Source organism: Scomber scombrus, chromosome 7 (assembly GCF_963691925.1).
Source record: "Scomber scombrus chromosome 7, fScoSco1.1, whole genome shotgun sequence".
In the NCBI taxonomy this organism is placed as follows: domain Eukaryota; kingdom Metazoa; phylum Chordata; class Actinopteri; order Scombriformes; family Scombridae; genus Scomber; species Scomber scombrus.
The window spans coordinates 28,694,643-28,765,887 of record NC_084976.1 but is presented as its reverse complement, the minus strand read 5'-3'; the positions used below and the strand labels follow the sequence as shown (position 1 = coordinate 28,765,887).

Sequence of the window (71,245 nt, the reverse complement as noted above, 5' to 3'; positions counted from 1 at the left end):
TTATGTAAAACCCCAACTGATTAAACAAATGAGGTCAGCATGCATAATTTGTAGACTTTAGAGGTGCTGATATATGCTGATTTTGAGACATTTGGACAGAGCTAAACTAGTTGTTTCTGGTCTTTATGCTGCTGGCTATAGTTTTATATTTAATGGACAACTATAGGGGTGCTATCAATCTTCTCATTTAACTTTTCACAAGAAATGTATTTATGATTATTTTCTAAATGTAAAACTGTTGACTTTCTGAAAAAATAGCCCACTGTTTGATGAGACTGAAGTAGATTATAAAAACAAATAAATAGAAAAATATACCAAAAGGCCGTTTTGTTACATAAGACAATCAATGTTAATTGCCTACAGGCAGTTCATTTAAGGTATGCTTTCATGTCAGCATGTGCACAGGATAGAGATATTTACCAGAGACACAGGTATTGATTTTGGCGTTCATTCTGTTGTAACATGTAAAGGCTGAATTGACCAGCAAGCCAATTTCCCAAAGAGTCAATGGATTGTTTCAGGCAGTTTTTATGGCAGTTGAAGCTGCCAACAGACAAGCCTGAAGCTGCTTCAGTAAAATCAGATCTTTACCTCCACTGCATAAATGGCACATAACACAGATCTGATATTTACTGGAATGCCAACATTGGCCTAATCACATAACTGATATATCAATCCAAACCTGTCGTGTATCACTGTGACTGAGACTCAGCAAGGAGGATGTTTGCTTCTTAAAATCTTTATTATAGATTCAGAAATACAGGCAGAAGACAAAGTGATGCAGTTTAACAAACGTCCATCGGGGGGAGCTTTGCCACCTTCTCAGATTGAAGAATGGACTGTTCAACATAAAAATACATTAGTCAGGTGAAGAAGTCTGACATGTGAAGAAGAAGAAAATGCAAAAAAGTATATATAAAAACTAGTTTGCAAAGTTTGCAAAGATTCAATTTGGTTTCCTCTGCAGCTACATGACGGGGTAGCAGGCATATAGAGCGATGCCACACTGGTCGTCCTTGTTGCGTGACATGCGGATGTAGCCCTCTTCTCCAAATCCAGTTCCCCAGCTGGATGAAAAGCAGAAAAAGAGAAGAGTATGATTAAAGGGATACACCAAGGTTTACATTTATAAACACATTAAGTCTTATGATCATTGGTAGTAACAGGTACATTTCCTTAAGTACTGTACTTAAGTACAATTTTAAGGTACTGCACTTTATGTAATGTTGCAGTACTAAAACTGTCTAAAATTATTATAAAAATGTATGATACATTTCAATTTGATTTTCCAATCTAAAATTGGCTTCACATTGATGAACTACAACATTAAAATGAACAAAATAATATACTGTAAGAAGCCGGTCTACAGAATGAGTACTTTCCTTTTGATACTTAAGTACATTTCGCTGATAATACATTACATTTTAATAATACATTTGATAATACATCTTAAGGGACAAGACTTGTATTTGTAATTAAGTTCTACTTTTAGTTACGTAAAGGATTAGAGATTAGTTCCTCTTCATTTTTCTAAATTATTAAAAATCTACAGGATAAAAGACAGCATATTTGTTTTCCAGCTAGTCTGTTTTCTGTCTTTATCCAATACTAGTTTCTAACTTTTATTCACCAAACAGCACAGATGTTTAGGCCTCAAGTCCCCCCCCCCCAGTATGCTATAATTTCTTGCAAATTGGATTAAAAGTATAGTTTAAGATTCAGCGAAATCAGTCAGTAAAAAGGTCATACTGCATAACAGTGTCCTCTAACAGAACATGAGAGAAATTTGTTTAATGCTTGTGACCATTAAACTTCATTTAAACCAGTCTACTGCAAAACAATCTCCCCTATATATGAAATATGGAGGAACTGAATCAATGATCTACTGAGAAGAGACGGATAATTCAGGTGTGTTATGTTGTCATCACTTAACCTCTAAATCAAAGGGCCTGTTTACACATTTGCACCAAAGATAAAACAGGAGAAAATGATAGAGAAACACACTGTGGGGATTCTGGGAACTGGTGATGATTTTAATGTAATAAATGATTGGAAATGAAACTCCTATTTCTTTATTATGCAGAAATCATCCCTAACTTTGCAGTCTGTGTTAATCATTGCTTGAAATGCAGGTAGGTGAAGAATTTTGAATCAATGCCACCACAGTGCTCATGTCAGCAAGATACTAAAAATCTGAACAAAACATAACAGTTACCCTGACTTCCCCTTTGTCCTCCAGCAAAGCCAGAAATGCACATATAGGGGGAGGAACATATAAGTGGTATATGGATTCAGTTTATATAGTGTGTACTGTGTATATTCCTACCTGTTCTTCACCAGCCAGTAGTCTTGTCCGTTCTCTGTGCCGTAGCCCACAACTAACACTGCATGGTTAATAATATCAGAGCAGTTCGGTTCATCGTACACTCCTGAAATGACATCATCATCATATTAATTTTTTTTTTCTTTTCAAGACATGCCAAAATTTACTAAATTTCTTTCAATTTTATATGAATTTAGCTATATTCAGATTTTTTTAATTCAATGTTTTATCTAAACTTGTATTATTATCATTACTGTGTTCAACATACTGTAGCAAATAAATAACTTAATCATCCAAATGCAACCTTTATAATTACACCTGTCCTTTCCTGTTTTAACAACTTGAGCATTTCGTATAGGTACATATTATTAAGGTGTAATGTTGTGTTTGTATTTTTTCCTCACTTGAAAAGATAATAATGATGTTATTATATTATGTAATTGTAACCTGTTTCCTGCATAAATACATACATAAATAAATGTAAAAAACAAAAACAAAACGTGGATCTTTAACTCTTCAGCTTCACAGAAATAAAGTTGAGAGCCTTTGCAGCTGATGATGATGTATGAATGTACCACTCTTGTAGAACTGAAATGAAGACTGCTTTGCGTCAATCGCCACTGCAATGGGTCCGATGGTGCCAACTGCCTGTTTCAGCTCCTCCTCGTCCCCCCAAGGGAGGAAGATATATTCCGAGCAGTTTGCAGCCCGGTTCATGGGGTTGTGGAGGCACTCTTCTTCCTGAAATAAGATGATGAACTGAGTTTAAAACTGAGAATTTAAAATTGATGCTATTAAATAAAGCTGTTCAGGACCCCCTCAACAGGACCCTTGTTTAATTTCAGGAAGCTTGCTGTTTTGTTAGTCATGTTTATTTTTTAGGAACAATGATCAAATTATACATTTTTTTGACTGTATGTTGGTTATTTCTTCCTATACAGCAATGACGCTAGGCTTCAAACATTAGGACAGTGAACATATCAGAGAAAGATGCTGCTTTAAGTGGAAGGGAAGCAGCAAATCAACACACTGTTTGATACAGAGCTTTGAAATGATTGGCTGACGATACAACAGTGGTGAGCCAAGACCCAAGAAACTGAAAACTGAAAACTCAGAAAACCAAATATGGAACAGGCTGCCCACAATCCTGCTTTATTGGTTAAACTGTTTGATACATTTTTGACCAGCAGGATTTAACCAGTTACTTACACTTCCTTCGTAGGGGTATGAAGCCTCAGACTCGATGCCCTCGTCCATGACATACCGGAAGGCTCTGCTCATGAAGCCACCGTTGCAGCCGTTGTTGCCGTATTCCCATGAGCAGTCCACTAGGTTTTGGGGGCTGAGGTCTATCAGCTTCCCTGTTGTCTTGGCTAACTGACCCTCCAGGGCGCCGACAGAACTGAAGGCCCAACAAGAGCCACAAGCACCCTGGATATAAATGACTGTTGTTACTGTAATATCATGGACAGTTAAACAATATTTAAAGTTCTTCTCTGAGCAACAAGTATGTTTTACTCAATTAATTGAAGACATTTTGCAGATCAGTTCAGCCATATAAAATACTATTAAAATCAAATACATTTTCTTTAGTTGATACTAAAAATAGAAAGCAACAGTTGTGTGTCAAGCAAAAAAAACTAATTGGATGGATGTGGTAAAAAAACGGCTAAAGTGGAACAGAACAAATGTGGGAAATGAAACTGCTGAGGTGACGACGCTGCTGATTTCATCACTGTGAGTCATGAGATGCTTCTGCTGAGGGAAACTGTGTGTGTGTGTGTGTGTGTGTGTGTGTGTGTGTGTGTGTGTGTGTGTGTGTGTGTGTGTGTGTGTGTGTGTGTGTGTGTGTGTGTGTGTGTGTGTGTGTGTGTGTTTGTGTTTACCTGATTCTTGACACTGGTGACACAGCCCTTCTCTCTCCAGTCTATGGTGTCTGGTACATCAGCACCTGAGGTGCCCAGAAAAAGAGATGGCGCCCTCTTGAGGTCAGTTGGAGGAGTGAGCCCACCAAAGAACTGCTGGAACTCTGCTGGTGTCTAAGAGGAAGTTGTTAACAAATGATTAATTGCTTTTAGATTCTCTCTCTTCTCCTAATGGATTTTTTTTGCTGTCTTGTTGATGCTATTTTTTAGTTTTGTCTGTTTGTGTTGTGTTTTAACTTTAGCTTTAACAAGTTATATTTTAATATATCTTTACTAACTTACTTTTTCTTACATTTGTTGTGTTTCATTTTTCCTTTAGATAATTCCTCTCAAATATACAGCACTTTTTTTTTAAATTTTAGTGTCTTTCAGCTCATTGTTTAGGTTTAACAGTCTGCAAAGTTGCATTTACAGCTGAACAATCATAAAAATAGAGCTTTAAATTAAATTGTATTGCTTCTAATCAAGTAAAAACAGTATGATATCAATAATGACTTATTACAATAACATTTTCATGTAACAATGGCAAAATATTCAAATCTATGAACATATAGTATCTGTAATAGTCAGCTCTTCAGTGTTGCTGTTGCATGAGATCATATTATCAATATTATTGCAATATGAAACTTCCACAACACATTATTTATTTTAACAAAGTTAATCAAATAAGTTTCTGTCATAATTTTACACTTTACTGGCATCGTTCTACCCTGTGAGCAGGGTTAAAAGGGGGAAAGCTGAGTTTACTTCTAGTTCAGCTCTCAGAAATAGGCCTTCTGTTGGTATAATAAAGATAACTAGAAAATTCCAGGGAAATTTTGAGTGCCACGGGTCTGCTGCCGGAATGAGTACACGATTTATTTCCAGTGTTCAAAAGTCACCCTGATCATATTCTGGTTTCAAGTATTAAGTACATCTTACTAGTCAGTATCAAGTGCAATGTACTTTATTCTCAACTTAACATCCCTGAAATATTAAGTAAATGTTCATCATATTTAAGCATAAATAATATTTATTTAAACTAATTAAGTAAAGTCTACTTCATTTTTTCACACACAGGAACATCACTGTTATGAAATTATTAAGTAAATCTTATCATTAAGAGAGTATATTTTATTATACTTTTTTATGACTGGAAATCTGCTTGGAAATTGACTGGAAATATTCCAGTATTTCAATTCCAATATTCCAGTTAATCATATTTAAGCATAAATAATATTTATTTAAACTAATTAAAGTCCCTGTAAAGTAAGAATAAATATGTGTTCTGAGTTTGACATACCACAGAAAAGTGTGTTGTTAACCACCCTGCCAAATGTGAATGATTAAAAAAAATAGCTAAATATGTGAAATTAGGCTTCAAAGTTGTGTAAAAATCAGCCCCTTTCTCTGCTCCCAAACACTGTGGGCAGTTCGCTGAAGCCCTGCCCCCTACCGAGTGTCACCTGTCAATCAAAGTCACCACCTCTACCCTAAACATGGACGCTATTGCTGAGAGCTAGCTCGGTTATCTGGCAAAACAGATAGACAGGAATTAGCCAATCACGAAAAAGTAGGTCAGTTTCTGCCCAGCAACAGGTTGCTACGGTGATTTGAGAATCTGCTTGGAAAAAATTCTCAAAATGCCCCAGAATTTGGCTTCTGACAAGGTCCCGAACAATTGCAAACTGTGAGAAAACCGTAACTCCTGTCCAAAAAACGAAAACACCGTGAGAGACACAGAAGCCAGCAGATTCTGACAGTGTTTATTTAATTCAGATATTCCTTAAAATGAGCGCGTAAGCTCAGTGTGAAGACAGAGTGAGATTCTTTTGAAAAAAAAAAGACGATTACATTAGAGTCAATGGGGAGCGAGACAGGTATTGCCGCCGGTCTCGGCCCCCCCGTTTAAATTTTGTGCAGACCCCGCCTGTCAACCTCACATTTTATGAATCCCAACACCTATGTCTACATTTTGACAAAAAATTATTTGTCTCCTTTTCATGGTTTGGCTGTGACCTCGCGTTAAAAATAAAAAATTAGGGTTATTTTTTACTGGTTCTCGCACTCAAGCTAACTGACGCTTCCACTCTAACTTTGAAAAAAAAGTGATTTCCACTCCTCGTTTGACTGCTCATAGTTTGAAAAGTGTACATGTTATGTAAAAACAGTTTGGTGTTTTGGAGAGAGTAGAAGGTTTCCTCAGTTTTAAAGTCTGAATCACATTTCTATGTGCAGGTATGACAGAGCTATGTGACTCGGAAAAAAAGAAATTTTGTGGTTTTAAAAAAAAAGTCCCATTCATTTCCAATGGAGAATTAAGTTTTTTGGGAATAACTTTGGGAAAAATTGGAATTTCAACAACAATAGTCATAGCACCTCTTTCCCGATCAAGCTGCACGTTTTGATGTATATATTGTCGGGGTTTTCTCAAACCTGCAGGACGAGTTACGCACCAAAATTTGGCGGAAGAATAATAAGTATGGAGAAGATTAAGAGATGCCGCACCCGTGGCACTAATTATACTGAATATTGTCAAAGAATCTGATAGACAGACTGACACGAGACAGATTAAAGGACACAAACTAGTTAGTGAGGATGAACGCTTTAGTCATTCATGAAGTTAGAATATACTGCAGGCTATTCACTACATATGTGAGCAGCAGCTGAGGATCTATGGACAAGCTGGGAACAGAAATTATCTCATTAATTCAATGAAGTCTCAAAGTCCTGATCCAAGAAACTACAGTTTCACAGGCAAAGTCAAGTTAGACCGGAGGAGCCAGAGGGTAAATAGATGAAGTCCAGATCTCAGCAACAACATGTACTAATTCACAATCTGCATAAAGTTAGAGCAAACTTATTGTGATTTATTTCCTCATTATCTCAAGCTTTTTATGTACTTTACTATGTACTATTTCATGTCTCCAGCTTCTCAAATGTGATTAATTGGGAATTCTGGGAGATAACCACAGTTTATGATAAAAAATAACTATAATGCAGGGCCAGTGTGTGTTCATATGCAGTGCGTCAAGTTAAAAATGAAACCAGAAGTTCCTCTTTGTATATCTGTGCTATATATATATTTAACCGACTTCATATACGAGAGGAGCTTATAGGAGTCATGTGATGACTGATTTATGGAACTTGGTCACATATTTATGTTAAAGTGAAAGATAAGACTTTAGCCATGTGACTGTCCTTGTCTTATTAAGGTGTTATGATGTGTTATTATTTTTTATTTGAACTGCTGTGATGTGATTTTGGATTTTCAGGTTTTTTTCTGTCTATTTATCTTTTAACATGTTGGGACCATATTGGAAATCAGTGTTTTTCACTTTAACATGTGATCCCTTGGATGTCTATAATCCACAAATAAATCATATCATATCATAAGATGTTACGCTTTTGAGCTCAAACTAGTCATAATGTTTCTGTCTGTATCTGGCTGACCTTAATAACATTAATGATTAATAAATAAACGTGATAATAAATCAATACAATTAATACAACTTGATTTAATCTCTGTATAAAACAGCAGAGTAACAGCAGAGTTTCTCACCATGTCTCCCATGAAGTTCATGCCCAGTTCATAGGTGTGAAGCCCCATGGAGGCCTCCAGGTTGTGCATGGTGATGAGCATCAGGTTCTTCTCCCATAATGTCCTACGATGTATATTCTCCACCTAAACACACAAACACATACAGAATGAGTGCATAGGGTCAAATACTGTGTAGGTAAATGATACATTTTGCACAGTCAGTCAGACTGATTTGGAAGAAACTACAAACATTAAAAAAATGTAACTATTTAGCATTTAGCATTTTTATCTCATACCTGATTGTATGTCTTCCCGTGCATTTTCTTCCAAAGGTCCCAGTGGTCGTCCAGCTGTTTGCTGTCAAACATGGCTGCTGCCCCAACACACATGGAGACAAGCAGCATGCTCCCCAACATCAGTCCTGCAAACACACAGAGAGAAACATGGACCACATAAGAAGACAGGATGTCATCTCACCTTTGACGATACGGCTGCAAAATTGCCTTACCTTCCTTTTCATTAAAAAGTGGTTAAGCAGTTTCAAAATTCTTGGCAGATAAAGATTTTAATTTCTAGTTTAATGTTTACATTTTTTCTCTCTTGGCAGATGTGTATGAAATAATAGCACCCCTTCATAAAGGCTTTGACCATTTCCCATAAACTTGATGCAGATGTGTCTGGAGTGCAGTTAGCAGATAAAAAAAAGTCCCACTGTTGCTTTAGGTGTAATATAAATGAGAACTCGATTTCTGGACAGATGGTTTTTTGCACCTTCTACCTGCACAGTCAAACCCTTAACATTGGGTAAATTTGGTCTTCTGGCTTTACCTTCTAAGTTTGCAGTATAATTATGTCCAAATGAGAAAGATGCTGTCAGAAAAAACAATCCTTCTACACATAAATCAAAACAGCCATCTAAAAATAGACTTCCAAACAGTGTGATATCATAACGTACTGGATTTAACACAATTAAAGCATATTTTAAATAACTGCTTGCCATTGAATTACACAATGGAAGCATATGCTGCTGTTGCCTTTCAGTTTTCTCACTTTATGAAAACACAACACTACACAATCTGTCCTGCCACCAGATATGTGGAACAACATGCTTGTAAAAGGTGGACACAATATTAATCAATTAAGTACTAATGATGTAATGAGTCTGGTTTGTCAGGTCTTGGGTCAGTTACAGTGTGCAGATCTGCGTGTTTCACCTAATCTACTGAACAACTTCACACATAAACTGGGAAAATTTGGGACTGTTTTGTCTGTTGAATCTAGATATTGTTATTCACATTTTAAATAACAAAAAGTACAACTGTCACTTGCTATCTGACTGCCTCTGTATAAACTGTACTTAGCTATGTTGTTTATATACTTATCCCCAAGATTAATCACAAGCACATCTCAGATATTTATGCGTGACTTTCCACCAAAATTCAAAACTCTAAATCCACAAAAGAATATGTTGCGTATCTAAGCAAGTATGCCTCATACTGGACTTTATCCAAAAAAAATGGCCTTGATTGATTACTTTAGTATTTCTTTGGATTCATCATCTCAGGAATAGATCAGGCCAATAATAAAGGTTTTTATGATAAAATACCCCACAGCGAAAGATTAAATACCCTAAGGTTAGAGGAGACACTTAAATACATTAAATACACTGTATTCATATAAAGTTGTCACTTGATGAACTACATCTGCAAGGAAGGCTATTATAAAACAGAAAAAAATGAAAATAAATGTGATGTGTTCATTGTCTTAAATGTCTAAAACATAAAAAACGTCAGATTGTATTAAAACTGTAAATAAATTGAGGACGAAGGTTCAACTTGCCTTGATCAGTTGGATGCATCATCGCTTTTTGTTGAATCCACTGCCACTGTTTTATCCTGGTTGGTATTTATCAAGACAATGTCACCCGGTCTGTCACAGTTCTCTCTCTTCAGAAACAGAAAGATTTGGTAATCACAATAATGTACACAATCACAATAATAAGTTGTTAATCACAGAACGAAAACTGCATACAGTGCTTTCAGCAAAAAAAGAGGAAACGCTGAATGTACACCGCTTAGAAAAATAGTCATCCCAGTATAACACCAAGTCAGTTAAACTGAAAGTGACAACAGGTGCAATGGAGAGGCAAAAGCAAGACACCCCCTAAAAAGGGAATGGTTTGACACGTGGTGGCCACAGACTACTGCTCTCTTCTTATCCTTCCTGACTGATTCTTATATAGTTTGAGTTCTGCTAGTGTCCTTATCACTACTGGTAACATGAGGTGGTACCTGCAGCCCAATCAGGTTGAATAGTTAATCCTGCTCCTCCAGGATGGCTAGGATCTAATCAACCCAGCAGCAGAAACCGATTGGCTTCTTAGTGCAAGGAGTTACAGGAGGAGCACTGCTAGAGCCATACAAAATGACTTCCATCAGGCTACTTGTATGCATGTTTCTGACCAAACTGTCAGAAACAGACTCCATTTGGGTGGCAGGAGGGCCCAACGTCCTCTAGTAGGACGTGTGCTCACAGCCCAGCACCGTGCAGTTTGATTGTCATTTGCCAGAGAACTCCAGAATTGGCAAGACCACCATTGATGCCCCGTTCTCTTCACAGATGAGAGCAGGTTCACACTGAACACGTGATAGGCGTCAAAAAGTCTGTTTATGCTGTGGTGAACGTTATGCTGCCTGTAACATCATCCAGCATGACCGGTTTGGTGGTGGGTCAGTGATGGTCTGAAGGGGTATATCCTTGGAGGGTCGCATAGACCTCCATGCCATAGTCAATGGTGAAGGACAATGCCTGTGATGTTGAGTGTGTAGGCAGTTCCTGGATGTTGAAGGCATTGATGCCACTGATTGCCCCTCACATTCCCCTGACTTAAATCTAATTGAACACCTGTGGGGCATTATGTATTGATGCATCAGATGCCGCCAAGTATTGCCACAGACTGACCAGGAGCTCAATGATGCCCTGATCCAGGTCTGGGAGAAGAACCCCCAGGACACCATCCGCCAAATCATTAGGAGCATGTCCAGACATTGTGTGATTTTTGGTGTGATTTTGAATCCAGCCCTCAATGTTCATCAACATCCGATGTGTGATTTTAAGTGTTCCCTCAATTCAAAATGACGACAATGAAACCATAGTGGTTGACAGTTCCTCACTTGGCTGTCAGTGTGTCACACATAGCTCAAATCACGTTTGAACACATAATAGGAAGGAAACTCATAAATCTAATCTAGTACCACACGTATGGATGTGCTATTTGTAATTTACAGATACTTGTCCTGCTGTTGGGTTGATGCCATTCTACGGCCCTGTCCAGCTCTCCTTGTGTAACGACTGGTCTCCTGCTATCTCCTCCATGTTCTTGAGACTGAGATGGGAGAAAGAGCAAACCTTGCTTGGGAGAACTGGACTACCTGTGCAACCTGATTGGGTTTCAGGTATGGCCCCATGCTTACACATTACAAGTGGATTCTTAACCAATCACACCAAAAATCTAATTAAAAAATTGAAATCACAGGCTGATTCAATCCTGGGTTAGGGTGTCATCACAACAACTTGTGATGTGAGTCAGTAGTGTGTTTGGCCCCTGTGTGCCTGTATGCAACATCTGGGTATGCTCCTGATGAGTTGGTGGATGCTGTCCTGGTGGTGTCTGATTGGTATCAGATTCATCAAAATAATAACTGTGAGATAAAGCGATTATAAAAATAACCCCTGAACACCGAACATCATGATTATTAAGTCTGCAGTCAGTGCCTGTGTTCATTCTTAGCACCCACACAGTGAGGAAGCTGCAGCCTTTTATAAGTAACAAGCAATTCTCGCAACATGTAGATGGCTCAAAAGGAAACTGAGTCACTTTACATGACAGTCAAATATTTACTAGATAAGGTTCATGAGTTTCCTTTTTTTTCCTATTGTATGTTCAAACGTGATTTGAGCTATGTGTGTGACAGCCAAGTGAGGAACTGTCAACCACTTTGTCTTATTCAGCAACTGTCTTGTGGTAAAGGCACATTCTGGACATTGTCATCATTTTGATTTTTTGTTTTTTCAGACTGGAGGATATTAAATCATCTATCGATCTATCTATCGATATAGATATCGATAGATAGATAGATAGATATATCGATCTATCTATCGATATAGATATCGATAGATAGATAGATAGATAGATAGATAGATAGATAGATAGATAGATAGATAGATAGACACTAGTGACACTAGAAAACATAAGAGTGGTGCTCTCAGAAGTAAAGAAAAGAAACAATGACTACAGACAACAACGATGGCGACAATGATGGACAAGACCTTTGCACACAGAAGGCAAAAGGAAGTTCGAGAGGCAACCATGGACGATTTCAAAATGAGGTGGCCAGCTCTCTTCCATGTGTGTGAGTTAAGTGAATGACCCTTTTTAATCTATTCGAATGTATGCAATGAATACTTAAACTCCGGAGACTGCTGCCTCTGAGAAAACATCTGCTTGTTTGTTTGTGTGGGTGTGGTCACTGATGATCAACTGCGTGGTAGGATGTCAAACTCTGTGATCTTGTCTGACATAGAAGCCTATCTATGAGTGTCAGTGGGATGACGGCATTCACTTGCTTCACTCACATCCTACTCTGTTCAGTGATGTTCTATCTCATACTAACATGCTGGAACATGACATCGATGTAGGCTACGCAGCTCCTATTAAGCGGCACGCTTATCACTGTCCTGTAGAGAAAAGGCAGATTATGAAGAGAGAGGCTGAGTATCTGTTGGAAAATGGTTAAGCTAAAATCAGTCACAACCCTTGGACTTCCCCTTGTGTGCTGACTCCTAAATCTGATGGTTCACCACGTTTCTGACTTTTGTAAAGTTAATGCATATACCACACCAGACTAACCAGACCCTTGCCTCACATAGAAGACTGCATTAACAGTATAGGTCCAGCTGTGTTTATCACTAAGCCTGACCTACTGGAAGGTTACTGGCAGGTCCCTTTAACATCCTGAGTATCTGTAATCTCTGCTTTTGTGACCGTTGCCTACTTCCTGCAGTATACGATGATGACATTTGATATGAAGAATGCACCTGCTACTTTTAAGTGCACCATGCACCCGGTCCCTCATTGTAATGTTTACCTTGATGATGTTGCGGTGTAGTGAAATGACTGGACAGAGCATATAGCTAGTTTAACTGTGGGGTTCTCTAAAATCTCTCTAAAGGCTACTGTTACCTGGGGAAACAGATTTGTCAATGAGATTCAATGGAGAGTCAATGGATTCTTTCAGGTATTTTTTATGGCAGTTGATGCTGCCAACAGACAAGCCTGAAGCTGCTTCAGTAAAATTAGATCTTTACCTCCACTGCATCAACGGCACAGAACACAGATCTGATATTTACTGGAATGCCAACATTGGCCTAATCACATAACTGATATATCGATCCAAACCTGTCATGTATCACTGTGACTGAGACTCAACAAGGAGGATGTTTGCTTTTTAATATCTTTATTATAGATTCAGAAATACAGTCACAAGACAAAGCTCATCAGTGATTACATGTGAAGAAGAAGAAAATGGAAAAAAGTATACATAAAATGTAGAAGGGAACTTGAGTGTGTATGGACTCAGTTTGGTTTCCTCTGCAGCTACATGATGGGGTAGCCGGCATATAGAGCGATACCACACTGGTTGTTCTTGTTGCGTGACATCCGGATGTAGCCCTCTTCTCCAAATCCAGTTCCCCAGCTGGATGAAAAGCAGGAAAAGATTATGATTAAAGGGAAACACCAAGGTTTACATGAATGAAAAAAGCTAAGCCTTATGCTAATTGGTAGTAACAGTAACATTTACCCAATTTAGAATCAATGCTACCAAGGCGCTCATGTCAAAATCCGAACAAAACATAACACATGACCTCCCTTTTGTCCTCCAGCAAAGCCAGAAATGCAGAGGAACATACAGGACCTATATGGACTCAGTTTATATAGTGTGTACTGTGTATATTCCTACCTGTTCTTCACCAGCCAGTAGTCTTGTCCGTTATCTGTGCCGTAGCCCACAGCTAACACTGCATGGTTCGTGTTCTGAGTGCAGTTCGGGTCATCGTACACTCCTGAAATGACAACATCATCATGTTAATGTTTTTTTTTTTCCTTTTTAAGACATATGTCAAGATTTACTACAATTTACTTACAATTTTATATGAATTTAGCCTTATTCAGATTTTGAATTTGATGTTTTATCTAAACTTGTATTATTATAATTACTGTGTTCAACATACTGTAGCAAATAAATAACTCCATCCAAATGCAACCTTTATAATTACACCTGTCCTACTCAAGAGAGTTTTAACAACTTGAGCATTTCATATAGGAACATATTATCAAGGAGTAAATTTTTCATAAATGAATGTAAAAAACAAAACATAAAAACGTGGATCTTTAACTCTTCAGCCTCATGGAAATAAAAAAGAAAGCCTTTGCGATGTAAGAATGTACCACTCTTGTAGAACTGAAATGAGGACTGCTGTGCGTCAATTGACACTGAAACAGGTCCGATGGTGCCAACTGCCTGTTTCATCTCCTCCTCGTCCCCTCGAGGCAGGAGGATATAATCAGAGCAGTTTGCAGCACGGTTCATGGGGTTATGGCGGCACTCTCCTTCCTGAAATAAGAGGACAAACTGAGTTTGAAATAGAGAATTTACAATTGATGCTATTAAAGAAAGCTGTTCAGGACCCCCTTAACGGGACCCTTGTTTAATTTTGTAATCAGTTTTCAGATTTAATATTAATATTTAAAATATCAGAGAAAGATGCTGCTTTAAGTGGAAGGGAAGCAGCAAATCAACACACTGTTTGATACAGAGTTTTGAAATGATTGGCTGATGATACAACAGAGGTGAGCCAAGACCCAAGAAACAAATAGGCTCAATACTTTTCAGCTCAGTGTTAAAGGAAAATCAAAAATTAACCTCAGTCTTATTCTCATAATTGTGGCTATTTTAACTAATGGGTCACAATAATTTTGAATTCACTGCCTCAATTATTGAAAAATCTACAATCTATGAATATGCTAATATTTCAGTTCATTACAAAAGTTTAACTATTAGACACAAGATATATCCGACTTCAGTGAAAAGTCAGTTCTCATTTATGTGCACTGGAGGTTTTAAGTTTCCAAATCACTTATCTGCAAATTGCATATTGGAGCACGACATGCTTCCCATCTGGTTGTGATGTCACCAAATAATGCTCGTATGTACACATCTTAAACTCAAATGTACAGAGTGCAAACTCAGCAGATAAACTGAAAACTCCAAATAAGGAACAGTCTGCCCACAATCCTGCTTAATGGTTTAAACTGTTGGACACATTTTTGACCAGCAGGATTTAACCAGTTACTTACACTTCCTTCATAGGGGTATGAAGCCTCAGACTCGATGCCCTCATCCATGACGTACTCAAAGGCTTTGTACTTGTTGCCACGGTTGCAGCCTTGGTTGCCGTATTTCCATGAACAGTCCACCAGGTTTTGGGGGCTGAGGTCTACCAGCTTCCCTGTTGTCATGGCTAACTGACCCTCCAAGGCGCCGGCAGCACTGAAGGCCCAACAGGAGCCACATTTACCCTGGATTTAAATGACTGTAATTACTGTAATATCATGGACACAATGCGTCATACTCCCAGTATTAATCCCAAAGTGTTTTTTCTGCTGCTGAATTCAGTTGAACATTTTCTAAATGCTTTATGCATCACTTTATATATTCCTACATTTAGAAACACATGATACGTTTGTAAAGCTGGAGCAGGCAGATAAAAAAAAAAGAAGCAATAAGTATGTTTTACTCAATTAATTGAATACATTTTGTAGATTGTGGTCAGCTTAAACTTCCTGAGCATCAATTAATTTGATCAGTCATAATATCTTACAACTGAAATTTTAAATATAAAGGCACCAAGACAAAAACAGTAAATAAACTTGAGTGCAACAAAAGTCCGATAGTTTTGAAATGAAGTGAAGCAGAGTAAATAAATACAACTGTTTGTTAACTGAGGTGTGTGGTGAATGTTGACTATTTGTCTTAATTAGGATGGAATAAAAAACAAAAATAATATATAATAATATACAATTTCTAAATGATTTTTTCAAATCCACACACATTAATTTATATAAACAGTGGCTATAGAAACCTGAGGAGAGAGTGTTAGTTAGTTAGTTGATGGGTGAGTTGTCCTTTGTGTCAAGCACCAAGAATAATTGGATTGATGTGGTAAAAAAGACTCACACAACTTGCAGTCGTGGTGACGGCTTCTTATATGAACAAACTGAGTTGACTAAAGTGGAACAGGACAAATGTGGGAAATGAAACTGGTGAGGTGACGATGCTGCTGATTTCATCACTGTGAGTCATGAGATGCTTCTGCTGAGGGAAACTGTGTGTGTGTGTGTGTGTGTGTGTGTGTGTGTGTGTGTGTGTGTGTGTGTGTGTGTGTGTGTGTGTGTGTGTGTCTGTGTGTGTGTGTGTGTGTGTGTGTGTGTGTGTGTGTTTACCTGATACTTGACACTGGTGACACAGCCCTTCTCTCTCCAGTCTATGGTGTCTGGTACATCAGCACCTGTGGTGCCCAGAAAAAGAGATGGTGCCCTCTTGAGGTCAGTGGGAGGAGTGAGCCCACCAAAGAACTGCTGGAACTCTGCTGGTGTCTACGAGGAAGTTGTTAACAAATGATTAATTGCTTTTAGATTCTCTCTCTTCTCCTAATGGATTTTTTTGCTGTCTTGTTGATGCTATTTTTTTGTTTTGTCTGTTTGTGTTGTGTTTTAACTTTAGCTTTAACAAGTTATATTTTAATATATCTTTACTAACTTACCTTTTTTAGATTTTAGTGTCTTTCAACTCGTTGTTTGGGTTTTACAGTCTGCAAAGTTGCATTTACAGCTGAATAATAAAAATTGCAGGTTTTTTATGTCTATTCATCTTTTAACATGTTGGGACCATGTTGGAAATCAGTGTTTTCACTTTAACATGTGATCCCTTGGATGTCTATAATCCACAAATAAATCATATCACATCACAAGATGTTAAGCTTTTGAGCTCAAACTAGTCATAATGTTTCTGTCTGTATCTGGCTGACCTTTCAGCATCATTAATAACATTAATGAATAAACGTGATAATAAATCAATACAACTTGATTTAGTCTCTGTATAAAACAGCAGAGTTTCTCACCATGTCTCCCATGAAGTTCATGCCCAGTTCATAGGTGTGAAGCCCCATGGAGGCCTCCAGGTTGTGCATGGTGATGAGCATCAGATTCTTCTCCCATAATGTCCTACGATGTATATTCTCCACCTAAACAAACACATACAGAATGAGTGCATAGGGTCAAATACTGTGTAAGTAAATGATACATCTTGCAGTCAGACTGTTTTGGAAAAAACTACACTTTTTTTTTTTTTTTAAAGTAACTATTTAGCATTTAGCATTTTTATCTCATACCTGATTGTGGTATGTCTTCCCGTGCATTTTCTTCCACAGGTCCCAGTGGTCGTCCAGCTGTTCGCTGTCAAACATGGCTGCTGTCCCAACAAACATGGAGACAAGCAGCAGGCTCCCCAACATCAGGCCTGTGTTGTTGAGATTTCCTTAATTATTGGTGAGAAAGGTAAACACGAGTCCAGTAACGGCTTCAGTATTTCACAGGCATTGTAAATTCGGGCTACCCCCCTTCCCGCTCTAAGAATCAACCCATTATTCTTTGTTCCCCATGTGCATGACAGGGAAACGTCAACCTAATCAGCGCTCAACGCCAGGGCATGATCACCTCAAACTGACGGAGTGGATAGCTTGGTTAGCAAACAATAAACACAAGTTACTGGCAATGAAAGCAAGAGATACATAGTTGCCGAGATAGATCACGACATACAGTTCTGCAGTTTGGTTGTATAGAAAGTTAGAAAAACAATTTTCATGACATTCAGAAAGTGTATCTTGTTATTCTCCTTTTGACGAAGTTAGAGTGGACATACATATTGCATTACACCTGTAAACACACAGAGAGAAACATGGACCACATGAGAAGACATCCTTCATATGTGGGTATAATCTAAGATAAGTCTTGACACAAATAAGTAATTATTTTTTGAATAGTGTTTATGTGGATATAAAATTAATGTATAATCTTCTTCTAATTCTTTGGGGTTTATTGTCCTCCATGTGTCAAACTTAGTTCAGAAAATGATTCTGTTGTAGCCTTTGACATTTTTGGAGGTGCCAGTTGTTTTTTGAGGATTATAATCCATTACTATGTCCAGGTCACCCCTCAAGATTATATAATTATTGGATAGGGATGAGATATCTGAGAAGAGTCTAGAGTAATACTCCACAGTGAAAGATTAAATACCCTAAGGTTAGAGGAGACACTTAAATACATTAAATACACTGTATTCATATACATGTGTCACTAGATGAACTACATCTGCAAGGAAGGCTATTATAAAACAGAAAAAAATGAAAATAAATGTGATCTGTTCATTGTCTTAAATGTCTAAAACATATAAACGTCAGATTGTATTAAAACTGTAAATAAATTGAGGACGAAGGTTCAACTTGCCTTGATCAGTTGGATGCATCATCGCTTCTTTGTTGAATCCACTGCCACTGTTTTATCCTGGTTGGTATTTATCAAGACAATGTCACCCGGTCTGTCACAGTTCTCTCTCTTCAGAAACAGAAAGCTTTGGTAATCACAATAATGTACACAATCACAATAATAAGTTGTTAATCACAGAACGAAAACTGCATACAGTGCTTTCAGCAAAAAAAGAGGAAACGCTGAATGTACACCGCTTAAAAAAATAGTCATCCCAGTATAACACCAAGTCAGTTAAACTGAAAGTGACAACAGGTGCAATGGAGAGGCAACAGCAAGACAACCCCTAAAAAGGGAATGGTTTGACACGTGGTGGCCACAGACAACTGCTCTCTTCTTATCCTTCCTGACTGATTCTTATATAGTTTGAGTTCTGCTAGTGTCCTTATCACTACTGGTAACATGAGGTGGTACCTGCAGCCCAATCAGGTTGTATAGTTAATCCAGCTCCTCCAGGATGGCACATTCATACATTTGGTCACAAGAAGGTTTGCTGTGTCTCCCAGCGCAGTCTGAAGAGCATGGAGAAGATACACTTTTGTTATTTTGTGTTGTCATGTATGTTTTGTTTTTCTGTGCTTATTATGTATTTGTTGTATATGTGCAGCTGCACCTGGCACTTTTAGCCCAAGACACATTTCCTTCGAGACAATAAAGTTCATCTAATCATCTAATGTAATCAGCTAATCAACCCAGCAGCAGAACCCGTATTGGCTTCTTAGTGCAAGGAGTTACAGGAGGAGCACTGCTAGAGCCCTACAAAATTACCTCCATCAGGCTACTTGTATGCATGTTTCTGACCAAACTGTCAGAAACAGACTCCATTTGGGTGGCAGGAGGGCCCAACGTCCTCTAGTAGGACGTGTGCTCACAGCACAGCACCGTGCAGTTTGATTGTTATTTGCAAGAGAACTCCAGAATTGGCAAGACCACCATTGGTGCCCCGTTCTCTTCACAGATGAGAGCAGGTTCACACTGAATACGTGATAGGCGTGAAAGAGTCTGTTTATGCTGTGGTGAACGTCATGCTGCCTGTAACATCATCCAGCATGACCGGTTATGTGGTGGGTCAGTGATGGTCTGAAGAGGTATATCCTTGGAGGGTCGCATAGACCTCCATGCCATAGCATGGCATTTACGCTGGTGCAGTGGGCCCTGGGTTCCTCCTGGTGAAGGACAATGCCTGTGATGTGGAGTGTGTAGGCAGTTCCTAGATGTTGAAGGCATTGATGCCACTGACTGCCCCTCACATTTTTCTGACTTAAGTCCAATTGAGCACCTGTGGGGCATTATGTATTGATGCATCAGATGCCGCCAAGTATTGCCACAGACTGACCAGGAGCTCAATGATGCCCTGATCCAGGTCTTGGAGAAGAACCCCCAGGACACCATCCGCCAACTCATTAGGAGCATGTCCAGACATTGTGTGATTTTTGGTGTGATTTCGAATCCAGCCCTCAATGTTCATCAACATCCGATGTGTGATTTTAAGTGTCGTATTGGGTGTGTGTATTGCCCAAAATGTTCCATTCCTTTCACACACTGGATATAAGAGATTAATATCCACCAGTTTGAAAAAAACTAAAAATCAAAATGACGACAATATCCAGAGTTTGCACACAAGACAGCTGCTGAATAAGACTGAAACCAAAGTGGTTGACAGTTCCTCACTTGACTGTCAGTGTGTCACACATAGCTCAAATCACGTTTGAACACATAATAGGAAGGAAACTCATAAGCCTAATCTAGTACCACACGTATGGATGTGCTATTTGTAGTTTAGAGATACTTGTCCTGCTGTTGGGTTGATGCCATTCTACGGCCCTGTCCAGCTCTCTTCGTGTAACGGCTGGTCTCCTGTTATCTCCTCCATGCTCTTGAGAATGAGATGGGAGAAAGAGCAAACCTTCTTGCGACCACATTCATGGATGTGTTTGGGAAAACTGGACTACTTGTGCAACCTGATTGGTTTTCAGGTATGGCCCCATGCTTACACATTACAAGTAGATCCTTGACCGATCACACCAAAAATCTAATTAAAAAATTGAAATCACAGGCTGATTCAATCCTGGTGAATATCATCACAACAACTTGTGATGTGACTCAGTAGTGTGTTTAGCCCACATGTGCCTGTATGCAACATCTGGGCATGTTCCTGATGAGTTGGTGGATGCTGTCCTAGTGGTGTCTGATTGGTATCAGATTCATCAAAATAATAACTGTCAGATAAACCGATTCTAAAAACAACCCCTGAACACCGAACATCATGATTATTAAGTCTGCAGTCAGTGCATGTGTTCATTCTTAGCACCCACACAGTTAGGAAGCTGCAGCCTTTAATAAGTAACAAGCAATTCTCGCAACATGTAGATGGCTCAAAAGGAAACTGAGTCACTTTACATGACAGTAAAATATTTACTAGATCAGGTTTATGAATTTCCTTCCTATTATGTGTTCAAACGTGATTTGAGCTATGTGTGTGACAGCCAAGTGAGGAACTGTCAACAACTTTGGTTTCAGTCTTATTCAGCAACTGTCTTGTGGTAAAGGCAAATTCTGGACATTCTAATCATTTTTTGTTTTTCCAGACTGGTGGATATTAAATCATAGATAGATATATAGATAGATAGATAGATAGATAGATAGATAGATAGATAGATAGATAGATAGATAGATAGATAGATAGATAGATAGATAGATAGATAGATAGATAGATAGATAGATAGATAGATAGATAGACTTGCACCTGGTCCCTCATTGTAATGTTTACCTTGATGATGTTGCGGTGTGGTCAAATGACTTGACAGAGCATATGGCTAGTTTAACTATGGGGTTCTCTAAAATCTCTCTAAAGGCCACTGTTACCTGGGGAAACAGATTTGTCAATGAGATTCAATGGAGAGTCAATGGATTCTTTCAGGTAGTTTTTATGGCAGTTGATGCTGCCAACAGACAAGCCTGAAGCTGCTTCAGTAAAATTAGATCTTTACCTCCACTGCGTCAGTGGCACAAAACACAGATCTGATATTTACTGAAATGCTAACATTGGCCTAATCACATAACTGATGTATCGATCCAAACCTGTCATGTATCACTGTGACTGAGACTCAACAAGGAGGATGTTTGCTTCTTAAAATCTTTATTATATTCAGATTCAGAAATAAAGGCATAAGACAAAGCTCATCAGTGATCACATGTGAAGAAGAAGAAAATGCAAAAAAGTATTTATAAAATGTAAAAGGGAACTTTGCATTTGCATATATTCAGTTTGGTTTCCTCTGCAGCTACATGACGGGGTAGCAGGCATATAGAGCGATGCCACACTGGTTGTTCTTGTTGCGTGACATCCGGATGTAGCCCTCTTCTCCATAACTAGTTCCCCAGCTGGATGAAAAGCAGGAAAAGATTATGATTGAATTACAGAGAAACATACTGTGGAGATTCTGTTAAATGGTTATGTTGTTCATGTAATAAATGATGGGAAATGACTCCTTCTTCTCCACTAAGCAGAAACAATTTTGTGACTTAGCCCAACCTGGCAGTCTGTGTTAATCATTGATTGAAATTCAGGCAGTTGAAGAATTTAGAATCAAAGTGTCAGCAAAACACTCAAAATCCAAACAAAATCCCTAACCCTCCCTTTTGTCCTCCAGCAAAGCCAGAATGCAGAGGAACATATGGGGGAGGAACATACAGGACCTATATGGACTCAGTTTATATGGTGTGTACTGTGTATATTCCTACCTGTTCTTCACCAGCCAGTAGTCTTGTCCATCTACTGTGCCGTAGCCCACAGCTAACACCGCATGGGTCGTTATCCGAGTGCAGTTCGGGTCATCGTACACTCCTGAAATGACACCATCATCTTTTTTTCAAGACATATGCCAAGATTTACAACATTTCTTTCAATTTTATATGAATTTAGCTATATTCAGATTTTGAATTCAATGTTTTATCCAAACTTGTATTATTATCATTACTGTGTTCGACATACTGTAACAAATACATTATAATCTAAATGCAACCTTTATAATTACACCTGTCCTACTCAAGAGAGTTTTAACAACTTGAACATTTCGTATAGGTACATATTATTAAGGTATATTGTTGTGTTTGTATTTTTTCGTCGTTGGAAAAGATAATAATGATGTTATTATATTATGTAATTGTAACCTGTTTCCTGCATAAATACATTTTTCATAAATAAATAAAAAACTAAACATAAAAACGTGGATCTTTAACTCTTCAGCTTCACAGATATAAAGTTGAGTCTTTGCAGCTGATGATGATGTATGAATGTACCACTCTTGTAGAAATGAAATGAGGACTGCCGTGCGTCAATCGCCACTGAAACAGGTCCGATGGTGCCAACTGCCTTTTTCAGCTCCTCCTCGTCCCCTCGAGGCAGGAGGATATAATCAGAGCAGTTGGCAGCACGGTTCATGGGGTTGTGGCGGCACTGTCCTTCCTGAAATAAGAGGACAAACTGAGTTTGAAATAGAATTCACTGCCTCAATTATTGAAGAATCTACAATCTATGAATATGCTAATATTTCAGTTCATTCTATTAGACACAAGATATATCCGACTTCAGTGAAAAGCCAGTTCTCATTTATGGGCACTGGAGGTTACAGGTTTCCAAATCACTTATCTGCAAATTGAATATTGGAGCACGACATGCTTCCTGGTTGTGATGTCACCAAATAATGCTCCTATGTACACATCTTAAACTCAAATGTACAGAGTGCAAACTCAGCAGATAAACTGAAAACTCAGAAAACCAAATAAGGAACAGTCTGCCCACAATCCTGCTTAATGGGTTAAACTGTTGGACACATTTTTGACCAGCAGGATTTAACCAGTTACTTACACTTCCTTTGTAGGGGTATGAAGCCACAGACTCGATGCCCTGGTCCATGACATACTCAAAAGCTTTGTGCTCGTTGCCACCGTTGCAGCCGTTGTTGCCGTATTCCCAAGAACAGTCCATCAGGTTTTGGGGGCTGAGGTCTACCAGCTTCCCTGTTGTCATGGCTAACTGACCCTCCAGGGCGCCAACAGCACTGAAGGCCCAACAGGAGGCACAATGACCCTGGACACAATTAAAATCAAATACAATTTCTTGAGGATCGGGATATAAAAACTGTAGAAATGTCAGACAAATTATAAAGGCACCAAATAAATAAATAAATAAAACAGTATGTTAACTGATGTGTGAGGTGTGTGTCAGTCTTAAGGTCTTGTCTTAAGATGTAATATATATATATACACACACACACACACACACACACAAACACACATATATATATGTATAACATACAGTTTCTGACTGCAGTCATGGTGACGGCTTCTTATGTCACTGTGAGTGATGAGATGCGTCTGCTGAGTCCTGCTGACTGTTCTCATGCTGAGGGAAACGAAAGTGTGTGTGTGTGTTTTCACCTGATCCTTGACACTGGTGACACAGCCCCTCTCTCTCCAGTCCATGGTGTCTAGTACATCAGCGCCTGAGGTGCCCAGAAAAGGAGATGGCGCCCTCTTGAGGTGAGTGGGAGGAGTGAGCCCACCAAAGAACTGCTGGATCTCCTCTGGTGACTACGAGGAAGTTGTTAACAAAGGATTCATTCCTTTTATATTCTCTCTCTTCTCCTAATGGATTTTTTGCTGTTTGTTGATGCTATTTTTTTTTAACTAATTTTTTATTTCATTTTCATACATAATCATAGATACAGAATCACAGTCATCATATTATCTGCTGTTTTCTCAAATTAGTTTTCAATACAAAGTACTACTAACATGATGACAATTAGGGCACAACAAAGGAACCAAAGATTGTAAAAACAGAAAATATAAAATAAAGTAAATAGCATTAATGATTATGAATAAACTTGATAATAAATCAATACAATTCATAAAACTTGATTTAATTTCTGTATAAAACAGCAGAGTTTCTCACCATGTCTGACATGAAGTTCATGCCCATTTCATAGCTGTGAAGCCCCATGGAGGCCTCCAGGTTGTGCATGGTGATGAGCATCAGATTCTTCTCCCAAAATGTCCTGCGGTGTGTATTCTCCACCTCAACACACACACAAACACATACAGAATGAATGCATAGGGTCAAATACTGTGCACGTAAAAAGTAAGCAGTCAGACTGTTTTGGGGGGAAAAACCATTAAAATTGACAATTTAGCAAGTAGCCTTTATTCTCATACATCATTTCGGTATGTCTTCCCATGGGTTTTCTTCCACAGGTCCCAGTGGTTGTCCAGCTGTTTGCTGTCAAACATGGCTGCTGCCCCAACACACAGGGAGACAAGCAACAGGCTCCCCAACATCAGGCCTGTAAACATACACAGAGAAACATGGACCACATGGCTTTTCACTAAAATTCAAAACTATAAATCCACAAAAGAACAAGATGAATATCTAAAGTATGCCTCATACTGGATTTCATCCAAACAAAATGGCCTTGATTGATTACTATTGTATTTCTTTGGATTAGTCATCTCAGGAATAGATCATGCCAAAAATAAAGGTTTTTATGACAAAATACCCCACAGTGAAAGATTAAAAACCCTATGGTTAGAGGAGACATTTAAATACACTGTATTCATATAAAGTTGTCCTGAAGTCATTTTCAACCACCTCATCCACAATATATCTCTATGTCTAAAACATGAACACAAAAGCATCAGATTTTATTAAAAATGTTAATTAATTGAGGAAGAAGGTTAAACTTGCCTTGATCAGTCAGACGCATCATCGCTTCTTTGTTGAATCCACTTCCACTGTTTTATACTGGTTCGTATTTATCAAGAACATGTCACGTGGTCTGTCACAATTTAGAAAAAGAAAGCTTTGGTAATCACAATAATATACACAATCTCAGTTTGGTAATCAATAATATACACAATCACAGTTTGGTAATCACAAGAAGAAAATTGTGTACAGTGCTTTGAGCAAAAAAGAGTAAACACTGAATGTACACTGCTAAAAAATTAAGGGGACACTTAATCATCACAGTATAACACCAAATCAGTAAAACTTCAGGGATATCAATTTGTCTATTCAGGAAGTACAAGTGATTGTGAATCAATTTCAACTTCTTTGGTTTAAATGAAAGTGCAATAGAGAGGTAAAGCAAGACAATCCTTAAAAAGGGGATGGTTTGACACGTGGTGGCCACAGACAACTGCTCTCTTCTTCCTTCCTGACTGATTCTTCTCTATTTTTGAGTTCTGCTAGTGTCCTTGTCACTGCTGGTAACACGAGGCGGTACCTGTAGGTTGTATAGGTAATCCAGCTCCTCCAGGTTGGCACATCCATACGTGTGGTCACAAGAAGGTTTGCTGTGTCTCCCAGCGCAGTCTGAAGAGCATGGAGGAGATACCAGGAGACCGGCTGTTACACAAGAGGAGCTGTATAGGGCTGTAGAAGGGCATCAACCCAACAGTAGGACCAGAGGAACAGGAGGAGCACTACCAAGGCACGACGTCCTCTAGTGGGACCTGTGCTCACAGCCCAGCACCATGCAGCTCTATTGGCATTTACCAGAGAACACCAGAATTGGCAGGTCTGCCCCTGGTGCCCGGTTCTCTTCACAGATCAGAGCATTGAGCACATCTGCAGGCATGAAAGAGTCTGGAGACGCTGTGGTGAACCTTATGCTGCGTGTAACATCATCCAGCATGACTGGTTTGGCTCAAATTTCGCAGAGCGAATGTCAGATTTTATGCTGGTGCAGTGGTATATCACATATCTGCTTGTTAGAGTTTGATATTTCTTGTGTAACAGTGAAAATGTTGGAATGCCTTGTGGTGCATTAGGAAAGGTCAGGAGGTCACTAAAAACATTTTCCAAACAGTGTGTTGTGGTTTGTTGCTCTGGACGAAAGTGTTGGTCAAGAGGTGGTTTTGACCTGTCAGGAGGCTGGATGAAAGGTCAAGAGGTCACCACGTTTAATGGCAGTCTGCCAGATGTTGTAGGTGTTTGTGTGGATTAAAAAGTTTGATGGGACAGATAGAAGAACCTGTTCTGCTGCTAGATGAGTCAGTAAGAAGCTTCAAATATAAAAAAATTGTAAATTACTCTGAATATAAACGTACAATGCTTTATTACTCTGTATCATTTGGTTATGGCCCGTGACATACGATATTTGTATGAGGGGTTGAAGTAACTGATGATCAACTGTGTGGTAGGATGTCAAACTCTTTGATCTTGTCTGACATAGAAGCCTATCTATCCTACCTTCCTGAATGTCTGTGGGAGGACATAATTTGTTCTTGCCCCACTCACATCCCACTCTGTTCAGTGATGTTCCATCTTGTACTAACGTGTTGGAACATGACATCGATGTAGGCAACGCAGCTCCCGTTAAGCAATATGCTTATCACTGTCCTGTAGAGAAAAGGGCAGATTATGAAGAGAGAGGTTGTATCCGAGCAGAGGAATATCTGTTGAAAAAATGGTTTAGCTAACCATGTCACAACCCTTGGAGTGTACATGTACTGTCTTGGATTGAAGTTGAGCCAGTACTTCAAGAAAGGTCTTGCTTGGATCTGGTTATAGATTTGTTGCTCTGATATGGGAGAACAGGAAGTTGCCACAGCTTCTCCACATTGTGTGTGAGCAGCTCTCAGGAAACAGGGTCTGGACTGCATTGGTTGATTCAGGGTTAGGGTCTTGAGAAATAACAAGAAAATGGACGCTGGGTAGGACTCTGAATAGTCCAGCCTAAACAGGTGTGCACAGGAGCCGGGCCTGCACCGGGACCAAGACTCACCTTCTCAGTGGGGCAGACAAGGTGGGAGTGGTCAGATCCAATAAGTAGGATAAGCAGGCTGCACTCTATTAAATGGCTGGATTGATAGGCCTTGCAGTTGCCTGAAGCAGTGGAAGATCTGGGCTGGGTTGGTCTGCTCAGTCAAGCCAAGGTGGGTTGATGTAGCTTTTATAATTAGGAATTTCTTCAGAGGGTCTGGGGCAGTTAAGATGTTGAACGCTGTAGGTTTTTAAAATCCAACAATATTTCTTGAAAAGGTATTATTCAATACTACTGTATTCTTAAATTTGATTTTATTCATCCAAAAATACAAGAAATCACTCTAATGAACCCTGGTATACCCGTTAAAATGTGTCCTAAGTTGAAAATATGCAGTATAAACCAGTTGTTTCTAGTCTTTATGCTGCTGGCTATAGCTTTATATTTAATGGACAACTATAAAAGTGCTATCAATATTCTCATCTAACTTAATAACTATAACTCTTCGTTTTAACAAACTATATGCCTATTGACTTTCTGAAAAAATAGCTCACTGTTTGATGAGATTGTAGTAGACAAACAATAAATAGAAAAACATACCAAAAGGCTTGGCTTTTGGTTACATAAGACAATGTTCCTTGCCTATTGCAGTTACATGGACGTCGTTAGGCCAATTTTGGGGGGTTTAAGCTTCCCTAAAATGTTCTAAAGTCCCCCCAAACCATTCAGGGTTTCCCACAGCAATTTCCAGCTTAGGTGGCCGCCTAAGCAACACACGCCTGCCGCCTTAACTAACGTCTTTAAAAAATTTACAGCGATGTAATGTTCAACCAGCGTCTGCAGCGGTGCTTACTGCAGGACGACTGGTCGAAACCGCTGTGTCCGACTGTCTGACTTCGACCCTGAACACACCTGTAGCTCTCGCTGTACCTCCCGCTAGCATAACACAGAGAAGCTAACAGTGAAATTAAGTTTAAGGAAACAAACACAGACCGCTGGTTAAAACCATAGACTGTATATAAAATGGACGTAACATCCGTGATGTCATCCATTGGTTTGTGGACTGCTGCTTAGAAGCGAATAGTTTTGGATCTGGGCAGCGCCATCTTGAACATTTCCGGTGCATGCCGGGAAAAATAAAAACAAGGATTCTACTTATATGGGCATCAGGATGGCATGAGGCGCCCTCCTGAACCTGTGAACCAATCAACCTGTCAATCACGACGTAGCCACGCCCCAATGCATACCCTGCTTTATCGTCAAATATAAAATCAGGGAGGCCAACATTTCACAATTGAACATCATACTGCATTGAAGGAGGCTTTAAACTAGCGATTGAGACCATAAACACATTTTGAAAACGTTTACTGAGGTTAGAAATCAAGTGAGAAGTTGGTGAATTCTCCATTGACTTGTATAGAGACGGAAGTCCTTTTGACACCAAAACGGTCGCCCCCTGGTGGCCTTTTGATAGAATGCAGTTTTAAGTTACTTCCGCGTCGGCCTCCGCTCAGAGGAGCGGAACTCCCTGCCTGGTTAAAACATAAATCTACATCATCTTAGGCGGAACCTGCTCAGAAAAAAACAGCGGAACCCGGAACACTAATGCAAACAGTGCCATGTGATGTCAACATTAACAACGTTAATCCTCAGACAGGTAACTGTTGCTATATTAACAAATTTCAGGCTAACCGGCTCAGAGTATATGAACGGCTTCAACTAAACAGGTGATATTAACAGCGCAATGTGTAAAATGCTGCGGTGCTGCGCGTTTTATCAGCTTATGTTACAAAATGCCAATATTAAATCACTCAAATGTTTCTCATTCAGCAGTCCTGAAAAGAAAGATTGAGGCATTCAACAAAAACGTGATGCTAATGCTACTGAAACTGAATATAACTAAACTGTATAATACTATATAACTTGTAATTACTATAAAATATAGTTCAGAGAATAATTTAACTAAGAAGACACACTCACTGGCCTAACCTGTGCAATCTAATTCAATCCAATGAAACAGTTCTAAATCTACATTTATGAAGCTTATACTACATTTTTTGACAAGAAGGTGAACATTCTGCTTTATGTTTATTATTTAGTGCCAACAGAAAATATTATTATCATAGAAGACCAAAGAAACCAGAATATATTTCAGCAAGCCAACTTCCCAAAGAGTCAATGGATTATTTCAGGCAGTTTTTATGGCAGTTGAAGCTGCCAACAGACAAGCCTGAAGCTGCTTCAGTAAAGTCAGATCTTTACCTCCACTGCGTCAATGGCATTGGCCTTATCACATAACTGATATATGATCCAAACCTGTCGTGTATCACTGTGACTGAGACTCAACAAGGAGGATGATGCTTCTTAAAATCTTTATTATAGATTCAGAAATACAGGCAGAAGATAAAGCTCATCAGTGATTACATGTGAAGAAATGCAAAAAAGTATACATAAACTGTAAAAGGGAACTTGAGTTTGTATGGACTCAGTTTGGTTTCCTCTGCAGCTACATGACGGGGTAGCTGGCATATAGAGCGATGCCACACTGGTTGTTCTTGTTGCGTGACATCCGGATGTAGCCCTCTTCTCCATATCTAGTTCCCCAGCTGGATGAAAAGAAGGAAAAGAGTATGATTGAAGGGAAACACCAAGGTTTACATCAGTAAAAACTAAGCTAAGCCTTATGCTTATTGGTAGTAACAGGAACATTTACCCAAGTACAGTACTCAAATATAATTTAAAGGTACTTGTACTTTACTTGAGTCTTTCCATTTTATGCTACTTTGTACTTCACTTGCCACTTATAGTTAGTTTACTTTTCAGATTAGGATTTTACATAAAATAATATGACTGCTCTTTTCTTTTTTCAATTTGTTATACTTTGTGTTAATGGTTACATATAAATAAAGATTATTATGATTATGATGATGATGATGATGATGATGATTATTATTTATCTGAATTAGTTTTGGACAAAAATCAGTTCTCAAAACAAAATTACAGAGAAACACTGCAGAGATTCTGTTAAATGGTTATGTTTTTCATGTAATAAATGATGGGAAATGACTCCTTCTTATCCACTAAGCAGAAACAATTTTGTGACTTAGCCCAACCTGGCAGTCTGTGTAAATCATTGCTTGAAATACAGGTAGTTGAATAATTTAGAATCAATGCCACCAAGGCGCTCATGTCAACAAAACACTCAAAATCCAAACAAAATGTAACAGTACCCTGACCTCCCTTTTGTCCTCCAGCAAAGCCAGAATGCAGAGGAACATACAGGACCTATATGGATTCAGTTTATATGGTGTGTACTGTGTATATTCCTACCTGTTCTTCACCAGCCAGTAGTCTTGTCCATCTACTGTGCCGTAGCCCACAGCTAACACTGCATGGTTCACCTTCTGAGCGCAGGTCGGGTCATCATACACTCCTGAAATGACATCTTCATCAAGTTAATGTTTTTTTTTCTTTTTAATACATATGTCAAGATTTACTGAATTTCTTCACCAATTTTATATAAATTTAGCTATATTCAGATTTAGATTTAGATGTTATACCTTAAGTTGTATTATTATCATCACTGTGATCAACATACTGTAGCAAATAAATAACTTAGTCATCCAAATACAACCTTTATAATTACACCTGTCCTACTCAAGAGAGTTTTAACAACACGTAATGTCGTGTTTGTATTTTTTTCTCACTTGAAAAGATAATAATGATGTTATTATATTATGTAATTGTAACCTGTTTCCTGCATAAATACATTTTTCATAAATAAAAAAAACAACATAAAAACATGGATCTTTAACTCTTCAGCTTCACAGATATCTAAAGTTGAGTCTTTGCAGCTGATGATGATGTATGAATGTACCACTCTTGTAGAACTGAAATGAGGACTGCCCTGCGTGAATCGCCACTGAAAGAGGTCCAATGGTGCCAACTGCCTTTTTCAGCTCCTCCTCGTCCCCCTCAGGCAGGAGGATATAATCAGAGCAGTTGGCAGCACGGTTCATGGGGTTGTGGCGGCACTGTCCTTCCTGAAATAGGAGGACAAACCTAGTTTGAAATAGAATTCACTGCCTCAATTATTGAAAAATCTACAATCTATGAATATGCTAATATTTCAGTTCATTCTATTAGACACAAGATATATCCGACTTCAGTGAAAAGTCAGTTCTCATTTATGTGCACTGGAGGTTTCAGGTTTCCAAATCACTTATCTGCAAATTGCATATTGGAGCACGGCATGCTTCCCATCTGGTTGTGATGTCACCAAATAATGCTTGTATGTACACATCTTAAACTCAAATGTACAGAGTGCAAACTCAGCAGATAAACTGAAAACTCCAAATAAGGAACAGTCTGCCCACAATCCTGCTTAATGGGTTAAACTGTTGGACACATTTTTGACCAGCAGGATTTAACCAGTTACTTACACTTCCTTTGTAGGGGTATGAAGCCACAGACTCGATGCCCTCATCCATGACGTACTCAAAGGCTTTTAGCTCGTTGCCACCATTGCAGCCGTTGTTGCCGTATTCCCATGAACAGTCTATCAGGTTTTGGGGGCTGAGGTCTACCAGCTTCCCTGTTGTCCTGGCTAACTGACCCTCCAAGGCGCCAACAGCACCGAAGGCCCAACAGGAGGCACAACGACCCTGGATACAATTAAAATCAAATACAATTTCTTGAGGATCGGGATATGAAAACTGTAGAAATGTCAGACTATAAAATAAACTTGAGTGCAACAAAAGTCTGATAGTTTTGAAATTAAGTGAATATAGCAGAGTAAATAAATACATTTGTGTGGGGGTTTTTCGAATCCCCTCACATTTATTTATATAAACAGCGGCTATAAAAACATGATGAAAGAAAAACCTTGCAGTCATGGTGACGGCTTCTTATGTCACTGTGAGTGATGAGATGCGTCTGCTGAGTCCTGCTGACTGTGTTCTCATGCTGAGGGAAACGAAAGTGTGTGTGTGTGTGTGTGTGTGTGTTTTCACCTGATCCTTGACACTGGTGACACAGCCCCTCTCTCTCCAGTCCATGGTGTCTAGTACATCAGCGCCTGAAGTGCCCAGAAAAGGAGATGGCGCCCTCTTGAGGTGAGTGGGAGGAGTGAGCCCACCAAAGAACTGCTGGATCTCCTCTGGCGTCTACGAGGAAGTTGTTAACAAAGGATTCATTCCTTTTATATTCTCTCTCTTCTCCAAATGGATTTTTTGCTGTTTGTTGATGCTATTTTTTTTTAAACTCAATTTTTATTTCAGTTTCATACATAATCATAGATACAGAATCACAGTCATCATATTATCTGCTGTTTTCTCAAATTAGTTTTCAATACAAAGTACCACTAACATGATGACAATTAGGGCACAACAAAGGGACCAAAGACTGTAACAACAAAATATAAAATAAAGTAAATAGCATTAATGATTATGAATAAACTTGATAATAAATCAATACAATTCATAAAACTTGATTTAATTTCTGTATAAAACAGCAGAGTTTCTCACCATGTCTCCCATGAAGTTCATGCCCATTTCATAGCTGTGAAGCCCCATGGAGGCCTCCAGGTTGTGCATGGTGATGAGCATCAGATTCTTCTCCCAAAATTTCCTGTGGTGTATATTCTCCACCTCAACACACACACACAAACACATACAGAATGAGTGCATAGGGTAAAATACTGTGTAAGTAAAAAGTAAGCAATCAGGTTGTTTTGGGAGGGGGGGGGGGGGGGGGGGGGGGGGGGGGATTTAAAATTGACAATTTTGCAAGTAGCCTTTTTTCTCATACATCATTCTGGTATGTCTTCCCATGGGTCTTCTTCCACAGGTCCCAGTGGTTGTCCAGCTGTTTGCTGTCAAACATGGCTGCTGCCCCAACACACAGGGAGACAAGCAGCAGGCTCCCCAACATCAGGCCTGTAAACATACCCAGAAAAACATGGACCACATGGCTTTTAACCAAAATTCAAAACTATAAATCCACAAAAGAATAAGATGAATATCTAACCAAGTATGCCTCATACTGGACTTCATCCAAAGAAAATGGCCTTGATTGATTACTTTTGTATTTCTTTGGATTAGTCATCTCAGGAATAGATCATGCCAAAAAATAAAGGTTTTTATGATAAAATACCCCACAGTGAAAGATTAAAAACCCTATGGTTAGAGGAGACATTTAAATACACTGTATTCATATAAAGTTGTCCTGAAGTCATTTTCAACCACCTCATCCACAATATATCTCTTTGTCTAAAACATGAACACAAAAGCATCAGATTGTATTAAAACTGTTAATTAATTGAGGAAGAAGGTTAAACTTGCCTTGATCAGTCAGACGCATCATCGCTTCTTTGTTGAATCCACTGCCACTGTTTTATCCTGGTTCGTATTTATCAAGAAAAAATGCCACGTGGTCTGTCACAATTTAGAAAAAGAAAGCTTTGGTTATCACAATAATATACACAATCACAGTTTGGTAATCACAAGAAGAAAATTGTGTACAGTGCTTTGAGCAAAAAAGAATAAACACTGAATGTACACTGCTCAAAAATTAAGGGGACACTTAATCATCACAGTATAACATCAAATCAGTAAAACTTCAGGCGTATCAATCTGTCCATTTAGGAAGCACAAGTGATTGTGAATCAATTTCACCTTCTTTGGTTTAAATGAAAGTGCAATAGAGAGGTAAAGCAAGACAACCCCTAAAAAGGGAATGGTTTGACATGTGGTGGCCACAGACAACTGCTCTCTTCTTATCCTTCCTGACTGATTCTTCTATAGTTTGAGTTCTGCTAGTGTCCTTATCACTACTGGTAACACGAGGCGGTACCTGCAGCCCAATCAGGTTGTATAGTTAATCCAGCTCCTCCAGGATGGCACATCCATACGTGTGGTCACAAGAAGGTTTTCTGTGTCTCCCAGCGCAGTCTGAGGAGCATGGAGGAGATACCAGGAGACCGGCTGTTACCAAAGGAGAGCTGGACAGAGCTGTAGAAGGGCATCAACCCAACAGTATGACCAGAGGAACAGGAGGAGCACTACCAAGGCACGACGTCCTCTAGTGGGACCTGTGCTCACAGCCCAGCACCATGCAGCTCTATTGGCATTTACCAGAGAACACCAGAATTGACAGGTCCGCCACTAGTGCCTGGTTCTCTTCACAGATCAGATCTGGAGACGCTGTGGTGAACTTTATGCTGCGTGTAACATCATCCAGCATGACTGGTTTGGCTCAAATTTCGCAGAGCGAATGTCAGATTTTATGCTGGTGCAGTGGTATATCACATATCTGCTTGTTACAGTTTGATATTTCTTGTGTAACAGTGAAAATGTTGGAATGCCTTGTGGTGCATCATGAAAGGTCAGGAGGTCACTAAAACATTTTCCAAACAGAGGTAGTTTTGACCTGTCAGGAGGCTGGTCAAGAGGTCACCACGTTTAATGGCAGTCTGCCAGATGTTGTAGGTGTTTGTGTGGATTAAAGAGTTTGATGGGACAGATAGAAGAACCTGTTCTGCTGCTAGATGAGTCAGTAAGCTTAAATTATAAAAAATTGTAAATTACTCTGAATATAAACGTACAATGCTTTATTACTCTGTATCATTTGGTTATGGCCCGTGATATACAATATTTGTATGAGGGGTTGAAGTAACTGATGATCAACTGTGTGGTAGGATGTCAAACTCTTTGATCTTGTCTGACATAGAAGCCTATCTATCCTACCTTCCTGAATGTCTGTGGGAGGACATAATTTGTTCTTGCCCCACTCACATCCCACTCTGTTCAGTGATGTTCCATCTTGTACTAACGTGTTGGAACATGACATCGATGTAGGCAACACAGCTCCAGTTAAGCAACATGCTTATCACTGTCCTGTAGAGAAAAGGCAGATTATGAAGAGAGAGGTTGTTTTAGCTAAACCCTGTCACAACCCTTGGAGTGTACATGTACTGTCTTGGATTGAAGTTAAGCCAATACTTCAAGAAAGGTCTTGCTTGGATCTGGTTTGTTGCTCTGATATGGGAGAACAAGAAGTTGCCACAGCTTCTCCACATTGTGAGTGAGCAGCTCTCAGGAAACAGGGTCTGGACTGCATTGGTTGATTCAGGGTTAGGTTCTTGAGAAATAACAGGAAGCTGGGTAGGACCCTGAAGAGTCCAGCCTAAACAGGTGTGCACAGCAGCCGGGCCTGCATTGGGACCAAGACTCACCTTCTCAGTGGGGCAGACAAGGTGGGAGTGGTCAGATCCAATAAGTAGGATAAGCAGACTGCACTCTATTAAATGGCTGGATTTATAGGCCTTGCAGTTGCCTGAAGCAGTGGAAGATCTGGACAGGGTTGGTCTGCTCAGTCAAGCCAAGGTGGGTTGATGTAAAGGCTTCTGTAATGAAGAATTTCTTCAGGGGGTCTGGGGAAGATGTTGAACGCTCTAGGTTTTTAAAATCCAACAACATTTCTTGAAAATTATTCAATACTTAAACTGTACTCTTAAATTTGATTTTATTCATCCAAAAATACAAGAAATCACTCTCATGAACCCTGGTATACCCGTTAAAATGTGTCCTAAGTGGAAAATATGCAGTATAAACCAGTTGTTTCTAGTCTTTATGCTGCTGGCTATAGCTTTATATTTAATGGAAAACTATAAAAGTGCTATTAATATTCTCATCTACCTTTAACCAGGACAATTAATAACTATAAACTCTTCTTTTTAACAAACTATAGGCCTATGGACCTCCTGAAAAAAAGCTCACTGTTTGATGAGATTGTAGTAGACAAAAAATAGATAGAAAAACATACCAAAAGGCATTTTTTGCTTATATAAGACAATGTTCCTTGCCTATAGGCAGTTACATGGACATCGTTAGGCCAATTTTGGGGGGCTTAAGCTTCCCTAAAATCTTTTAAAGCCCCCCCAAACCATTCAGGGTTTCCCACAGCACTTTCCAGCTCAGGCGGCCGCCTAAGCAACACACGCCTGCCGCCTTAACTAACGTCTTTAAAAAATGTTCAGTGATGTAATTTTCAACCAACGTCTGCAGCGGTGCTTACTGCAGGACGACTGGGTTTCACTGGTCGAAACTGCTGTGTCCGACTGTCTGAGTTCGACCCTGAACACACCTGTAGCTCTCTCTGTACCTTGCGCTAGCATAACACAGAGAAGCTAACAGTGATATTAAGTTTAAGGAAACAAACACAGACCGCTGGCTAAAACGTGAATCTACATCATCTGAGGCGGAACCGGCTCAGAAAAAAACAGCGGAGCCCGAAACACCAATGCAAACAGCGCCATGTGATGTCAACATTATCAACGGTAATCCTCAGACAGGTAACTGTTGCTATAGTAACACGTTTCAGGCTAACCGGCTCAGAGGCTCCAACTAAACAGGTGATATTAACGGCGCAATGTGTAAAATGCTGCGGTGCTGCGCGTTTTATCAACTGATGTCACAAAACGCCAATATTAAGTCACTCAAATGTTTCTCATTCAGCAGTCCTGAAGAGAAAGAGGCATTCAACAGAAACGTGATGCTAATGCTACTGAAACTGAATATAACTACTTAACTGTATAATACTATATAACTTGTAATTACTATAAAATATAGTTCAGAGAATAACTTAACTACATGAGATAGACATAGACTCAATGTCTTAACCTGTGCAATCTAATTCAAAACAATGAAACAGCTCTAAATCTACATTTATGAAGTTTATACTACATTTTTTGACAAGAAGGTAAAAATTCTGCTTTATGATTATTATTTTGTGATTGTGGTGTATTAGGGTGTAATGTAATGCACCCAAGTACCACCACCACCACTTAGTATGACCTCAGTACAAGTAGAATTATCACTTTTTTTGGCAATGTCAACAAAAGCTGAAAATATATAAACTTCTAAAAAAAAAAAGGCAGAATTTATAGCAGTGCTGTTGTATTGGATTGAATTATATTGCACAGGTGTTCCTAATGAAGTTGCAGATGACTGTAGTTCAGAGAATAAAACTACTAATGTACTAAATAACTAATTCCTCAGAGAATACCTTAAATTGAAGGAAAGTGACAGAATGCAAGACGTGGGGGTGCTTGGGGACCTTTTCTAGTGGGTAGGTGTAATACCTATGTATACTACACTACTGATATGTGTGTTCGTCAAATTTCACTATGCCATCTCTTAGCACCTGGTTCTGGTATACTGTGAGCGTGGCATATCGCGCATAAAGATTTTATTTTTGTATAAGAAAAAAATTTGCATTGCTTTGGGACTAGGCCCCCCTAAACATAAAATCCTAGTGACGTCCCTGGGCAGTTAATATATGGTATGCTTTCACACCAGTATGTGCACAGGATAGAGATATTTACCAGAGACACAGGTATTGATTTTGGCGTTCATTCTTTTGTAACATGTAAAGGTTAAATTGACCAGCAAGCCAACTTCCCAATGAGTCAATGGATTATTTGAGGTAGTTTTTATGGCAGTTGAAGCTGCCAACAGACAAGCCTGAAGCTGCTTCAGTAAAACAGATCTTTATCTCCACTGCATTAACGGCACAGAACACAGATCTGATATTTACTGAAATGCCATCATTGGCCTAATCACATATCTGATATATCAATCCAAACCTGTCATGTATCACTGTGACTGAGACTCAGCAAGGAGGATATTTGTCTCTATAATTTTTTTTATTATAGATTCAAACACAAGTACACATACAGACAGCAAGACACAAACAAATACAGTCTTACAACTTTAAGCGGATCAGTGATCACATGTGAATAGAAATAACTTTATTCTTCCCTGCAATATATAAAAAACCCCCCAAAAAAACACCTGAAGTGCTGGTGTTTAACCTTAGTATTAAAATACTTGCCATTTTTGTATCTGTAGCAAAAAATGACAATAGCACTATACTGAAAAAGTATACATTAAACATAGAAGGGAACTTAAGTTTGCATAGATTCAGTTTGGTTTCCTCTGCTGTTACATGACGGGGTAGCAGGCATATCGAGCGATGCCACACTGGTCGCCCTTGTTGCGTGCCATCCGGATGAAGCCCTGGTCTCCAAAAGTGGCTCCCCAGCTGGATGAAATGAGTAGGAAAAAGGAGAAGAATATGATTAAAGAGACACACCAAGGATTACATCAAGAAACATCATCCATGTGCAAGTGTTTTCAGTGATAACAAACATTTGGCGTTAGCTTGAAAGTGAGAAAATTACCCATTTGAATCTGTTCTTAAACTTTATGTTGTCTGTCTGTTTTTTAAAATGACAAACAGTCTTCTGCTTATTGGTAGTAACAAGTACATTTACTCAAGTACTATATTTAAGTACAATTTTAAGGTACTGGTACTTTACTTGAGTATTTCCATTTTATGCTACGTTGTACTTCTACCATAGACTGTATATAAAATGGATGTAACATCCGTGACGTCACCCATTGGTTTGTGGACTGCTGCTTGGAAGCGAATAGTTTCGGATCTGAGCAGCGCCATTTTGAAAACTTTAAACTTTAAACTAGCGAATGAGACCATAAACACATTTTGAAAACGTTTACTGAGGTTAGAAATCAAGTGATAAGTTGGTGAATTCTCCATTGACTTGTATAGAGACGGAAGTCCTTTTGACACCAAAACGGTCGCCCCCTGGTGGCCTTTTGATAGAATGCAGTTTTAAGTTACTTCCGCGTTGGCATCATTTCAGAGGACTGGAACTCCCCGCCTGATTTCTACTCTAAGCCAGTCTATATAATCTTTTACTTTCGATACTTTTTGCTGATATTACTTATGTACTTCTTAACTGATTGTTTTTCAGGACTAACTCGTAATGAAGTATTTTTAGACTGCAGTATTTCTACTTTTAGTTAAATAAAGATTAAAGAATACTCTTAATTTTTCTAAATGATCAAATCTACAGGAGAGCTGGCCTGTTTTCTGCCTTTGTCTAATGCTAGTTTCTGACTTTTATTCGGTGTGTGTGCTTATCTTAATGAATTTCTCAAAATAAAAACAACACTGTCAGAAAAGTGTTCCAAAATCTCCAAATGAATAGTTTTAACCTCTAAATCAAAGGGCCAATCTCCCTGTTTACACATCTATACCAAAGATAAATGAGAAAATTATTGAGAAATACACTGTGGGGATTGTGGGAACTGGTTATGTTTTCTATGCAATAATTGATGGGAAATGAAACTCCTTCTTTTCTACTAAGCAGAACAAATTATGTGACTTAGCCCAACATGGCAGTCTGTGTTAATCATTGCTTGAAATGCAATGATTAGTGGTCATGTCAGCAAAACAATCAAAATCTGAACAAAATGTAACAGTTGACTTCCCCATTTCACTTCCTTTTTGTCCTCAAGCAAAGCCAGAGTGCCGAAGAACATATGGGGGGAGGAACATACAGGAGCTATATGGACTCAGTTTATATAGTGTGTACTGTGTATATTCCTACCTGTTCTTCACCAGCCAGTAGTCTTGTCCGTTCAGTGTGCCATAGCCCACAGCTAACACCGCATGGTTCACATTCTGAGTGCAGGTCGGGTCATCGTACACTCCTGAAATAACATGATTTTTTCTTTTAATAATGTATTTAACCCAGGATTTATTGAATTTCTTTATATTCATATGAATTTAGCCCAATATACTGTAGCCAATGAATCACTCCTCATTGTGAATTTTAACAACTTGAACAATTTGTATAAGTAAATATTATATCAATGTAAAATAAGTGTTTTTTTCCTCACTGGAAATATTATTATATGTAAATGTAACCTGAATCCTGCAAAAATACATTTTTTCATAAATAAATGATAAAAAACACAAACACACAAAAACTCTTCAGCTTGATGGAAATAATGATGACAGCCTGTGCAGCTGATGGTGATGATGTGTGAATTTACCACTCCTGTAGAAAGTAAATCTGGGCCGTGTTGCGTCAATCCCCACTGAAATGGGTCCAATGGTGCCAATTGCCTGTTTCAGACCCCCCTCGTCCCCCTCAGTAAGGAAGTTGTACCGGGAGCAGTTTGCAGCGCGGTACATGGAGTTGTAGCGGCACTGTCCTTGCTGAAATTAGAGGAAAAACTGGCTTTAAAACTGAGAATTTACACACAATCTATATGAAATAAACCTGATGCTATAAAAAGAAAGCTGTTTAGGCTAACCCTAACCATCAACAGGACCTCGGTTTAATTTCGGACTCAGTTTTCAGATTTACTGATTTCAGTCAAATTTAAGTTAATTTGTGAAAGTTTTAGGAGGCTTGATGTTCTCTCAGAGTCACTTTCCCAAAACTCGATTAGCGAGCAGGAGTAGATGTAGTCTTGGAGTCTTTTAAATCGTTTAGACTGATTTAACTTTTTTGCAGAAAAACCCAATCTGACCCAAATTTGCAGATGTTTAATAACTGGTCATTGTGCCAGAAATAAAACAGAAAACTGAGGGGAAGACTATTGAGAGTTCTGCTATACCAGTTTACAAGAAAGTAAATCTTAATGCTAATTTTTAGCGGAAACAAGTAGGAGGTGTACAGTTAAACTCCTGTATGAGATAACAACGTGGGTGTACAACAGCAACAAGAAATTAAGTCCGACCCTTCAGGCTGTAGACAACAACACTTTTCTCACTTGTCTGTGGTCTGCTGTTCATGTCTCTTTGGAGCAACAATAAATTAATCGGAGCGGACAACGTATTTGTCTTCCAGGCTTCAACTGGTTCACAGTTGTTCATGTTTTTGTGGAGGAGGAGGGCATTTCTGAGAGGAACCGACAGACTGTCCAGTCTCACGGAGGTGTTGTGGCTGTAAATCAACCGAAAAATAAATAAAAACTGTATGTGTGATGTGAAATGTTCTCTTAATGAACACTGTGACCATTGTCCGTGTCTGAAATTCATTGTCTGGCTCATCTGCCAAGAGCTGGAAAATGTTGAAAAAGAAAAGTAAAGTTGTTTATCATGAACAAATGTTATCCTAAAATGCCCTTTTAATTAATTTCTTATGTGCAGGAACAATTATCTTAGAAACTAATTTTTGTCACATTTTTTGTGACTGTATGTCTTTTATATGTTCATATTGTTATCTAGATACATTCTGGTGAATACATGTTTTCATTTCGAAATTTAAGGGAATTGTTTTTGCCTCATAAAAGTGTGAAACAGCATGTCGTTCCAGCTATATTTCGTTAGGTACCAATTCTGTCCCATTCCAATAGGATTAAACCAGTTACTTACGTGTCCTGTGTAAGGGTATGAAGAGTCAGAGTCGATACCCTGGTTGTCGATGACGTACTGGAAGGCTTGGTCCATGTAGCCACCGTTGCAGCCCTTGTTGCCGTATTTGCTTGAACAGTCTACCAGGTTTTGGGGGCTGAGGTCTACCAGCTTCCCTGTTTTCAAGGCCAACTGACCCTCCAGGGCGCCGGCAGCACTGAAGGCCCAACAGGAGCCACAAGCACCCTAGATATAAATGACTGTTGTTACTGTAATATCATGGACACAATGCATGAATCCAAAAGTTGTTTCTCCTGCTGCACTTTAGAAACACATGATAAGTTTGTAATGTTGAAGCCGGTAGAGTTTAAGAGATTAAACTCTGCTCAAAATTCCCAATAACTCTTTGGGAATTTGGCCCGTTGCAGCATCTAATTTAACTTTTACATATTGCAACAGAAGGAAAGTCAAAATCAACACTGTCTCTGGTTGAATGATACTCATCTGCACAATATGCAGTGGTGACAAGCTGAGTCTAAAATGTAGGATGCCAATAGGATGAAATAAAATTCACTTCTTCACAACGCAAATCAACTTTTATGATTTTGTAACTGGAACATTTTAAAAATTCCTTTATCACTATTGACCTTTCAGTACAAGAATATATAAAGTTCAAAACAGTGAAGTATATTCAAATCAACTGAACTGCTGAGCAATAAGCATGTCTTATCCAATTAATTGAAGCGATTTGCAGATTGTGGTTGTGTTTCTGTAAGTTTACACTTCCTGAGCATCACACATTCACTTTGTGAAAATATTATCAAGATTACAAATAGGACGTGTTATCTAAATATTAATTATGTACTGCAGTTAAAACGTTGCTCCGGAAACAGTCAAGAAGTCTTCATAAAAATTGTGATGCAATTTTTCAAGTTCAACCATCCAAAACACAACTAAATTGTGTTCAAATGAAGTAAATATAGCAGAGTGTACTGTACGGTAATTTATACAAAAAGTGATGAGAAAGAGTTCAGATATTTAATTGATAATAAAAATGAAAAGCGTTAGTTGTTAGAGGGTGAGTTGTCCTGTGAGTAAAGCAGTGATCTGGCTCCTCTGCAGCACCAGTGGAGTCAACAAAGTTGAACTGGATGAATGTGAGAAATGAGACTAGTGAGTTGACGACACTGCTGACTTTATCACTGTGAGTCACAAGATGCTTCTGCTGAGTCCTGCTGACTGTTCACTCAGTATGTGTGGGTTTTATTTTTTTACCTGAAACTTGACGCTGGTGACGCAGCCCTTCTCCCTCCAGTCCATGGTGTCTGGTACATCAGCACCTGTGGTGCCCAGAAAAGGAGATGGCCCCCTCTTCAGGTTAGTGGGAGGAGTGAGCGTGGCAAAGGATTGCTGGATCTCCTCTGGTGTCTATGAGGAAGTTGATAACAAATGATTAAATTATCTGCAGCTGGCCTTTATCTATTTGGCTGGAATACATGATCAAATGTCACAAATTCACAAATGCGTGAACCTAGAATGAACATCTATTTACTATAACACTATTTTGCAATAAATCCTAAATTTAAACTTTATAAACTTTAAACTGAATATTGCCAAATAATCTCTGAGACAGATAGTGTCCTTTAACCCGTTAAACAAAAAAACCAAAAAACACTTTAGAAACCAGTTAGTTGATATTTTAGTTTGGACTGAACTCTTCAGTCATTCATGAAGTTAGAATATACTGTAGGCTATTAACTACATATGTGAGCAGCAGCTGACAATCTCAAATTGCATTTTATACATTTTGTTAATAGTTGAATGATAATTTTCTTTTGTTTGGATTTTTTTTTTTATCACTTGGCATCTGGTTGTTGTCACATTGTCTAGACTCAAAGATGAATTGGTTAATCTGGAGCAGGATTTATATTTTTATTATTTGTTAATTACAAATGTTTTTAGTGAGGATTTCTTAATTGTGGAAAAGAACCTGCAAATTCTGGTTTCACTTCCGCTCTCTATAAATGTGTTTCATTAATAATGACTGACCTACTCACATGATTTCCTCTCGATACAAGAGGCAAATGACTCACTAAGACACTCTGATCAGATCCTCTTCATGGTCCCCTTTGTATCGAAGGAAGATTTCTAATGTACATTGTTACTTTTTGGTGTCTTTTGGGTCAGTTGTCTGCTACTTTATCAGTGATCCAGCTTGTACAAAGAAATCTATGTAACCATACTAAAACCATGATGAAAGTAACTATAATACCAGGGCCAGTGTGTGTTCATTTAGAGTGTATAATGAAACCAGAAGTTCCTCTTTGTATAATGTGCTATGCTGTGAAACCGACTTCACACCTAAGAGGAGCTTATAGGAGTCAGGTTATGACCTACTTTTGGAAGTGGGGAACATATTTATGAGAAAGTGAGACACCAGCCATCTGACAGCCCTTGTCTTAATAAAGTGTTATGATGTGATTCTTTTTTATTTGAACTGCTGTGATGTGATTTTGCATTTTCAGATTTTTTTTGTTCAGTTTTATGCTGCATTTTAAGGTTTTTTTATGTCTATTTATCTTTTACCATGTTGGAAATAAGTGTTTTTACTTTAACATGCGATCCCTTGGATGTCTTTAATCCACACATAAATCATAAGATGTTAAGCTTTTGAGCTCAAACTAGTCACAATGTTTCTGTCTGTATCTGGCTGACCTTTCAGCATAATTAATAACATTAAACATTAATGAATAAACATGATAATAAATCAATACAATTAATACAACTTGATTTAATCTCTGTATAAAACAGCAGAGTAACAGCAAAGTTTCTCACCATGTCTCCCATGAAGTTCATGCCCATATCATAGGTGTGAAGCCCCATGGAGGCCTCCAGGTTGTGCTTGGTGATGAGCATCAGGTTCTTCTCCCACAATCCCCTGCGGTGTGTTTCTTCCACCTCAACACACAAACACATACAGAATGAGTGCATAGGGTCAAATACTGTGTAGGTAAATTATAAATCTTGCACAAAAAGTCAGATTATTTTGCAGGAAAAAACATTAAAACAATGACTTTAGTATTCAGCATTTTTTTCTCATACCTCATCCTTGTATGTCTTCCCGTGCGTCTTCTTCCACAGGTCCCAGTGGTCGTCCAGCTGTTGGCTGCTAAACATGGCTGCTGCCCCAACACACATGGAGACAAGCAGCAGGCTCCCCAACATCAGGCCTGTAAACACACAGAGAAAAACATGGACCACATGAGAAGACAGGATGTCATCTCACCTTTGACGAGACGGCTGCAACGCACTGAGAAAACAATCTGCCTGGCAGAGATCAAACCGCAACTCTGAAGCAGACGAAAGGTTTTTGCTTCATAAAAACCACACAGAGAGAATCATCCTTGTCTCTGAGACTGAAGGATTAGTCATAAAAAAACTTAACTTCAATGTAAATAAGATACAGATGTCTACTTACTGTTTGTGCTTACACCTTGGAAATTTGGAAGAGATGCATAAACCTCATTTTTTTATAAGAAAAAAATCACAGAGTACACAACAGAAACCCAACTTTACTCTCTGAATGTCTTACTTAAATGCGTACCTGGATACTCTGAAACATTTAGCTTTTTGGCTATTTGGCTGTGGCTATCGGGTTTTTTTAAGTAAGAAAACTAGCCAGCTTACTTTTATATGTTATTGTGCTTTGAATTTGGAAAATCAGCATTCTAGCTAAACTAGATCATTTAACATTATTCATTTGCATATTTTCAGTGCTAACCTACAGTTGCTGCCTTGTCTTTACACTATAAACTTTTACCTGACTGTAACTACATGTCAGAACAAACAAAGCACTTTAGTGGCTTCAGATGCCAACATTAAACTCAACCAATTCAATTTAATTTTATTTATATGGCGTCAAAACGCAACAGAAGTCTAAACTGCACTCCTTATTTTACAGACACCCAACATTCCCACGAGCTGTACTAGGTGACAACGGTAAAAGAAACTCGCCTTCGACAAGAAGAAATGTCAAATAGAAGCAGTTGTGTTTAGAGAGAAAGACGGAAGTGGAGAAAGGAGGGAGAGACAAAGAGAAGCAACAATAATAATAATAGACAAATGACTCATAAGAAGCTTTACGTCCAAACTTAGCTGTAGCTAAACATAGTTGTAAAGTCATGATGTTTCTGAACAATTAGTAAACATCATTTTCTCAGAGTCAGGAGTTCAAAATGTGTTTTTACTAGTTTTGGTTAGGTTATGATTTTTTTTTTCAGTAGTTGCCACATAATTAACATATCTAACAAATATTTAGCCATATAAAGAAGCACAAAACTGAATTTGAGTCTGTGTACAGGGTTGCAGCATGTTGAGGAAGTGGTTTTCAAGTGTGTTGCAGGTAAGGTGTCTCTGCCAGTCAGTTGAGTAAGAAATCTGCCGCAACACATCAACAACATCATGGTTGAGCAAAGGTACACATAACACATAACACATAACACGCACAAACACACACATAAACATAAAAAAACAAACATTAAAGAAAAAACATGACGGTTCATAAATCAAGAATCATGTAACAACATTAATAATATGCATTACACGACTATTGTATTCCAGTAAGCCACTAGTTTCCAGAGAAAGAGAGAAGAGAGTAGATAAATTCATTAAAAAAAAGGAAATGGGAACTTTTTAATGAGATGGGATTCACCCTGAGGTTAATGCACCACTCTGTAATAAGTCATACGGTGAATGAAGAAAAATGCATTGCCAGATTTTCATGAAATATGTGTTGGGGGTCGTTAATCCACTGGAATCAACTTCCAACTGAAATATTGATAAATGTTTCCTTTAGTCTAAATCTCTTCATTGAATTCAATAAGTAGCCTACTCACAATCCACCCTATCAAATGCCTTTTTGGTTCTACTACTAGATTACTGCTTAACCTTTAATAACCGTTGCATGGGAGTGTCTGTTAATCATAAATCCTGTTTGGATAAAAAATGTCTTCAACCTGGTAACAAATACCGTGGCCAGTGTTTTACAATCTACTCTGATCAGACTAATTGATCTTTATGAGGAACAGCTGTCAGGTGGTTTGTTCTTTGTAAGTATTAAAGATATATGAGCAAGATTAAAAGTAGGAGAGAGAAAGCCATTTATGAAACATATTGGTTGACTGCTTGTAGAACTCTATAGAACCATATAAAACTGGTGCCTCCCCCCTTGTAAGTTCCCAACAGCTACTTCCTGTTCAGTAATTGGTCAGCATTTGGTTGGCCTTGCATCATCAGGCAGGTGACTGTAACTGAGGGAAGAACTCTATTTACATTCCAGTGTTTATAGTTTACTTAAAAATCCTTCATCATTTGGATAACTTGTTTCATTTCAAAGTGTCTTACACCATTTTTTTCTGAGAGTGAAGATATCATATTATCTTTCTTTTGGCCTTTGACTTAACGCGCCAGTAGCATTCCTAATTAGTTGATTTATACAAAAGAAGGGTGAGCAAATTTCTGTTGGGTTATCTTGGTAGGTGAAGTTTTAAATAGAATTTCTAGTTTATTTATTATATCTTCTACCTGTGCCTTTAAGGTTTTTTATTCTCTCTTGGCAGATGTGTATGAAATAATAGCCCCCCTTCATAAAGGCTTTGACCGTTTCCCATAAAATGAATGCAGATGTGTCTGGAGTTCAGTTAGCAGATAACAAAATGTCCCACTGTTGCTTTAGGTATATTAAAAATGAAGAATCATTGAGCAAAATAGGATTAAGATGTCTGGACAGACGGTCAAAATATGGAGGGTCTCACTATATTGAATTAATCCTACAGATGATCTAAGATAGGTCTTGACACAAATAAGTAATCATTTCTTGAATAGTGTTTATGTGGATATGAACATAATGTATAATCCTTTCTTTGGGGTTTATTGTCCTCCATGTCTCCAGCAATCCTAGTCCAGAACATACTTCCTTTGTTGCCTTTGACATTTTTGGAGGTGCCAGTTGTTTGTGTGGATTATAATCCATTACTATGTCCAAGCCACAATTGAAGTCACCCTCAAAGATTACATAATCATTGGGTATGGATGAGACATATGCCAGAATTCTAGAGAAAAATACCCAATCAAATACAGCTGAAGCATAAACAAAACCTATTAACAGACTCCCCCCAAAAAGAAACCTGCTCCTATAATATATATATCCCCTTTTTTTAAATCAGTGGTGAAGTTGAGATTTTTAAAACCAATGTTGCTCTTAGAGTCATGTGAGGAATAAGAACCTGTCCAACCCGTCTGCTCGTAAGTGTTCAGTGTCTATTAAATGTATCTCTTGTAGCTTCGTTATTGCAGATTTATCTTTCTTTAGCTCTGGTTAAAGAGTTAAGCCTTTTACCTCCACTGTTCATTAATAATGAGTACGTTTGGTCTTTAGTACACCTGTCTGTGCCTTCTGGGTTTCTGAGTATGTCCGAATGAAAAAGAAAAAAAATATCTATCATCTATCATCTATCATCTAAAACACATAAACACAATTCAAGGGTATTTCAATGGTATTTAAATAAATACTCTGCTTGCCATTGGATTACACAGTGGAAGCATAAGCTGCCGTCGTCTTTCAGTTTTCTTTCGTCTATCAAAACACATCCCTAGACAGTCTGTCCTGCCACCAGATATGTGGACCAAAATGTTAGAACAAGGTAGATGTAATATCAGTTAACTACTAATGATGTAATGAGTCTGGTTTGTCAGGTCTTGGGTCAGTTACAGTGTAGTGTGTGTTTCACCTGATCTACTGAACAACTTCACACATAACCTGGAAATATAATCAAAACTTGTTTTTATCTGTAATGTTCTAGCTGTTCTATAATTTTCCTTTTACCCATTTTGTCATTATTCTGCCCTCTTTAGGTGTAACTGACTGGCTGGTTTGGTACAGTATATATTGTGATATGGTCTTTTCCTGGTTTTAAAGGCTGAACTCTTATTTGCATTTTACCTGCTTTGTCATTATATCCACAATACCGATGATTATTAATCTATTTGTGTAAATATTTTGTGAAAGCACCAACAATCATCCCTATAATATTGTTGCGATATCAATATCGAGGTATTTGGTCAAAAATATTGTGATATTTGATTTTATCTATATCGCCCAGCTCTGAAAACTAGTGTCACTTGTTCCCTAACTGCCTCTTTAGAAACTGCGCTTATCTATGTTTTTTACATACTTAACTCTGAGACTAAACCACCAACACACATATATTTATGCGTGGCTCTCAGTAATACAAGGATAAATTGAGTATCTGTCCATAAAAGCCTAATACTGGACTTAATCCGAAGAAAATGACCTGATTACTTTTGTGCATTTTAATTAGTCATCTCAGAAATACTAATGCGTCAGGCCTATAATAAAGGTGTTCAATAAGGTTTTTAGAGACACTAAAATACACCGTATTAATATAAAGTTGTCCTAAAGTCATGTTTGCCACCTCACCCACACTATATATATAGCTGTAATGACGTTATAGCAGCATAATTATGTTTTTCCGTCACTTGATAAACTACACCTGCGGAGAAGCCGATTATAAAACAGAAAAACGAAAGTAAAATCAAACATATAGGCTACAATTATGTTTTCACTGTCTTCCCCGTTCTAAATCATGAACACAAAAAGCATCATGTTGTATTAAAACTGTAAATTAATTGAGGAAGAAGGTTGAACTTGCCTTGATCAGTCGGACGCATCGTCGCTTCTTTGTTCAATCCACTGCGAGTGACTTTTCCTGGTTTGTAGGCTATTTATCAAGAAAATGTCACATGATGTGTCGCAGCTCTTCCTCTTTAGAAACAGAAAGCTAAGCGTGTGTTTGGTAATCACAATGAGAAAATTGCGCACAATGCTTTCATCAACAACCAAAGAAAAAGAGGAAACACTGAATGTATTAAACTGACTGAGACATTCATTTCGAAAGACTAAAAACAAAAATGAGAAAAAAATGAGAACATATGAGTTTTTAGCTGGTGATTAAATAGAGGCTAAATGCATTAAAAGCAAACAACCAACACGCTTAAAAACAACAAAATCAAACACACACAAAAGTATATGTTTCAAAAAGTTTACAGCCTCACTAGTGGAGCCTACAGGCTGAAATATGAATTACACCTCAAAATAAATTAATGCGCACAGGATAATTTAATGCATATTATTTTCTAACACACAACCCTTCAACTTCTTATGCACACAGCCAGCATAAAATGGAGGTAACTCAGCTAATCAAGGCTTGGTTTCACCTCAGAGTGTCATATAAAATTCAATTATTGTTGTAAATAAAGGAAGAAACTAAAGAAAATCAATTTATTAACAATTCAAAAACTGAAGATTTTATTTATTTACATTATTGACTTTGGTGGCTTAGAAAATGGGAAACACTAACCCTTTATTAATGACTTATAATCATTTATAACTGCAGACATAATGATTTAGTAGAAAGTGTGAAACATTTAACCCTTCTTTTAATGATTCACAATATAAGTTCAACGTTTTGGAGGTGGGCCTGGCTTCGCTCTAACAAATCCTGATGATCTACTTTGTTCAGGGACAAACACAAAGACTATCCAGTGTGACTGCAGTTGCAATATTTTCAAGCCTGTTAAAAATACTTTGTAGTTGTTGTGAAAGTTATAAACTGGAACTGTTGCAGATGTTTTACTTTATCCCACTGAAACATTCAATGAGCTATGTTGCCCGTTTTGTGTTTTAGCTTAACCCAAAACAAGATTTAGTAATAAGTTATTGGATGTTTTGGATAATAAATAACTGCTTAATAGTCACAATCACTGATCAGTCATCAGTCCTGCAGTTATAAATAATTATGAGTCATTAATAAAGGGTTAAATGTTAAAAAAACATAGTAATTTATAGTAAATGATCTTGTTTGCACAATATAATAATTTGTATAATAGCTTTCACCATTTCAGACTTAATAAACTGATTATTTAGCCATGAAAAGAAGTGTCTAATCATTTTAGCAGCTTACATTTCTTAGTTAAATACCTTACAGTCATTGAGATTTTGAGTTACACTGCGTGCACAGTCAAACGTGAATAATGGGAAAGCTCAGCAGAATATGTAACAGAATATATATGAATATATAACTTCTTGTGCAGCCGTGGAAATGTTGGGATATCCCATGGTGCAACAGGAAAGGTCATGAGGTCACTGAAAACGAATGCTGCAAATGTCTTGGAAATCCAAACAGTGTGTTGCCGTTTGTTGTTCTGGACCAAAGTGTTGGTCAGGTAGTTATGACCTGTCAGGAGGCTGGATGAAAGGTCAAGAGGTCACCATGTTTAATGGCCGTCTGCCAGATGTTGTAGGTGTTTGTGTGGATTAAAGAGTTTGATGGACGGATAGAAGAACCTGTTCTGCTGCTAGATGAGTCAGTAAGAAGCTTAAAATGACACATTTGTAAATTGCTGAAAATAAACGTACAGTGCTTTATTACTCTGTATCATTTGGTTATGGCCTCTGATATATAATATTTATATGTTTTGTTTCACATATTTATACAATCATGACATTATGCTTCTATAGCCGCCTTCCTACTGCATGATACCAAAATACTGTATACACAGGTCTATACATCATTTTAGATTTATAGATTTTTACATAATTCGGGACTACAAAATATTATTCATATTATCAACTGTAACATTTATAAGATATATTGTGAGGATTAGCAAATAGTTTAGTTTTCTGGACTTGATTCACAATGTTTATGCCAAAATCTATTCTTGTCAGGAGGAGAAATCAGAAGGTTTTTTGGAACAGAAGCAGCAAAACTTAAATTATTTTTCATTCTTTAATTTAATGAAAATATTTTTCTGAACGTCTGAATTATCTCTTCAGGCAGCTTTAAAAAACTTTTCTTCTCTTCAGTTGTACAGACTCTCTGGGATGCATTTTGCATAATTTAACTTTTACATAAACTGTTTAATGGTGCAAACATTTTGCAAGAAGAAAAACATTAATCTTCTTAGTTAATAACATGACACTGACTAAAAGGTGTGGTGCAACAATTTGGCATATATTCATTGAACTATGTGACTACTTTGACAAACTGAAACCTGTGATGAGTTTCTTACAATTAATAAATTCAATGAACCCTGGCCTTGTTACAGCTGTGTTTAGAGATAACAGGTTGTTCTCCTTTTATGCTGTCAGATATCACATTTGCTGATCTGATCACTGCTCATTTACAAATTCACATGATGCAATGTCACATAAACATTGTGTTGTAATATATATAATAAAAAATCAAAATGATGCATTCAATTTCAAAATGAAACCTTTATTCAATTTCATAGAAAACATCAATTTACAGTTTAATCATCAGAAAAGTGCTGAACAGAACAAGAACGACAACAAAAAAAAGTCAACATGATCAAAAGACAAACTGGTTACGATTTTTAAAGGAAGAGGCTTCCCTCTGCATCAACAGGAAAGGAGGAGTTCCCATTGCCCAGCAACGGTTCCTGTCACACTGAATTTGAACTTTATTGGTTTTCACACAAACTGTAATTAAAAACTGGAACTGAATCTATCACTGCCTACATGCCAAATGTTGGTTGTGCCTGATGGGTCTGGAGATTTAACTTGGCACTTTGGCACAAAACACACCCTAGTTCTGGGTAACTATTAAGATTATCCTGGAGGTATTTAAAGTATATGTGTTTCTTTATGGAGGTAAGACCACCATGGAAGTCTGTTGGTCTGGAGATACAACTGAAAAGACTTTAAGAGTTCAAAGTCCTTCAACTCACTCAAGATAACTAAACGTCATCTTCAGACATTTTTAAGGACGTTGCAATCCAAGACTCCACAACATTTAATCCTTTTCGTTACCAGAAGAGTTTATTCCAAAAGACAAATAAGTCCAATTTGAATTTTATTTCATTGTACACTAAAGTAATTCAAATATGTGTTATTAAACAAAGTAATATCTGCTGTATTTGTGTGTAGTGATTGTTGACATTTTCGAATGAACTCTGCGTACATTTCCAAGTGTATTCTTTGTGTGCAGTAGTCTTAGAAAAGTCCCTTCAATCTGACTTGTCTTCCCCTGAGCTCCAAATTCTTCTCCTCACATGATGGGGTAGCTGGCGAGGTTGGCGATACCACAGGCGTTGCCACGGTTACGTGCCATCAGGATGTAGCCCTTGTTGCCCCAGCTCTCGCTCCAGCTGTCAAGGACAAGACAAAAGATGACGACAGAGAAAAAGACATGAGAGGAGTTGAGCATCACCAGAAATTGAACAATATTTCAGTTCATCATCAGTTTGTCACCAATACGGCCGACAGAAGCCATCAAAATCTACGCTACACGAACAAACAGGCTGCTGTTTCATTTTGGTGGTGTTATGAGCCACCTGATGCTGTACAGACAGGTGATGTGTATCCCACCTGTTCTTGACAATCCAGTACTTCTTCATCTTGGGGGTGACTCCATAGCCTACTGCCAGCACGGCATGATTGATGTCATCTTTGTTACAGTTGCGGTCGTAGTAAACACCTGGGCACAAGACAGAGAGGAAGAGTGAGCGACCTGTGTGAACCTGAGGCCACGGCAGGAAAGATTTAGAGCTGGAAGTGTATCAGTGAACCGTTATGTACAGTGTAGACTAGGTCATACAATTTTTATATTGCTTCCCCTTTTAAAAATCATCTTGCAAACATTAAATGTGTTTGACATGATGTACATAATCTCTCATAATGAGAATTGTATTTTTTCAGTATCTGTTATCAGAAAATAGACGTTAGACAGGGTCACTGACCTTTCTGGTAGAACTGGAAGCTGCTCAATGTGGCATCGATGCCCACAGATATTGGACCAACTTTAAACAGCGCCACAGTCAGCGCATGCTCATCTCCTACTGGGATCTCTTTGTAGCTTTTGCATTGAGCTGCCATGCCTGATGAATTGTAGCGACAGGGCTGGTCCTGCAGACAAGACAAAACAGGGGGGAAAATGCTGAAAATATTTGTTTCTGATTTCTTAATTCTCACTTGATAAAATAGTCAAACAAGAATTAAGATTTGTTGCAAAAAACAGTTTTATAACAGTGTTACCTGAATGTCAACACCTAGTAATCCTGTGATGTGGTGTCAGTAAACTACATACAGCACAGTCATGGTTAACAACCTGAATGTTACAAGATTTGTAGTAATAAAGAACTGCGACAATTAGTCCATGAAAATGAACAGCAACTTAATTTCATGCAAGAATGGCAAATATTTAGCAGTTCAAGGTTCTAAAATTTGACACTTTCATGCATTTTCTTGTGTAACATTTTCAACTATTGTTCAAACAAAACAAGACATTTAATGACGTCAACATGGGCTCTGGGAAATTGCCAAATAAGTTCTCTATTTGTTCTATTTGTTTTACCGATTAAATGGTGAACAGATTAACCAAAAAGATAACTGTCAGATAAAGCGATTATAAAAATAACCCCTGAACACCGAACATTGTGATTATTGAGTTTTCAGTCACATGTATATTTCTCATGTGTCTGATCACACCCTGCGTGCATTCTTAGCACCCACACAGTGAGGAAGCTGCAGCCTTTAATAAGTAACAAGCAGTTCTCACCACATGTAGATGGCTCAAGAGGAAGCTATGTTTGCTTTGTAAGACAACAGAGTTTCCATTTCATCATTTCTGCTGAGTCACTTTACATGACAGTCAAATATCTGCTAGATTAGGCTTATGAATTTTCTTCCTATTGTGTTTTCAAACATGTGATCTGAGCTACGCGTGACACACTGACAGCCAAGTGAGGAACTGTCAACCACTTTGGTTTCAGTCTTTTTCAGCAGCTCTATTACGGTAAACAGGCAAAGAAGTTGTCATCATTTATATGTTTTTGGTTGTTCCCAGACTTGATCTTTTGTAACCAATGTGTTAAAGAAATAGCTTATTTTTGCTTAGTATAAAGACTGGAAACTAGGAGCAAACAGCTAGCCTGGCCTGTCATATATTAACTAAATCTGCCTAGTGTTGTTTTTACATCGTGTTTTTGTGTATCTTCAGATAGCCTAGCTTTCTCTTACAGTAATTGAGAAATGATTGATAGGACATAATTGACAAATCCAAAATGTCTCCCTAAAATGAATTTGCAATGATGTTTGGGACACTTGAAGATTTTATACCTTTCTTTTTCTTCAGGTCTGACCTGTCGCTGGATGGTTGTGACACTATTAAAGTAATAATTTAGAGATGTTGTCAAACACTAATTGAAATATTAACATTATCATTTTCACTCCATCTTGCACTCATGCATCCAGGTGACATTAAAGTCTATAAGGGTTTTGGTCATAGGATGGGGATTGAAACTGGGTCAAGTGGCAGTTTGCCACAGAACAGGAAGTCTCACTAATGACGGCAAAGGAACAAAGTGTTAACATGCGAGAGGAAAGCAAAACTAAATGTGGTGAACCTCAGTTCATGTGGACAGTGCTTTGCCTCAACCTCAGGACAGATGACTGCAAGTTTGTTTGCACAGCAATTTGACCCACTAAAAGGAAAGTCTGGGATTAATATGATATTTCTTAGTTAATTCCCCAGTATTGCCCCTATAACAGTTCACTTTCTTACCTGTCCAAAGTATGGGTAAGCCTCCTCAGAGTCGATGCCTCCATTTTCTTCCACATACTTGAAGGCATTGGTCATGTATCCTCCTCCACAGCCGTCGTTCTCTTTGACGCAGTCCACCAGGTTCTGAGGACTGAGGTCTATCAGCTGTCCTGTCTTCTTGGCCAACTGGCCCTCGAGGGCACCAGCAGAGCTGAAGGCCCAGCAGGAGCCACATGAACCCTGCAAGACATGTTTTTGATGGTTACATGGCATGAAAAGAGAAGAAATACAGTATGTAAGTAGACTGATACAGTGGAGCTAGCTACTAGATACATGCAACAAGTGCTGCCACTCTGGTTAATGACTGTCTGCAGCTTTTGAAGGGCAACTACACATGCTGAATGGAAATGGAAAGCTTCCAAATTAAGGTGCAATTTTAATGCCACGAAAGAGCTTTTAAAAAAGCCCAAATCATGCCAACTCTGTTTATTCTAAGGTGTATTTCATTTGGTATCCCAATCAGATTTATTAAGGATGATTAATGTAATTAAATCTTCCTCCTCTCCTTTACATATTTTATCTGCAAGATTTTTAAAAAAGAGGTTTCTGACTTTTCATTTTTTTAAGCAATATTTAAAAAGTCTATCTTCAGAAGTGGTGAGTGCATTCTCCTGTGTGTCCACTGGAGGGCAGACTTTGACAACTTTAGTTCGGTTTGTTGGCTCAAAGATAGTGTAGTTGTTTGTAACACTAGTGTGCACGTCACACAATAATACACTGAAAAAAGTATCATTTGACATATGAAACAGAATTTAACACGTTTTCCTCCAAAGAACCTGTGCTGGAGAGCAGAGCTGCTGTGTTCAATTAGTCATTGTCTGACTATTTATTTATTGCCTGGCCTTGGGTTAAACCACCTCTGCTGCTCCTCCTCGAGGCAACGATTTTACCATAATGCTGCTCCCAATTAATAACTTTAAATATGTAATCACATCAGTACACTGAGTTCTTCTTAGTGTGGCTTTGAGCTCTGGTTTAACTGTGAAATGTTGAAACATCAAACACAAAATCCAGTCATCATAAAGTGTGCTTGGTAGGAAGCAGCAGAGTTGTTAGTATGCAGAGAGTGCAGTCAGTTTGCTGTATAATTCATGAGCAACAGGGAGCCGAAGAGCAGCTCAATAAATCCTGTATATTGCTGTAGTTTGTTTTGCATCCACCAGAGGGCGTCAAAATCCTGCACATAAATTGACATCAAAGTGACAAACACTGAAACAAAATGTTAAACTGCATAATACTGGTAATAAAAAACAGGCTTAAATTTGTCCAGTTAACTTCTTAAACCAGATGAGATAAAAAGACTATTAATTTTAGCCTTAGTTAATAAACCTGCCAAATAATGTACATTTAGGTATTTTCATTACATTATACCTCTCACACTGCCAACAAACCTTACATAAAAACCTTACATTACATTACATAAAAAACAAAAACGTTCCTACTGAGCCTTCTGTGCTTCGTTATCAGCCCTGATGTTCATTAGATACCATGACATCATTCTGGTGTTAATCTGCCTGTTAGCAGGAGGCAGAGATTTACAATCTATGCACTTCCTGCTCAACCCTTGTTTACATAAATAATGCCCCAGCTGCCCAATCCACTCATAATGACTAATTATATTTAATAACCAAATCAATTTCTTTGTTTTCAAAGACCATTAGCAGTGAGAACAGGCTGTTTCCTCCAGTGGGTTATGTGATCGTACTCTAACTGGGATTGTGTGCTTCATTTTCCATTTCAGGAGCAGAGGGAAGGTTGACAGGGGGGGAAATACACTGGAGGTTGTTTCAAGGTATTTTTCTGAAAGCTTTTAGAAATGAAAATATTTACACAACATACTCTGAATCTCATGCATTTCAGCCTTTTTAAGGTCACACAGTGCTGCTCTAAAACATGCTGGTGGAGGTTTATGAATATTTCAATTCAAAGCAGTGACGAATATAAATTCTTTTCGATGTCTGGTGTAAACCATGTATCTCCAAAACACGTTCTTGAGTTCACGCAATGATGTTTGAAAGTATTTTATAACTAATTTGATTTTAAAAAAAGCTTTCTTTTAACTGAAGATAGAGAAAAAAAAAAACAGAATCTGGAGTTTCAGTGAAAGTATGAAATAATAATTATATTTTCATAATTGTGCATAATTATCTTCTTTTGTTCCCCCTATTGGTCATTCCCTATATATATTTTATCATATGTGGGTAATTGATAATCTATTTTCTTTCATTGTGCTGTGCTGCTGATGTGTTTCATATTTTGTTTACACCTTTTGGTATGTTTGTATTTCACCTTTTCCCAGCTGATGTCATTATTTGTGCTTCTTTGCCACAGAAATTCATGATGTTTTCTGTTTCCTTCTGAAGATTTTGGGAACTTTTTCTCCATTAAACAAACACCATCGCAGGTCAAAATTCAACAGAAATATGTGAGTCTGTTGTCTTGCCAGGTTAATGGTAACATGACAGTTACTTCCTCCTACGTGACACAATGGCTTGATCCTGTTTTTGGTCTGGGGAACTATGACTCAGTCATTTCAGTATGGTTTAGCTTAGGTGTATCGCTTTTATAATCTGTTATCAGTATGTTGAAATGTTCTCTTGAATGAGCCCAGTCATTCCTTGTGTTTTGTTTATTATTATAGTTCCTAGAACTGTGACACTGGGCAGATTTTCAACTATGTTGTTGGTTCAGCTCTTTAGATAATATTTAGCAAACCAATATTGTTCTTACTGCCTGTGTAACATTCAACAGTATCAACCTGGAGAATGTTCTTATAAATGAATCAAACATTTATGAATATGTTTCTGATTAAGGATCTTACTCGCTCCATTCAGGCATACCTCTCTTGTTCATGCAGACTTTTCCATCATGGCTCATGCTTATTACCCATTTCTTCTTCTATTTAAACTGTACACCTTTTTTTTTACAGACAAAAGCTGCTAAAAAACAAACATCTTTTGTTCTCTGCTCTGACCTGGTTCTTCACTGGAGACACCATGCCCTTCCTGCGGTAGTCGATGGATTTGGGAAGCTTGGACACCTTGTCGTCCAGGGCCATGGTGAAGCTGCGATCGCTGTTCATCGGGACCTGCAGGCCGGTCATCTTCTCAGCCACTTCCTCTGACGTCTGCATGGACAAAGACACAGCTACATTATATTTTACAGCACAGGTTTTTAGCTGAAGTGCTCATGTGCAACAGCAGAAAGAGTTTCTAGATCAAACACCATTACAAGGAACAAAGAGTTTAGAGGTCAAGAGTCAAGAGTTACAGGTTGTACCTCTCTGATAATTGAAGGTATGAAACTGTCTTTGGTTTCTAGAATAATCGTGTACGATGAAAATGTTTTAAGATGAGAGAAGAGAGGTAGAGAGGGTTTATCTTTAGATGTGAGGCTAGAACAAGTTGAAGAAGATATAGGAGAGGGGGGATTTGATTCAGCAGGGTGACAGAGGGTGAAAAGTATTTCATGAAGAGATTGGTTTTACACAATTTACTCCAAAGTGAAATGTCACTTTTCTGTGCTGTACTGATGTCAGAAAGGGACACCAGAACATGTCTCAAAGCATACATAAAAAGCTACAAGACTTATAAAACAATGGCTTAAAAGAAGGAGTAGAAGAGAGAGTGACATGAAGAGGAAAAAGGGAAGTGAAATAGCAGATAATTATTGTTCATTTTCAGTTTTAAGTGACTTCAGTACTATTTACTGGATGTAACAGTAAGTATAAAAAACCCTGCCATTTATAAATATCAGAAATACCCAGTGCTTTCATTACATATCAGTCTGCAAGCAGAGAGATCAGCAATGGAAGAATAATACGAAACATCTGTTAATTTTATTTCATTTCAGTGAAGTGCTTCCTGTTAAAATAGAAATGGATCCTTTGTTTCCCAGCCACCTGTTCTTATATGAAATTGGCAATTTATGCAGCATTTGAATGTGTACATGTTCCTACCACTAACAAATGAGCCCAAGCCCTGGCATGCTGTCTTTTAGGCATCCCGCTTTCCACCCATTTTTGATATACAGCTTGTTACAGCCAACACATTTATGCAGAAATAACTATCAGTCATGACATGTGCTGACATACATGTCACTGACTACAGCGGATTTAAAGCCACCAAATCCATTTTATTTCACCCCACTGGGATGCAGCACGCATGAACACAGACGGCAGCTGACTGCAGAAGCTAAGAGCCAGAGGAAAATATGAATATATTTAATCTACAAGCATGAATATGTGATCCAAAATCAGATGCTGAGGCATGTGAATGTCACACAAGCTATTTAGTAACTTGGCTAGACAGCTGGTTAATTTTTACTTCATTTACCTTTGAATGTTGACACCACAGCAGCTGGGCCGAGCCAGTGATATCATAACATTAAAACTCAGAGCAAAAGGAACAGAGACTGGTATTTAGGGAGATGCCTCAATTCAGATTGAACTGTGCCACAGGGTGACAAAAACTTGCCGTCATGGCAGGAGAAGCCAGAAATATTGTAGGCCACAAACATGGTGTCTGCAGCATTACATAGGAAAGTGTGAAAGTATGCAAACAAGGTAAAATAACTCTAGGAGGGGAGTGTGTCTTAGGGTCATTTTCATTCTGTCTGTATATCTATCAGATCAGATATGAGCAGAAATTAGACCTCAAGAATGCATTCATGCCTCAGTGTCTGTACTCACCATGTCTCCCAGGTGGTTCATCCCCATCTCGTAGGAGTGCATGCCGAGCGCTGACTCCTGGTTGTGGGCTTCGATCATACGCATGTTTTTCTCCCAGATGGCCCTGCGAATGCCCTCTTCATCCTGCGACAAACAAAAGTGCTCATTTCAATTCATGTCAAGACAAAAACAGAAACGTTGACACCTCGAGAGAGAATCAACTTTCTTTGAGAAACTTTGGAATTGCTCTTTTATCTTTTTTATCTTTCTAATTTAGGATGAGATTTGAAGACCTGCGATGAACAACATGTTCAGGCCACTGACAGAAACAAACAGTGGAGTTTATGTCCGCTATGTTTCACAGGATCACAGCACCATTAGACACTTGTATAGAACTGAAAACAACTGCAAATTCTCCAAAGTCAGACAAAGAAGGCTCCATTTCTTGTCAATATTTGGAGGAGCATTTGAAAGTATAATTCAGGTCATATTCAGTCTAGAAATTTGAACTTTGGAGCATCCAGCCCTTACAGTAAGATGCAAAAATGGCTCTACAAGCTGTTTCTTTTCCACTATCTTAACACTGATAACATGTGAACAAATTGCCTGCTATCTCCTAGATTTTTACAGATTTGTTAGTTGTATATTGGATCCAATTTCAGTTGAATATTGAAAGAAGTTTTTCTTGTTGTAATCATTCCTTCTGTTCATATTGATCAATAAAAGCTCTCTCATTGATGTGCTTTCAATGTAAGTGATGGTGGTCAAAAAAAGAAAAAAGTTTTAATCATGTACAAAAATCCGCCTGGGAATGGAAACAGAAGGGAAATGTGTACTAAGAAGACAATTACTTTGGGAGACATTCACTTTGAATTGACTAATTTGGACAGCTGAAATGATTAGCTTCACATTTTAACCATTTTTTGCATGGAATGAAGATGATTTTGACCCTCACTACATTAGAAGAAATCATTTAATGACTAGTAAGAAGAAGACCAATTATTACAGCAAGCAAACCTGTTTAAGTGTTCCATATGGTTACCATGGTTACCTGATGATTGAAAAAAAGACTTTAAAATATGTGAACCTATCTTTCCCTCCTTCCTACATCAATACCTGACAACGGAAAGATATTAATCTGGGCAAATAGGACAAGTTTACCTTTTAATTAGCAAGGAAAGGAAGCCTATCTCTGCTATAGCCCCATTTCAATAATTAGGCCAATTAAACCAGTACACATTCACTAACCCTCTTCCCTACAACAGCATACAGCAACATAATAATTCAATGCAATTTGTGTTAAGACATTGCTTTGTGCTTTATTTTTAATTTCAGTATGTGAGTCTAGTATATTCTAAGAAATGTCAACATGAGCAACTGTCTTTCATTTATTTGCAAACTGTTGATATTTGGTTTAATATATGAATAACATGCAGCCAAGCTCTTGGTTGGTTACCTATACAAATCTATGCTATGCGTTGTATCTGTAGTCTTAACAACCATTAGCATAACTATAATCATTATTTTTCTCAAGATATCCATTCCACTAATGGAAAATGCAAATGATATGATGAGACTTTGATTGTATTACATTGATGTCAGTTCAAGGTGGGTTGAATTAGATGAACCGTTGGAGGAATACTGATTAAAACACCTTGAAAGAGAGCTGTGCCATCGTTTATGCTGACTACATAATAATGTAAATATGCACCACATACAGTAATGATCATATCAGTGCACACACATTCAAATTAATAAATGCATGTGCACAAAGATACAGCAGTATACTGTAGATAAACTGCACTTATGCAAACACAAACATACACACACACACTCCACAGATGTGGAGCGATGACCTTTAGCTGGAGGTGAAGAGCGGATGGATAACAGATGCAGAAACTCAACATCAGCTAAACTACATTTCAGGCAAAAACTAGAATGAAAAAAAAACAACTGGGAATTTTACTCACAGAGAAACTGATACATGGGGTTAAAGCTGTTAGGAAATTCCCCTTTTAGAAATTTACCATAACACCTGCTGATGTAAATTGACCTCAATTAACTTTTTTACACTACATTACAATAAAGGATGACATGTTGTTTTTGTCCCTGTGATTTCAGTTGATCAGACTGGTTGAAAGGCCTGTGCATGCATGGTTACGTCCTCATAAAAGAGCTTTTTGATTCAAAGTATAAACAAGGAGACAAAGCCAGTTTGGCAAAAGTGGGTCTTCAAGCCTTTTGGAAATTATCTTCTTTGAATTACTGGCTGAGGATGACAAAGATGAAGTCACAGTAAATTCTCATTGTGCATGTCCTGCTTTACTTTTGGTTCTCTGTTCTCTAACTCCATCTGTCTTGTTTCCACTCCGGGCCAAAACAAGGAAGTAGAGCAACCAGTGCCGCCCAAAACATTTCTGGTTTTTCTAGTCGGTGTTGTTTCCCTCAGTATTTACAGCACAGAGAGAGTATTGCATGTGTGGTTAAAGACAAAATGTTGAAATGTGATCACGTTTTTATAGATTAAAGATTTACAGCAAATGACGAATAATTCTCTGACTCACAGTGAATAAGTAGCTGCTGTGTGTGTGTGTGTGTGTGTGTGTGTGTGTGTGTGTGTGTGTGTGCGTGTGTGTTTCTTTGTGGAGAAATTGCACACACACATCTGTCAGCAGTAATTATTGTTTTGGGAGAGAAGGTGTACCACTAAGATGGATTTTAAAAGCTGAGACTGTAAATATATTTTTATCATCATGGGATGTGCCGTAGTCAGCATTACCAGAAATAATACCTCTTCCTTAATTTTTTACACACTCATATACAGTAACATTAACCCTTACATACTGTTCAGGATCAGATTTGACCAATTTTTTTAAATTTGAATTTAGCCGGACTTTTCCTAATGTGACCCACAGTGCACAAAAATGGAAATAAAAAGCATCTTAAAAGAAAAATGTGTGCAGCTGATACACTTATGGTTAATTTAAAAAAATAAAACAATCAAAAATCAGCATTCAAACATGTTGTTGTATTCATCATATTCTATAAAAAATGTTCTCCTGGACAATGACATAGTGATTGTAAATGGGTTTTTTCCAACAATATCAATCAAATATGTATTAATGATAATTAATGTGAGTCAGAATATGATATATGTATATCACAGAACTAGGTTAGATAAAACATCTGGTGTCTTAATAATCTCCTTAATGTACTCTAGCTCATAAATTGTCACTTTTTCATAAACAATAACACCTTACTGTACCTCAAATAAAAGAAACAGTCACTATCATATCTGAACATGCGGGCTTTTTTCTAAACTTTAACCTCAACATTAAAAAACTTTGCCGAAAACTTCAGAAGACTGTTTTTCTACATTAGTCTCTCATTTCAGTTAAAAGAAATGAGACAACAGGGATTTGTGCTAGTTTTTTCAACCCATTTTCTTTGCAATACACCAGAACACAAACAATACAGGAATTAAAGTTGGTACTAATAATCACAAAAAGTTGTCTATATGCTGATGATATAGTCTTATTCACTCAAACTCCATTAATAAAAGTAGCTCGACAATCTATATATTATGGTGGGTCGGCACCACCCAATATTCTAAAATACTTTCTGGCAGTACAACGTTAGTACATGAGAGACTAGATAAAGTTGCAATGCAATTCTTCTTCTACAAACAGAGTTCACGAAGTACCAACATTGCTGTCCGACTGCTGAACAAGTCCAGTTGTATCTGTATGTTATTGCACTGTGAAGTTGGATACTGTAGTGCATTTTTTATCATTTAGAGCTTGTATAGGCTGCCTCTTAATGAACTATTTATTGGACAAGGGCCTGCAGACTTTGCACATAAATTTTGCAGATTTTGCACACTGATTTTGTACTTTTTGCACACAGCTGCCAACTGTTCTTCTTTCTTCTGTGATTTATCCTGTTATTTATGTGTACGAGTATGTTGTGGTGCGAGCTGTCAAATGAATTGCCCTTCAAGGGATTAATAAAGTTGTCTTGAATCTTGAAAACATTACACTGAATGACCTCTTTCATATCTATAATTGTATAATTCTAAAAACAAAAGTCAGCCAACCTGTAGCAATATCTACTGCTCGTTAATTAATTAGCTGCATTAATTGATTTCTGTCCTCTTGGGAGCATTGGAAGCAACTCAACACTTCGCTACCATCACTTTAAAGTTGATATGTGGAGCTTGTTAGCAAACTGTTGCTTATTCACACACCCAGCAATTATACAGTAACATTATGGATTATAAGGGATAAACTAACCTATCAGATATGATGATTTACACAATCAACATACTGCACTGAACATTGGCAACAAGACAGAGCAATAATGCTTGGTAGATAGATTTGGTATCACCATCAAGTTACTCAAAAGTAAACATATGTAACTGAGTATTTGTGCATTGGTTGTACAGTGAATGTACCTCTCTGCAAAACTGCATCCTCCCACATAAATATACACCAGACTGGCGACAGCAAAAAAAACAAGCCAGCTGACAGACAGAGGAGACTAACAATGGACTGACTGGCCTTTTAATTGAGTCAGATGTAGACAGACAGTGAGTCAAACACAAAGACGTCCACATGTCAAGCAACTCACTGAAGCCGAGAGAGAGAGAGAGAGAGGGGTGATAACGCAAAACAACTTTAAGACAGAGGGAAGGAGACAGAAGTAAAAAGAAAAGACAGATAAATGTTTACACATTCACACATATAGTACAGACACAGTTAAGGGGGTAAAGTCACTGACATTTGGAAAAAATGTTCTGCTGAGAGACTTTGACAGTTGGTACGGTAGAAGGAAATTGTAAAGTAAACTCAGCTATGGTGCACATATTCTTCAGAGTTCTAATTAAAATTTGACATCCTTTCCCATTAATGCTTCCTCTTTCTTTGACCTGACTGTTGTTTAAACTTCTGCAAAAAGTGCATATCCCAAGACAGTTGCAACAGTTTGATGAACTTCCTCTATAAAGTTCTTGGTCTGCACAGATCCCCATGTATGAGGCTTCACCACCAAAGCTCACATGTTTATTTGATCGTGCAGTTTCAATTTGATGATGATCAAGTGAGAAATTGTGCAATGATGAGGTTTTTTTTCCAAGTTGAAGAGAGAAAGGCACATGAGACTGTCCTCACCAGACATCCAAAAGCATTGTCAATATATAAAAGTAAGTTTAGGAATAGGAATTATAGAGGATGCAGATATTAGCAGGTGCGATTGTAGGATCCGACCTCTAGGGGGGCTCAGCTCCTAATGAGAATTTGACGAACAATGCCCTGCAAGTATGCTATAGCAACCCTGGATATTAGTATAGTGATGTGCACCAAATGTCTAATTTCTACTTGTTGATTAAGAAAAAAAACAAGTTTGAATTTTTAAAAAAACCCACTATAGGGCAGGCAGCATATTCCCAAAATCAATCATTTTTGTGCAGAACTAAGAAACAGATGTTTTGACATGATGCATGTTTTTAAAAGCTTGAGACAGCACTTTTTCTATGAATCAGTGAGTATGCAGTTAGCAGAAGGTGCCCAGTTCCACATCTGCTGCATATTATTGTAAGCTGATTTCTGGTATGTCCGTCTCTTATGTGCTGTTGTGCAGACGTAAGACTTTTTTAAGTCGCTATACCTCTCATGTTGATCTTGCAAAAACTGCTTAACACTTACAAAAGGCCTTTTAAAGTGTTATATATTTGCCTCTCCTTCATGATATTTTCTTCTGTGCTATTTCTATTTTTGCTTCTGATTTCTGTTTATGATCCCTTTTGTTTTGTAACCTTACTGTATTCTTAATTTTGCATAGTAGTGCACTTTGTACGTTTTTGCTGAGACATGCATACCGAAGATAGGAGCACACACACTTACCAGGCCATTGTATTCTTTCCTGTGCGTGACCTTCCACTGATCCCACTGGGCGTCCAGAGTGGCTTCATCCAGATGGGCCAGAGCTGAGGCCACCAGCAGCAACACGCAGACACACGGCAACATCCTGGAAAACCAAATGCAAAGGCCTCAAAAACAAATACATCTTTATATTAAACCCAGGGATTTTTTTCAGTGTGGTCAGAAAGTTGTTCCACAGAGAGAAATCAAATTAAGGTTTATATTGTTTCACTGTTAAATCACTGCGTTTCAGTCCTGTGTCACTGAAGAGAAAACATGCCGGTTTATGTTTCCCCTGCAACAGCTGATTTTTAGAGGGAAGTCCTGCATACCAACCAGTAGTCAACTGCTGGCCTGTGAGCTTTTTCCATTCTGCCAGGGGGAAAAATAATAGCCTGGGGAAAAATACTGAACTCTCACCATTTTTATGAAGTCTTTTCCCACAAAAACGATCAAATTTGGCCCTGTGAGTAGCAGCCACCCACATATAAAAGTCAAACACAGTGACATAAACACATTTACTTTGTTGTTGTTATGTTGGAAAGGTTCTCTTGCGCTCTCCAGACGTAACCAGTGTGAACTATTTTGCGCCACCTTTGCTCCTCTCTGCTTTCCTGCCATCTGTTTTCTATCAGCTTCTCCTTGCTGTTTTACTACATCCTGCTTAAAAATCTGCATTTTATGCCCATTGTTTCTAGAAAAGGTCACTGCCCTTTCAGTTTACCGAAGCTGAAAGCAGAAATGAAACTGTGTCTACGCTGTGTGATCTGAGCTGCTTTACATTTTAAGCTTCCTACACACATTGATTGCATTTACCATGGCTTCACTCCTCAGCGATTCAGAGAAAATGCCATCATTTAAATAGCAGCCTCTTGTGATCTATGCAAATCATTTATAGTTTATCCAAACAATATATGCGTGGAAATTCCCATGACATTAGTTTCTTTATGTTTTAAAAAATAATCCATAATGCACATAAAGCATCAGTATTTATCTAAACATATACATATTTATTTGTTTTTTATATTAGTTCTTCACGTTAACTCTGACTTCCAAAACTCCTTTTCTGTTAAGGTGCAACTGGGTCAAAATCATTCTTGCCTAATCCTAATCCTATTAGGGTTAATTACTTTTTTAGCTGGAAAAAATACGTATGGATTTAACTGAGCCTCAATTCAAAGGGAATGCATTTTAAAAGTCAAATCCATAATCTTTACTGGCTCTGAAATGAAATGAATTCTGCATCGTTTTGGTTCAGTTAAGCTCAGTTACACATAAGTTGGTTTACTTCAAGTGCAACACATTACTATTAGTCTTTTCTAATCCTTTTAGGCTTTCAGGAGACGCAAATCACAAAACTGAAAGTAAAGCTCTGTAGCAGGAAATCAGTCAACTTTGTTTACCTTGAGTCCAAAAGTCAGAGTTTGGTGAAGTCTTCTTGAGTCCACTGCTGTGTTCCTCTGATGTCGAAGTAGGTCAGTGTGTGACTTTATATTTGTTGGAGTTTGAGGAAGTAGGATGGGAGCTCCAGGTATGGGGAGGAGTTTTTCATTTTTTTCCAAGTAGGGGAATTACATTTGGTTTCACTCGGATAGCAAAGATCCCTGAACCAGATGATGTCAGGTGTCGGGTTACACAGACGTGTCTGAGACTTCAGAGACCAGCAGTGAACACTGTGCTCTGCTGCAGCCTGACTCTGCTTAAAAATGCTGGGAATCTTTTACTGAAGTGAGATGTTTGACTGTATTATTTGCCAAACCTCAAAAGCCGGTTGTATAATTTATCAGACCATTGTAAAACTTGAATATGCACTTTGCTCCTGGCTGTAATGTACATGAATCAACATGATATCAAACAGGGAAAGGCATCCAGACTCAGGCTTTTACTTACTAGTTTGAATAATAGTAAAAACTAAAGCATTTTAAAGAATAGTTCTGTATTTAATGTAGATGAATGGATGAACCCTGAGGCGGTCTATTGGCTTGAAACTCAAGCATTTTTCCCAAACCTAATGTTTATGCAAAGTAACAACCATTAAAATGCAACATGACACTTCCTCTGTTGAATTCACTTCCAGGGATTGATGAGAGAGTAAAAATCCTTCCTCAGCAATGTCACATAATCTTTAACAGCAACAGCTAAGAGAAGATTGTCTTTATTTAATCCGGAGCTGCAAAATAGCCCTTTTACAAGAGGAAATTAAAAGGATATTGAAGTAAAGATGGCAGGAGAATGGTGCAAAGTGGTGTGTAAGCCCTGCTTTTTATATGTAATACTTCACATACTAGGCTACTTAAAGACATTTCCAGGTCTATATTTTGATTGAGCCCACTCTGTTCTGACTGGATAGCTTCTAGAGACAGTAGTAATATGATTGTTCATGGATTTTACTCTAAATGTAAACTCCTTCTGTAAATGTTCGAGCCAAAATCTGATCTGAAGTATGCAAATAAGCCATGCAACAACCTTTGCAAAAAAGTATGAAACAATGAAAGTTTGTGCAGATGTAACTGCAAATAAAGTGTTCGGAGCAGCTTGAAGCCCTGGCGTTTGACTTACAGGAAACATTTTTACATATGTTCACATCAAGTTTTGGAACTTTTACTATGTTTTGCATAAACATCACAGAATCACTGCAAATAAATGACAGAAAATCACAAAAAGCACATTATGTTATGTTATGTAAAGTATAATGCAGGATTTATGTCATTGATTTCCAACCTTGTCTCCTAGAAATTCTCTTTACCATTAGTTTACTACTAATGTTTACTACTAATTTGTTGTGCTAGTTATGTATTGAGGGGAAGTGTATTTGATGCCTGGATTATTTTCCCTGCCAGCATTTTTGTAGTGCAGAAGGTGGCACATTGTTGTACCGCGTGCATGTCAAGGTAACAAAAGCCTTTTGGTTAAAATTAGGGAAAGATCATGGTTCAGTTAACAGGTGAAATATTTGAGGTTCATAATATAAATATGTATTATACAGTACAAGCATATTTGCAGCATGAATTGAAAACCAAGTAAGGAAAAAAAGGATACTAAATCGAATGGGATATTGTATTAAGATCATCTTAAACTATTGTAAATGTGACATTTTCTGTGTATTATGATATTCCACCTTATACCTGGACATATGATCAAAGTGGACATTTGGAGTGGAACGAGTGATGCAAAACAAAACAGTAAGACTTCAGCATGTAATTTCAATTACAGACCCTGTAAAAAAACAAACTAGTGTATATTCACAGTGAGACCTTCAGGAATAACTGCACTGAATATACAAACATTTTATTGATTTTTGAGGGTGTTGCTGATTCAGAAACCTGTTTTAAAAACAATTTTTGGCTGTCACCTGTGCATTGACCCAGGAAAACAGTTTAACACATTGCATATTTCAGAATTAGGTTGTCAAGAACAATTTGGGATGACTCAATTTGTGAAACGTACCATAAATGTGCAGACTGTAGCCTGTATATCATATTATAAGAACGCGTCCAAATGCCCGAGAAGAGCTTTTTGCATTAATACAACATGAATGCAACATATAAAACTTGATCATGAGCATGAACGCATTCAAAATCTGTTCCCATCAAAATACATCTTTACCATATTTATTTTCTCTACCATGTCGTCTGGTTTTTGGTGCACACACACTTCCTCATAGTGTTAGTCAAGAGCCTAATATGTCAGGTCTGTGTGTGTATATATATATATGAACATGTCGTGTGACTCCTATACTCATACAGAAGTCTACCACATGTAGTCAGCCGTCTAAATATAAGAACATCCCGTGTACCTCATATGTCCGGTGATACATGTCTGTGTTGAAGCATGTTACTCATGAATGTAATGAGGTCAATAACATCAGCAGTTTGAATGGAGAGGCTTCAATAGTACTACAGCTAATAGTCCTTGTACTGCTTATACTTTGACAAGAGCTAAAACTCTTACTACGACTAACTGTCATCTACTACAACACTCATCGTAATCCCATAATAATAAGACCTTTTGGTTCAATGTTTTATATGTCAAGTGCTTATGGATGTGAGTTTTGAGTGTGACTGTGTGATTTCAATATAATTAGAATAATCATTTTTTATAGTTATTCACTCTGATATTTGTCTTTTAAACAATGTCACAGTTTTTCTACCATCATTTAGAGAAGAAAACAACCAACCTTTATTGAGATATTGACACACACACACACACACACACACACACACACACACACACACACACACACACACACACACACACACACACACACACACACTTGTAACTATCATAATAGCTGCTGTTCTCGATTGAACTTTGCAAACCACTGATGCTTGTTTGGGTGTACATACATTTTACGTGAGATCATTGTAATTATTTTTTACATATATTCAAGATGGGGAAAAGACACATTTCTACGACGGAGTATTAGGGCCATACTAAGAGGGGGAAAATAAATAAATAAATAACATTTTGGAAATTATGAGAATAAAGTCATAATATTACAAGAAAAAGAGTCATAATGTTATCGACCGCTACCAGACGGCTCCTCTTCCACAAAAGAGGCAATTTCTTCCAAGTCCATGTGGTTCTTTTTTCAATATAGACAGAGTCGTTTGCACGATCGTTTCAAAGTCTTGATACTGATATTACAAGTATAATAATAAGTATTTCCTTATTTGTGAAACCGATACCAAATTATAACTTCACAAGATGCTCAACATTCTTCATTTAAATGCAGGGGGAAGAGTTCTCATAAAATTACTACTTTATTCTCGTACTATTACGACTTTATTCTCGTACTATTACGACTTTATTCTCGTACTATTACAACTTTATTCTCGTAATTTTACGACTTTATTCTTGTACACCTAATATTATGACTTTATTCTTGTAATTTCCAAATAAAAAATAAAAAATCTCTTAGTCTGGCCCTAATACTCTGTCGTACATTTCAACCACAGTAGGTAATAAATAATTGTGTCTGTGAGTCAGATGATTCTTCTGTCTCTCCAGTACTTTGGTCCACAGCAGCAACTGGTTATGTTACCATATGTATTAATAATTCTCATGGTTCCCAGACGATGACTCCGTATTTGGTGATAATTATTTTTTCTCGCACCACCATCAAGTCAAAATTTCCCCTTGACCAACACATTAATCCAAATATATAAAAGTATATCAAGTATATGACTATTTGCTTGACTTCCATAAAAAATAATGTATGAGAATGAATCATTTTGATCTTTCCTGAAGCATTAATATAAAGCTAAAACATAGACTTTTACAAAAGAATAAGAGAATCTAATGACTAATTACCATTTAAATGTTTACTGTTAATTATTGCTACTTAGAGGATAAACCTTTTCATTTTTGGGACCTTAAGGAGTTTTTCCTCCAGTGTAACCTTCGGGCAAAAATGTCAAATTTTCATGCAGACTAGGTCATACAGGCAGATTACAGTGAATTATACTGAGATAATGCTGCACGTTTTCAAAATGTGTTTATGGTCTCAATTGCTAGTTTAAAGCCTTCT

The 71,245-nt window shown here is 37.9% G+C and overlaps 6 protein-coding genes across 8 annotated transcripts; all 6 read right to left on the bottom strand.

Moving 5' to 3' along the window:
• Positions 1-967: 967 nt before the first annotated feature.
• LOC133984098 (cathepsin S-like) lies at positions 968-9,626 on the bottom strand. The gene is made up of 8 exons (XM_062423359.1): positions 9,608-9,626; positions 8,065-8,189; positions 7,790-7,912; positions 4,210-4,362; positions 3,533-3,754; positions 2,899-3,064; positions 2,327-2,429; positions 968-1,067 (listed from the first exon to the last, which is right to left on the bottom strand). The coding sequence occupies exons 1-8, from the start codon at positions 9,624-9,626 to the stop codon at positions 968-970; spliced, it is 1,011 nt and encodes a 336-aa protein (XP_062279343.1).
• A 3,777-nt stretch (positions 9,627-13,403) lies between these two features.
• Positions 13,404-18,411, bottom strand: LOC133984097 (cathepsin S-like). Of its 3 annotated transcripts, none has more exons than XM_062423357.1 (8): positions 18,393-18,411; positions 17,279-17,406; positions 17,009-17,131; positions 16,332-16,484; positions 15,186-15,407; positions 14,277-14,442; positions 13,789-13,891; positions 13,404-13,524 (listed from the first exon to the last, which is right to left on the bottom strand). In XM_062423357.1, exons 1-8 carry the CDS (start codon positions 18,409-18,411, stop codon positions 13,425-13,427), a joined length of 1,014 nt encoding a protein of 337 aa, XP_062279341.1. In that variant the 3' UTR covers positions 13,404-13,424. The 3 variants fall into 3 exon arrangements, with proteins under 3 accessions (XP_062279341.1, XP_062279340.1, XP_062279342.1); XM_062423356.1 differs by having other exon boundaries at positions 13,413-13,524; positions 14,277-14,438; positions 15,182-15,407; XM_062423358.1 differs by having other exon boundaries at positions 13,413-13,524; positions 14,277-14,438; positions 15,188-15,407.
• A 3,283-nt stretch (positions 18,412-21,694) lies between these two features.
• LOC133984101 (cathepsin S-like) lies at positions 21,695-24,791 on the bottom strand. Its single transcript, XM_062423363.1, has 7 exons — positions 24,648-24,791; positions 24,388-24,510; positions 23,874-24,026; positions 23,302-23,523; positions 22,734-22,899; positions 22,176-22,278; positions 21,695-21,815 (listed from the first exon to the last, which is right to left on the bottom strand). Exons 1-7 carry the CDS (start codon positions 24,783-24,785, stop codon positions 21,716-21,718), a joined length of 1,005 nt encoding a protein of 334 aa, XP_062279347.1. The 5' UTR covers positions 24,786-24,791; the 3' UTR covers positions 21,695-21,715.
• A 4,890-nt stretch (positions 24,792-29,681) lies between these two features.
• Positions 29,682-33,586, bottom strand: LOC133984096 (cathepsin S-like). The gene is made up of 8 exons (XM_062423355.1): positions 33,538-33,586; positions 33,005-33,132; positions 32,722-32,844; positions 32,209-32,361; positions 31,639-31,860; positions 31,074-31,239; positions 30,527-30,629; positions 29,682-29,802 (listed from the first exon to the last, which is right to left on the bottom strand). The coding sequence occupies exons 1-8, from the start codon at positions 33,557-33,559 to the stop codon at positions 29,703-29,705; spliced, it is 1,017 nt and encodes a 338-aa protein (XP_062279339.1). The 5' UTR covers positions 33,560-33,586; the 3' UTR covers positions 29,682-29,702.
• A 4,303-nt stretch (positions 33,587-37,889) lies between these two features.
• On the bottom strand, positions 37,890-49,209 carry LOC133984094 (cathepsin S-like). The gene is made up of 8 exons (XM_062423352.1): positions 49,159-49,209; positions 44,531-44,658; positions 44,264-44,386; positions 42,704-42,856; positions 41,450-41,674; positions 40,120-40,285; positions 39,672-39,774; positions 37,890-38,299 (listed from the first exon to the last, which is right to left on the bottom strand). The coding sequence occupies exons 1-8, from the start codon at positions 49,175-49,177 to the stop codon at positions 38,200-38,202; spliced, it is 1,017 nt and encodes a 338-aa protein (XP_062279336.1). The 5' UTR covers positions 49,178-49,209; the 3' UTR covers positions 37,890-38,199.
• Positions 49,210-51,776: 2,567 nt separating this feature from the next.
• LOC133984095 (cathepsin K-like) lies at positions 51,777-67,187 on the bottom strand. The gene is made up of 8 exons (XM_062423354.1): positions 67,119-67,187; positions 65,698-65,821; positions 59,819-59,941; positions 58,103-58,255; positions 55,090-55,308; positions 53,267-53,432; positions 52,896-53,004; positions 51,777-52,675 (listed from the first exon to the last, which is right to left on the bottom strand). The coding sequence occupies exons 2-8, from the start codon at positions 65,818-65,820 to the stop codon at positions 52,576-52,578; spliced, it is 993 nt and encodes a 330-aa protein (XP_062279338.1). The 5' UTR covers position 65,821; positions 67,119-67,187; the 3' UTR covers positions 51,777-52,575.
• Positions 67,188-71,245: the final 4,058 nt, after the last annotated feature.

Excerpts from the sequence above, each read along its gene's own strand:
- LOC133984094 (XM_062423352.1), bottom strand. Across the intron at positions 41,675-42,703 it reads TCACCAGCGTCAAGTTTCAG|GGTGCTTGTGGCTCCTGTTG; the intron begins GTAAAAAAATAA and ends ATTTATATCTAG. Across the intron at positions 40,286-41,449 it reads CATACCCTTACACAGGACAC|CAAGGACAGTGCCGCTACAA; the intron begins GTAAGTAACTGG and ends CTCTAATTTCAG.
- LOC133984098 (XM_062423359.1), bottom strand. Across the intron at positions 3,755-4,209 it reads TCACCAGTGTCAAGAATCAG|GGTGCTTGTGGCTCTTGTTG; the intron begins GTAAACACAAAC and ends ATTTATATCCAG. Across the intron at positions 3,065-3,532 it reads CATACCCCTACGAAGGAAGT|GAAGAAGAGTGCCTCCACAA; the intron begins GTAAGTAACTGG and ends ATCTTATTTCAG.
- LOC133984097 (XM_062423357.1), bottom strand. Across the intron at positions 17,132-17,278 it reads GGAAGACATACCACAATCAG|GTGGAGAATATACATCGTAG; the intron begins GTATGAGATAAA and ends GTGTTTGTTTAG. Across the intron at positions 15,408-16,331 it reads TCACCAGTGTCAAGTATCAG|GGTAAATGTGGCTCCTGTTG; the intron begins GTAAACACACAC and ends ATTTAAATCCAG.
- LOC133984096 (XM_062423355.1), bottom strand. The coding sequence starts at position 33,559 with ATGATGCGTCTGACTGATCAAG. Across the intron at positions 31,861-32,208 it reads TCACCAGTGTCAAGGATCAG|GGTCGTTGTGCCTCCTGTTG; the intron begins GTGAAAACACAC and ends AATTGTATCCAG. Across the intron at positions 29,803-30,526 it reads TACTGGCTGGTGAAGAACAG|CTGGGGAACTAGATATGGAG; the intron begins GTAGGAATATAC and ends CTTTTCATCCAG.
- LOC133984101 (XM_062423363.1), bottom strand. The coding sequence starts at position 24,785 with ATGTTTACAGGCCTGATGTTGGGGAGCCTGTTGCTTGTCTCCCTGTGT. Across the intron at positions 24,027-24,387 it reads TGAACTTCATGTCAGACATG|TCACCAGAGGAGATCCAGCA; the intron begins GTGAGAAACTCT and ends ACTTCCTCGTAG. Across the intron at positions 21,816-22,175 it reads TACTGGCTGGTGAAGAACAG|CTGGGGAACTAGTTATGGAG; the intron begins GTAGGAATATAC and ends CTTTTCATCCAG.
- LOC133984095 (XM_062423354.1), bottom strand. The coding sequence starts at position 65,820 with ATGTTGCCGTGTGTCTGCGTGTTGCTGCTGGTGGCCTCAGCTCTGGCC. Across the intron at positions 59,942-65,697 it reads GGAAAGAATACAATGGCCTG|GATGAAGAGGGCATTCGCAG; the intron begins GTAAGTGTGTGT and ends TGTTTGTCGCAG. Across the intron at positions 53,433-55,089 it reads CTTACCCATACTTTGGACAG|GACCAGCCCTGTCGCTACAA; the intron begins GTAAGAAAGTGA and ends TCTTGTCTGCAG.